Source organism: Hyperolius riggenbachi, chromosome 2 (genome assembly GCF_040937935.1).
Source record: "Hyperolius riggenbachi isolate aHypRig1 chromosome 2, aHypRig1.pri, whole genome shotgun sequence".
Lineage (NCBI taxonomy): Eukaryota > Metazoa > Chordata > Amphibia > Anura > Hyperoliidae > Hyperolius > Hyperolius riggenbachi.
Window position 1 is genome coordinate 456,556,027 of NC_090647.1, and position 72,089 is coordinate 456,628,115.

Below are 72,089 nucleotides of genomic sequence, written 5' to 3' on the forward strand. Positions count from 1 at the left end.
CGCCAAAATTAACTCAGCGCCAATATGCCGTGTATGCTCCCAGGGTACCCAAAACTCACCAAAATGCCCTGGCCTGTAGGTAATTGTCTCCAGGGATGGGCTTTCGAGTAGTGTACTACTCGAATTCAGAATTCAAATTAAGTCTGATGACTTCACATGTGACCACAGGCAACGGGGGGTTAACTTACCCAGAAGTCTTCGAGGACATCTGCGTTCCATTACGCGTCATAGACGCGTAGGTTCCACCACTCACTTCCGCGTTTCCTCCTTCCGGCTTGAAAAAGGAATCGCGGTAGTGAGTCATGCAACGCGGCTTTCATTACGCCTATGACGCGTAATGGAACGCAGATGTCCCGAAGATTTCTGGGTAAGTTAACCCCCCCATTGCATGTGGTCACACGTGAAGTCATTAGACTTGTAATAGACTGCGGAGAAGCCGCCGCGCAGACTGGCGGCGAGGCGGCAGACTCCGCGTCCAGCGCGGCGGTTTGCACGCAGCAGCGTGCGTCTGAGGTGGCTGGGCCTGTTAGTGCACACAGACTGAGGAATACGCGCGCGCGCGCGCTGAGAGACAGAACCTTTATGCCAAACGCGGAGGGATCAGCTGACCAGGCTGGTCAGCTGATCTCAGTACTAGTGGCCATTGGTTGATCAGCGGTGGGTGGCACCGGAGAGCGCCGCTCTATATATACCTATTGCTGGTCAGTCTCAAGTTGTCTGCCGTTGCGAACAGTTACGTGAAAGCACTCAGACCATAGTCAGATCCTACAGTGTGTTTGAACCAGGAGGACCTGGGAATTCACACTGAGCCAGATTACTTCTGTATTATCATTGTGTTATACTTCAGACTAGTTCCAGGGTGTCGAGACCACAGACCTCACACCCAAGACTAGGGATTCTGTATTATCATTGTGTTATACTTCAGACTAGTTCCAGGGTGTCGAGACCACGGACCTCACACCCAAGACTAGGGATTCTGTGTTATCGTTGTGTGATACTTCAGACTAGTTCCAGGGTGTCGAGACCTCGGACCTCACACCCAAGACTAGGGATATTGTGTACCATCATATTATACCTCAGACTAGTTCCAGGGTGTTGAGACCACGGACCTCACACCCAAGACTAGGCATTGTTTGATATCTGTTATGACCTATTGCATTCCTGACTATCCCTTTGCTTTCTGATTCGGTACCTACGCATATCTGATTACCTGTTGCCAACCCTGCCTGCCCTTGGTTACCGAATCAGCCTTCTGTCTCTGTACCTTATCTGTCCGTGTGTTGCCGACCTGGCTTGCCCGACCTTGAGAGCTATCCCTCTCCATTGAGAGATTAGTCTCTAGACCTGCTTGTGACACCCACCTTCCAGGTGTCACTCAGCCACAGGTCCTCCCTACTATCCAGCCTGGGACTCCACCCCTTTGGATCTCTCAGGCTGCTGGAAGGTTTCTGCACTTCCCAAAGGGAGGTGTTTCTCATACTGCCAAGGACCACCTGCTCCTCGGGTGGTCCCACTCAAAGTCATTACTGTTGCACCAAACACTCACACAATATAGGTGTCCAGAGGTTAGTTATATTTGGATTATTGGTGATTCTGCAGATCATCTATAATCAGGTATATATCTGTATTCTTGGTGATACTGCAGATCACCAATAATCAGATTCTCTCTGTGTGCTGACACCGATCATTACAAGACTTCATTTGAATTCCAAATTCGAATAGTACGCTACTCGAAAACCCATCCCTGATTTGTCTCTGCTGGTCGTTGACAGTGCCGGGAAATGTCCCAGTGTGGTGCCAATATATAGGCACACGTTGACCCTGCACAAGCGCAGTAAAAACTTCTGGTCTCCAAAACAGCTAGTTAACAGCTGTTTTCGGGAAACGTGCAATAGGTGTATCATATTGCATTGCCCAGAAGCTCCCTTGTCTGAGCATGTGCACTGAACTTGCACCACTCCATTGGCCACCATGGAAACGGACTGCACCGTTACTTTACTACAGCAGCAAACAGTAGTTGAAAGACAGGAGGCGGTGGAACATCACACACTATCTTCTAATAATTATTCATTACATATTTCAATGGTTGCTCATAGGAAGTACAATTTTATTGAAGATCATATTTAGCTATTATTTAATAATTCCCCCTGTGTTTACCACATCCGCAGTGCACTCTCCTACTTCCTTTGGCCCAGGGGCGTAACTACGAAATACCCGAGCCCCCCTGAAAAAAAAATCTGGGACCCCCCCCCAGGGCCCGCTCGGGGCCGTTTTGGGGGGCAGGAGGGGTCGCAGCATAAGAGGAGAGCGTGGCCGCAGATCGGTGGGGAGGGCTCTCCTCTCAATGCTCCCCTCCTGCAATCTTTAGTGACAGCGGGCAGCAGCAGCTGTGGCAGGATAACACATACCTCCTTCGCCTCGAAGGTCCCTGATCAAGTAAGTGCTTCATGTCACTTCCTGTGACTTCCCGTCGGCCACTCATCCTCCTCCAGTGGTACCACCACCGCCAGGTGCCATTGGGACTCACCTTCACCTCTGTGATTGCTTAAAGTGTATTTCCCTGTTTAAGACCACTTATTACCAATTAATAGCCACATTAAAGTGTTGATTTAACTTTATAATCCATTTTCTCAAAAACTAAAAGTTCTTTTTGGAATTTTTTTTTGTTTAAGTTGTAGCCCCTTATCACCTTTATAATCCATGTTTGTAGCATGTATGGGGGCCTTGCTATTAGCTAAAATGCTTTTCCATGCTTTTCCATGATCACGGCCGTGAATTTCCATGATTGCCTTATTCACTGAAAAAATCTGGGTCGAATTTGTGAGTCCGTTTCAAATCCAGAAATGAATCACGGAATTTCCGGATTATTTTTTTTCAAACACAGCCGAATAGACAAATCCGTGATTGGGGGTTATCCAAGCATCTCTGCTAGAAAGAAAGTACTTCAAGAACGAGATGATACGACAAGACCGTCCCATTCCAGTGTTAGCTTATAATCACACTACACAGCCAAAACACCAAGACCCAACCCAAGAAGTGTTGCTGAATTGATCTTCAGTGGATTTGGGTAATGGCCTAATGGTGTTCTCTGCAGCCTTTTCCTGGTCAAACGGAGGGATAACTTGCTTCAGATAACTCAGCTGCAGGACAGATTGCATGGGCAAAGCAGCATGGCTCAATAGCAGCGGGGAACATAGCCAAAACAACACATTGTGTTATGCACGTACACCTCATGGAATGCATTGCATTCCATACGTGTTCTAATGCTTGGTACAACCTCAAATCCTTCTCTCTACTGTACCCAAACACAATAACCAAAGAGGGCACAAGAACTCATCAAAGCAGGCCACAGAGCATCAAAAATTGTAACAAACATCTTTCGGGGCAAGACAAGGACATGAACATGATAGAAGTAGGTAGGCCAACACCAGAACGCTCCAGACCACATAAGCGCAGTCACCAGTGGGGCTTGCGCAGGCGCAATAGATGCCGACCTGGAGAGGGTGGCATCTCCAACGGAAGGGGAACCCGGGACTCCGGAAGCTGCAGCGAAGGCACGGAACGGCTGCCAGGGGCTGGAGGAAGCCCTGGGTAAGGAGATATTTGTTTTCCCATCCTCGGACATTTCCTTTAAGCAACATGGTTTAACGTGACAAACAGATGTACAGTAATGTGAACAACGCCTAAATGTCTCTCAGAAGGTCGTTACAATCTAAAGTTTTAACCTCTTTCTAGGAATAGTTTTGTGGGGATGTCAATTAACTTACCTATGTGTTTTGGAGATTTAGGAGGAGACTGGAATTCTCAGAGGAAACCCCCAGCAAACTAAGGAAAACACAGACTCCCTTATTCAATTAACTAGTTTCTTCAGTTTTCTCACCTTGCCAATAAATAAGCTTTTTAGCCTGCATCAAGAAAGGAAATACTCAAAATATGTATTTATTTTTTACTGTCTTTTTGTACTTTTTATTTTTGTGTTAAAAATTATTTCCTGGGAGAAAACTCAACAGAAACATTACTTGAATAGGAGCCACATATTCAAGACATGCAGACAGTGTCCAGTTGGGATATGGGCCCTGAAAGGCAAGAATATTTGCCAGTTAACCACCATGCTTAATTTGCCATTTTTATTAAAAAACAAACTGAAGGGAGCCCTCCACCTATTGTTTCTTGTCTATGATGTAACACAACAGTAATTATTGATGTGTATTTGTATCTATGCGTACCATGCATAAACTATGTACACATCCAGTGGCATAACTAAGGAGCTTGGGACCCCAGTGCGAGTTTTACATGGGGCCTCATGCACTCTATTGATATGGAGGCCCCCAAACCAACCAAGAACAGTTTCAGTGTCAGAGAGATGTATTTAGAATAGGGAAATAGTTTAAGGATTACCATTATACAATGCACATATAGAAGTGTTCATTACCAGCATAGCACCAATGAAAAGTTAATGAGATGAATCAAGAAGGGCCCCTATGCATCCCCAATTGGTACGCCACTGTACGTGTCAGTGTTACTCAGACATGTGTATTAATATATTGTACTCTGTATGACACCTTGGTATATGTTGACTTGACACTACATAAAATAATAATAGTACTACTACTAATACTACTACTAATCATTATCATATTTATTATCATCATGGTATGATGATGAAGTGGGTGAAGGTGAGCGCTAGTGGTAGTCATAGTTACGATGAGACAAACAAACTTAATGCTTTGACAATTCTGCATTCTGGCCTTCTATTGTCACTGTAATGCCCTCACCTCTACCAGTGTCATTTTATGGTAAATGGGGTGTTCTCCTTTAACTCCCCCGTGCTCATACGTAAAGCTTCATAAGTGATTACGAGGTAATATTAATTTGCATATTATTCCGCAATCTCCAGGCCTGTCTGTCAAAAGCGTCCCAAAGTGCTAGGAATGCAGCAGCCAGCTGGAACGGCGCGGTAATGCTGATATCACTGACTCACATTAGTTCTCATGAGAGGCAGTGTGCTTCCTGTGCAGGGAATCAGTGACTCTGGCTATAGTAACAATGACATCAGAGCAGCGGCTCCTTGTCCCCCCAGCACTAGCCTACCTCAGGCAAGTCCCTGGAAGGGTGAAGGCTTATCCCATCCTTCTGATTTAAATCATTATTCATTTCTGTATCATAGGTAATGCTCCATTAAGATGTACCTGTATTAAGAAACTGGCAGATTACTGTTAAATATCCTTTCCCCTAAATGTTATTTACTTTAGGTTAAATCATCCTTTAATTATTGAAAACTATTATTGTATAAAAACGGGCTAGGTCTGTCACCAATGATCCGCCGCACGCATGCGTGCGAATGCGCCCGCTAGAGTTGGGCCGAACGGTTCGCCTGCGAACGGTTCCATGCGAACTTCAGTGGTTCGCGTTCGCGTCCCGCAGGTGAACTTTTGCGGAAGTTCGGTTCGCCCCATAATGCACCATGAGGGTCAACTTTGACCCTCTACATCACAGTCAGCAGGCCCAGTGTAGCCAATTAGGCTACACTAGCCCCTGGAGCCACTCCCCCCCTAATAAAAGGCAGGCAGCGGCGGTCATTACGCTCACTCGTGTGCCTGCGTTAGTGAGAGTAGGGCGAGCTGCTGCAGACTGTCTCTCATAGGGAAAGATTAGTTAGGCTTAGCTTGTTCCTGGCTGCATACCTGTTCTGTTCAGTGAGCCCACCATACCTGTTCTGTTCAGTGAGCCCACTGGATACCTGCATACCTGTTCGGTGAACCTGCCACTGCATACCTGTTCAGTGAACCCACCACTGCATACCTGTTCAGTGAACCCACCACTGCATACCTGTTCAGTGAACCTGCCACTGCATACCTGTTCAGTGAACCCACCACTGCATACCTGTTCTGTGAACCCACCACTGCATACCTGTACTGTGAACCCACCACTGCATACCTGTTCAGTGAACCCACCACTGCATACCTGTTCTGTGAACCCACCACTGCATACCTGTACTGTGAACCCACCACTGCATACCTGTTCAGTGAACCCACCACTGCATACCTGTTCAGTGAACCCACCACTGCATACCTGTTCAGTGAACCCACCACTGCATACCTGTTCAGTGAACCCGCCACTGCATACCTGTTCTGTGAACCCACCACTGCATACCTGTTCTGTGAACCCACCACTGCATACCTGTACTGTGAACCCACCACTGCATACCTGTTCAGTGAACCCACCACTGCATACCTGTTCAGTGAACCCACCACTGCATACCTGTTCAGTGAACCTGCCACTGCATACCTGTTCTGTGAACCCGCCACTGCATACCTGTTCTGTGAACCCACCACTGCATACCTGTTCTGTGAACCCACAACTGCATACCTGTACTGTGAACCCACCACTGCATACCTGTTCAGTGAACCCACCACTGCATACCTGTTCAGTGAACCCACCACTGCATACCTGTTCAGTGAACCCACCACTGCATACCTGTTCAGTGAACCTGCCACTGCATACCTGTACTGTTCAGTGAACCCGCCACTGCATACCTGTTCTGTTCAGTGAACCCGCCACTGTATACCTGTTCTGTTCAGTGAACCCGCCACTGTATACCTGTTCAGTGAACCTGCCATTGCATACCTGTTCTGTGAACCCGCCACTGTATACCTGTTCTGTTCAGTGAACCCGCCACTGTATACTTGTTCTGTTCAGTGAACCCGCCACTGTATACCTGTTCTGTTCAGTGAACCCGCCACTGTATACCTGTTCTGTTCAGTGAACCCGCCACTGTATACCTGTTCAGTGAACCTGCCACTGCATACCTGTTCTGTGAACCCACCACTGCATACCTGTTCTGTTCAGTGAACCCGCCACTGCATACCTGTTCTGTTCAGTGAACCCGCCACTGTATTCCTGTTCAGTGAACCCGCCACTGCATACCTGTTGTGTTCAGTGAGCCCGCCGTGGTGAAGGGGCTTGCGTATCACAATGAAGCAATGACCGGCGCCTAGATGAGTGTCTCGGGGGGCACACCCACGATAATAAGGTCGTTGCCTCATTGTGGTCAGACCAAATTTGATCAGCTGGATAGTCACTGTTCTGTCATTCAGCTACATCAGCCAGGCGACCATATGGGCTGTAAAGCCACCAAAACCTGCACTCTCGCCATGGTGCGCACCAGTCCAGCACGGCCGTCACTACACAAACAGCTGTTTGCGGTGCGTTACACGGTGAGTTTGGTGTGTCAGTGTGAAGCAGTACCTTAATTACACTACCTGATTGATGTATACACATGCAAGATGTTTTAAAGCACTTTAGGCCTGTCATTTAGCATTCAATGTGATTTCTGCCCTTAAAACGCTGCTTTGCGTCAAATCCAGATTTTTCCCGGGAACTTTTGGCATGTATCCCACTCCTCCACCTGGGGGTCCAGGTGTTAGACCCCTTGAAACATCTTTTCCATCACTTTTGTGGCCAGCATAATTTTTTTTTTTCAAAGTTCGCATCCCCATTGAAGTCTATTGCGGTTCGCGAACTTTTACGCGAACCGAACCTTACGCGGAAGTTCGCGAACCCGGTTCGCAAACCTAAAATCGGAGGTTCAGCCCCACTCTAGCGCCGGCATGCCCACCGCACCCTCAAGTCCGCCGTGCACGCGCACACGCCCGCCCCTCCTGGCCCCTGCAAGCCGCATCTCCTCAGTGTCTCTGCGTCCCTCCCTGCACATGCGCACAATAAAAAAGGACACACACAGGGACATGGGACGCACAGACCAGGGGCGTAACAATAGACCCTGCAAGGGATGCCTCCGCAGGGGGGCCCAAAAGCCACAGGGGGGCCGTGGGGGGAAAGTTTGAGAGACTGACAACTAAGGGCATGAAGAGAAAAAACGTATTCTGCTCTCACACCATTGTCAAATTGACTGCATGTGTCCACCACACAGAGGAGTATATTGACTGCATGTGTCCACCACACAGAGGAGTAAGGAATCATACACACTTTGGAATTTGTACACTGTCCCTGCTCCCTAGGGTTCATTAAAAACAAGGGGCCATACATTAGCCGACCAACCAACCAATAGACCATCCAATTCAATTATTATAATTAAATTGGATGAAAATTGGTGCTGCTAAGTGCATGCCCGACCGACAAAGCAACCAATTTCGGGACAGAAATTGGCTGCACGGTCGATCGCTCATGCTATAAAATTTTGGGCTGAAGCTGGTTGGTCGGGTGTGCGGCGATATGGCGGCTGAATTGCAAATGAGCGACGAGACCACGAAGCCCCCGCCGCTGCCGCCGCATTGTATAAATGTATATAGTGTATGTGCATTTATACATTACCTGTCCGGTGTCAGCCTCCACGCGGTTTCCGTCCATCTCGCCGGGTTCCGCATACACGCCGGCAGTGCTATGTCTGACGTCACAAAGATGCACGCTAGCGGCACATAGATACACACCAGCGGCACATAGCGTCTGACGTCAGCCGCTATGGCTGACGTCAGACGCTATGTGCCGCTAGCGTGTATGCGGCTGTTACCCGGCAAGATGGACGGACACCGTGCGGAAGCTGCTACAGGACAGGTGATGTATAAATGCACTACACTACATACATTTATACATTTTGGGGGCAGCGGCAGGGCAGACGCGCGGCTCAGCCCATTCCCTGATGATTTCATGCTGAAATCGGACGGGAATCAGCCTGTAGTGTATGGGCAGATTCGATTAGAGACAAATTTATCTCTAATCAGATACGATTAGAGATACATTTGTCTCTTGGTCAAATCTGCCCATAATAGTTCTAATGTATGGCCACCTTAAAGATAACCTAAAGTAAAAAAAAAAAAATGAGATTAACTCACCTGGGGCTTCCCTCAGCCCCTGCAGATGATCGGTGCCCTCGCAGCTCCGCTCCGATGGCCCAGGACCTGCCGGCGAACACTTCCGGTTTGGCCGTCATCGGCCGACAGGCATGGGAACGCGAGTGATTCTTCGCGTTCCCAGCCTGTATATCGCCCCCTATGCTGCTATTGCGGCCAGACGGCGAAACCGGAAGTCGTCCAGAAGCATCGGACCGGAGCTGCGAGGGCACCGATCGTCTGCAGGGGGCTGAGCGAAGCCTCAGGTGAGTTAATCTCATTTTTTTTCGTTGCCTTTAAGCAGCGTACACACGCCGGACTTTAGGCAACGACGGGTCCGTCGTTGCCTCCCGCTGGGTGGGCGTGCCAGCGACAGTCCGGCGTGTGTACGCTCTGTCGTCAGACTGATACGGCTGTTTCTGAGCGATCCGCCGGGCTGGCACGCCCACCCAGCGGGAGGCAACGACGGACCCGTCGTTGCCTAAAGTCCGGCGTGTGTACGGACCTTTAGGTTCACTTTAATGACCTTATGGTGTCTGATTACTTTTACAACACAATGGAGTGGGAAAGATTGATGTCTGGCTGCCTCATTGAGAGCTTGTTGCCTCATACTGAGTCCAAGATCCTGTAATAACAGTATCAATCAGTGACATTCTGAATGGTTTGCCAAAGTTACAGTAAATACTATATCTTATGTTCAGCATGTCTTTGTTGTTCCTCTATATAGCATGTGCTCTCATGTAGTAAAATAATACGGCAGTGTGTGTATGTATGTACTGGGAGCAGAGCTGCAACGAGGGACTTGTTGGCTGCAAGGGGCTGGAGGAAGCCCCGGGTAAGTAGATCTGGGGGTAGCATAGATTGCCTGACGTTTCCGTTAAAGAGAACCTGAACTGAAAATAAAAAGTAAAAATAACCATACACAGGTCATACTTGCCTCGTGTGCAGTCTACTACTCAATCTCTTTCTCCTCTCCTGCGTCCCATTTGTCCACTGTGATCAATGGATTTCTCCTTCCTCCATTTTAAAAATGGCCATTACCCCCTAACAGCTTCCTGTTCAGCAAAACTGTTAAACTGTAAAATCACCCACTTGAGCTATAGGGAAACATGGACGTTACCTTGCACATTCAGTTGTAACTGACAGCTGTTGATATATAACTGACAGCAACTGGTATATTTCAGTTCTGACAAAATATCACTGTAAGAAGAAAATGGTAAGCCTCTGAGAGGAGCTGACCGGACCACGTTACCCGCACCGTGGAGCGCAGAAGACGCCGACCCGGAACCTGACCTGGTGACCTAGGAAGAAGACCGGGAGCCTCCGGAGCTGCAGCAAGGGCACAGGACGGCTGCAATGGGCTGGAAGAAGCCCCAGGTATGTGGATCTTTGTTTTTTGTTTTTTTTACTTAAACACTCCCTTTAAACTCTTGACATTATGTTCCCAGAACAGGAAGCAACTGGTTTCAAGGAGTCCATTTCAGGCTCTGTTGGAGAAATCACTATTGCTCCTGCTTGGATTGTAGTCCAGACTGCAAAGAGGAAGGCATAGACTCAACCTCCGTGAGAAGATTGCAGCTTATAGCATTAAAAGTACAAACAGTAGGGAATAAGGATAGTCAGGTAGCCAGGAGGACATGTTACCAAGGAATCAGACAGAAAAGAAAGGTACAGGGTACTGGAAACAGGGACCAATGACCAACATGGAGGTGGAAGACATTTAAGGCAAGTTTGGGCAGCTGGGAGTCCGGGGTTTCTATGCCAAAGCCTAGAGTTTTTTGGTTAATGAGCCCCTTTGGTTACCACCAGCAAAGGGATGAAGAATTCTGGTTTATATGTTTTGATATGTTAATGTTTTTTACTGTTATAACTATTGTTATTATGGTTTATGTTAAACTGTATTATACTTGTTTTGTTAATTGTTTTCTGTGGCCGATATAATAAAATTATCATTCCAACTATAATTTTATATGGTTTTGGTTATTAATAAGTTAGGTAATTTCAGGTATGGTTGGAATGTATGTTTGGGCCAACAGCCTTCATTTGGGACTCAGTACAGGGGTTTGGGTGGTTAGTAGCTGGTGTTAGTACGTCGGGAGGGAGTATGAACGCCGCAGGGTCATGATCTGCAGTGTGCAGGGGATTATAGAAAGCTAATATAGAGATAGATTTCTGGTCACTATACTAGTGGTGATTAAATTATTCTATTTCTTTTTTCAAATGCGTAACTTTACAAAATTGGAGATATTTGTGTTTTCTATCTAATAATTCAATTATTCCCGCTATGATCTTGTGAAGAAAGCGGTTACTGTTAGTGGAATGGGGTACAGGAAAATGCGGGGGATAGTTACCTTGTACCGAGAACTAACTTCAATGAAGTTTTTCTGCCTTAAAGGCTCTTGTGAGTCATTTACAGTGCAGCGTGTGATTGCAGTAGATGTTATGAAGGGTGACTTGTAGGCAGAAATCAGCAAACAGAAAGCTGACATTGGCAGCTTTTACTGCAAAACCAGTTGTGAAGCTCAATACTCACCTGTCTATGTATTGGGGAACCTCACAGCGATGCCTTCCGATGAACGAGGTTCCCCGATCCATCTTCCTGCCCACGGGAACATGCGGCAGCACACAACTGGCATTAATGATAATTCGAACAATTGCAGCACTTTGCTCGGGAGTCATTGCGGATCTTAACGATCTGACACAACATGACGGTCATTGTCGCAGAGCATCGCAAAGCGCTGTACGCCTAATTGCGCACTCGAGATCACAGAAACAATCGCTCGTTGCTCGAAAAAAATTGCTGGTCATCGGAATAATTGTGTGAAGAATCACAAGGTGGGTACGAGCCTTGAGACTTCAGTAGTGTAACAAATACAGCCCTCTCCCTAGACAAGAGCAACTATGAGCACAGAGTCAGTTAGAGCCTCCCTGAGCTACTAGTCTTCACTACAGGAAATCCTTATATAGATTGGCAAACCAGTTCTGGGACTCATCCCCCTGTCACTGGGTTACCTCTCTGTTAGAGAACCTACTTTCCAAGATCCCACTACATAGGATATATCAAAACTGGCATACAGCCTCTACTGCCTGCTGGGCGCATGAGACAAGTGGACAACAAGGGTGCCGCCATTGACTCTCATGATACATATTGTGTGATGGGCGCGGAATGGGAAATTTGGGCGCCCGGTGAATAATAACATTTACAAACATACTTACCATATAATAACATTTACAAACATACCATAGTTATTGTTCCTATCTACATAAAGTTTAATAACGAAATCGATATTGTCTGGAAAATACAAATACACCTCAAATGACTAAATATATTGATTTTAAAAATAATATATTTATTACTCATAATACAATCCAACTCATTTGGATCTTAGTGCTGTCTGCTGTGATTGTTATATACGTGCATTCAAAGTTGTTGTTTAATTATCTTTTTATGTATGATCTTTTATTATGTCCTTTTTTTTATCATGGATGTTTATGCTCATTCTGGAAATGTAATAAAAATGTATATCTATGTATATATATAATATATATATATATATATATATATATATATATATACAGTATATATATATATATATATATATATATATATATATATACACAGTGTATATATATATATACACATATATACACAGTATATATATATATATATACACACACACAGTATATATATATATATATATATATATATATATATATATATATATATATATATATATATATATATATATATATATACACACACAGTATATATATATATATGCACACACAGTATATATATATATATATATATATATATATATGTATATGTATATATATATATATATATATATATATATTGTGAAGTTTAGAGGGGTCGCAGCCAGCACGCAGTACACAGATGTATAAAATAAAGTCCATTTATTGTGCAGTAGAAGAAAAAACAGCTTAAGTTCAGCAGTAACAAGTGGAAAATAAACAGTCAGCTTACTTCAGCTTTGTAATATAAAGTCCAGCAGGTTCAAACAAAGTTCATTTTTCATCAGGCCAATACCATACTAACAACAGACCAGGGTATGGTTTGGCTTCCATCAAGTGCTCCAATATTCCTTGTGTGTACCTAGGTGTGTACCTAGGTGGCATGGGAAGGCCCGCCCTTCCTTCCCTCCCATCCCAGGAGTCCGGCCCTGAAAAGAAAAAAACCAAGCAGCAACTGCTTGCTGCCAAAATCCGGACTCCTTTCCTAGGACCACACAAGGTTTTAAAGTGACCATAGTCCAAATACCGGGGAAATGTACCTCCCATCTACTACCCAGCCCCGATGGCCCCTACATATCCCCCCCCTCTGCCTCAACCCAGAGGAGGTGGAGGCACATAGACCCACTAAACAGTGGACTCTGGAAAGGGCATCAGCGTTCTGGTGCACTTTACCCGGCCTATGTTCCACCACATAGTTGAATTCCTGGAGAGAGAGAAACCACCGGGACACTCTTGCATTTGTTCCTTTGTTCCTTTTCATCCAAGCTAGCGGGGCATGGTCAGAGATCAACCTGAACTTCCTACCCAATAAATAGTAGCGCAGGGAGTCCAGGGCCCATTTTATGGCCAAGCATTCCCTCTCCACTACCGCATAGTTTTTATCAGCGGCCGTCAGTTTCCGACTGAGAAAAACTATGGGATGTTCTTCTCCATCAATCACCTGTGACAGAACCGCCCCCAACCCAACATCTGAGGCATCTGTCTGCACTACAATTCTCGAGTGAAATCGGGGGCAACCAGGACAGGGTGACTACACAATGCAGATTTCAGCTCCAAAAACGCTTTTTCTGTCTCTGCCGTCCACTGTATCATCACTGACTTCCGGCCCTTGGTCAAGTCAGTTAAGGGAGCTGCTAGGGTAGAAAAATTGGGAATGAACCGTCTGTAGTAGCCCACTATCCCCAAGAAAGCTCGAACCTGTTTCTTACTGATGGGGCGGGGCCATTCCTGGATTGCCTCAATTTTATTAATTTGGGGTTTTACCAACCCCCTTCCGACAATGTACCCCAAGTATTTTGCTTCCTCCATACCTAGGGCACATTTCTCGGGGTTCACTGTAAAACCCGCCTTCCTTAATGCATCCAGGACTGCTTGAACCTTTGGAAGGTGAGACTCCCAGTCTGAACTAAAAATTACGATGTCGTCTAAATAGACCGACGCATATCTTTGGTGTGGACGCAACAATCTGTCCATGACTCTTTGAAATGTGGCAGGGGCGGTCTGTAACCCAAACAGCATTCTCTTGTACTGAAAATGGCCCTCAGGTGTGGAAAATGCCGTTTTCTCTCTGGCTTCTTTGGCCAAGGGTATTTGCCAATATCCTTTGGTCAGGTCTAACGTGGTTATGTAGCGCGCTGGGCCTAACCTTTCTATCAGTTCATCCACGCGTGGCATGGGATAGCCATCAAATTTGGAAATTTCATTTAATTTCCGGAAATCATTACAGAATCGCAAAGTTCCGTTTGGCTTGGGTACCAACACAATCGGGCTTGACCATTCACTCTGCGATTCTTCAATGACGTCCAATTCCAACATGCGTTTTACTTCCTCTGAAACAGCCTTTCTGCGGGCCTCCGGAATGCGATAGGGCCTGACAAACACTTTAGCCCTGGGCTCAGTAATAATGTTGTGTTCAACCATATTAGTGAGTCCGGGCAAATCAGAAAATATCCCCTTGTTTCTCTGGAGAAACTCTTTTACCTGTTGGACCTGTGATTTGGAAAGAGTGGGGGCTACTTTCACATCCTCAATGCTGATTTGGGGTACAACACTCACACCCACCATAACCGGAGCGGTCTCTCTCGCTTTCCAGGGCTTTAACAGATTGACATGATAAAGTTGATAGGGTTTCCGTCTCCCTGGCTGATGTACCTTATAATTCACTTCCCCCACTTTTTCAATGATCTTGAAGGGACCGTGCCACCTGGCCAAGAATTTACTCTCCACGGTGGGGATCAATACTGCCACTCTATCCCCCACCTGAAACTGCCTGATTTTTGCGGAGCGGTTATATACCCGACTCTGCGCTTCTTGGGCTGCCAGTAAGTGTTCTTTGACAAGGGGCATCACCTTGGCAATGCGTTCTTGCAACTGGGAAACGTGTTCCACCACACTTTTGTGGGGACTGGACTCACTTTCCCATGTTTATTTTACCAAGTCAAGCAACCCTCGAGGTGTGCGCCCATATACCAGTTCAAATGGTGAAAAACCTGTGGAGGCTTGAGGTACCTCCCGAACAGCAAACATCACCGCAGGCAATAAACAATCCCAATCTTTTCCGTCCCTTTGAACAACTCTTTTTAACATCATTTTTAAGGTCTTATTAAACCGTTCAACCAGCCCATCTGTCTGAGGGTGATAAACAGAGGTTCTCATCTGCTTGATCTGGAACAGTTTACACACATCAGCCATAACTTTAGATATAAACGGGGTTCCTTGGTCCGTAAGGATTTCCTTAGGAAAACCCGTCCGAGTGAACATATTAAATAATTCTCGGGCGATAGCTTTGGACGTAGGTTTTCTTAACGGAAAGGCTTCCGGGTAGCGAGTAGCATAGTCGAGTATGACAAGGATATATTGGTGCCCCCTGGCAGACTTTACCAATGGCCCCACTATATCCATGGCAATGCGCTCGAATGGCACCTCGATTATTGGCAAGGGCACCAAAGGGTTTCGAAAATGGGACACTGGCGCGGTTAACTGACAGGTGGGGCAAGAAGCGCAGTAATTCTTTACTTCGGCCTTTAACCCAGGCCAGTAAAACCTGTCAGTTATCCGCGCCTCTGTTTTCTCGGCACCCAGGTGACCTCCCAATGCTTCATTGTGAGCCAAGTCTAGTACCATCCTCCGAAACTCTTGAGGCACTAGCAGCTGCTCAACAACCTCTTCTCTGACCTTTGCAACCCGATATAACATATCCCCATGAACTGCAAAATGAGGGAATCTCTCCTCTGCCCCAGGTTCCTGGGAAACTCCATTTACAACAGATACCTGTTCTCTAGCATGGGATAACGTTGGATCCCGCATCTGCGCAGTGATGAAAGTCCCTTTTGACACATCCAGGTCAGGGAGCATAGATTGGGGGGAAGATTCCTCATCATCCTTGCCCAACATAACCTGTAATGGGGAATCATCCCCCCCCCCCCTCAGTAACCTGCTCAGGGTCCCGACAAGGATGGTCAGTCACATCTTCATCCATTTGCAACATTACATCATCCTTTTGTAATAATACATCATCATTTTGCAATAATACATTATCATTTTGCAATAAATTTTCTGCAACATCTTGTCCAGACTTGGTGCATCAAGTTCTCTGGTAGGGGGAGGAGGGGCTAAGTTATTATCAGAATCCTTAAATAACTTCCCTTTTACATTCTCCCATAGTTCCCAAAACAGTGGAAAGTCTCGACCCAATATTACTTGACACATTAGGTTTCTTACCACTCCGACGGCGTGAGTAATTGTCCCACAGTCAGTTGAGATCGACACTGGCACCACAGGATAAGTCTTTGTGTCTCCATGAATACACACCACCTTAAGCGGCTTTAGCACAGTGTCAATTGTTCCAATCAGATCAGCGTGCACCATGGTTACCATACTGCCTGAATCCAGCAAGGCTTTAGCAGGTACCTGGTTCACACTAACGGGGCACACAAAGCTCTCCTGGCACTCTGCCAGGCATACCTCCTGGGCAAAAAAAGACACCCTCCGTAGCACGTCACACTGCATGGGTTCCTCCTGCAGTGGACACTGGGCTCTGGTATGGCCCCAGGCAGAACATCTCCAACACTGGATCGCACCTCCTTTCCGAGGTGTAGCAATAGCAGGTGGCAACCCCTGAGCGGCTGTTGGGAATACTTCCCTATTGCTGGTGATGCTGGTTGCGGGGTTCCGTGAAGCACCCTTTCCAGAGTCAGGGAACCTTGCAACACGGGATAAGATGGGGCCCGCCTGGCCCTTTGGAGAGAGTAGATCTTCCACTACGGTATATCTCTCCCCCATCTCCACCAGCTGCTCCGCTTTTTTGGGGTCTGCATGACTGACCCATCGCTGTAGTCCCACTGGCAGGGCACGCAGAAAACGATCCAGCATGAATCGCTCCACCATCTCAGGCCCGGTAAGTACCTCTGGTTGCAGCCACTTTGTCGCCAGTTGGATGAGGTCATACATCTGCGATCTGGCTGGACGATCCATCAGGTATTGCCAGCTGTACACCCTCTGTGCCCGGACCACTGTGGTTACACCTAGTCGGGCCAGGATCTCTGCCTTTAGTCGATCATAGTTGAGGGCGTCTGCAGGGTTGAGATCGTAGTAGGCCTTCTGGGGTTCTCCCGTCAGGAACGGTGCAAGGATACCAGCCCATTTGTCTTTCGGCCATCCTTCCCGCTCTGCTGTCCTTTTGAACGTTTTTAGAAAGGCTTCCACATCATCTGTAGGTGTCAGTTTCTGCAGAAAGTGACTGGCTCTCACCATCGCCTGGTTGCTAGGGGCAGCTCCTGCTGTCTCTCTCCCCTGGGCCAGCTTCTGCACCGCCTCAAGCAGTATTTTGGCTTGCGCTTCTGAGGCCTCTCGCGGGGCTTCTGTGGCTTGCTGTTGAGTCACCATACTCGCCTGCTGAGACACCATGCTCTGCTGCAGCTGCACAGTTGCTAAGGCCATTTTTTTCACCAATTCCTCCATCATGCAGACAAGGAGACTGGCCCTTTAAATGTCACTTTTTAAACGGAACTTTTTCCTGCAGTGCTGCGCTGCCCGCATCCGAGCACCAGTTGTGAAGTTTAGAGGGGTTGCAGCCAGCACGCAGTACACAGATGTATAAAATAAAGTCCATTTATTGTGCAGTAGAAGAAAAAACAGCTTCAGTTCAGCAGTAACAAGTGGAAAATAAACAGTCAGCTTACTTCAGCTTTGTAATATAAAGTCCAGCAGGTTCAAACAAAGTTCATTTTTCATCAGGCCAATACCATACTAACAACAGACCAGGGTATGGTTTGGCTTCCATCAAGTGCTCCAATATTCCTTGTCAGGAGATTCCGTAGCAGACATGCTACTCCTCCAACACCTCTCCTCAGACTGCCTGTGAGGCTGCTTCTTATGCATAAATTTGCATCTCATCAATACCATATTAGTGAGGCTCTTAGCCCCACTGACAACCAGGTGTGTACCTAGGTGGCATGGGAAGGCCCGCCCTTCCTTCCCTCCCATCCCAGGAGTCCGGCCCTGAAAAGAAAAAACCAAGCAGCAACTGCTTGCTGCCAAAATCCGGACTCCTTTCCTAGGACCACACAAGGTTTTAAAGTGACCATAGTCCAAATACCGGGGAAATGTACCTCCCATCTACTACCCAGCCACGATGGCCACTACAATATATATACTGTATGTATATGATAAATTATATGGGAGTTTTAAGGTTTAAGCACCACCAGGACAGTCTTAGGGCTAGGCACCACCAGGGGGGTTTAAGGATTAGGCGGTACCACCAGGGGAGCCTTTAGGTTAGGCACCACCTGTGGGTTCTTAAGATTTTATTACAAGAAGAAATGATAAAAGATGGTTATAGACAATATTATACAATTATTATGATTATACATATATTATCGTTTTCAGTGTTCTAAACAATATTTTCAGATTTTTATTACATGAAGAAACAATAAAAGAAGGTTATAGACAATATTATAAAATGATTATGCATCATATATATATATATATATATTAGCGTTTGCTGTGTTATAAACAATATTTTCACATTTACATTACAAGAAGAAATGATAAAATATGGTTATAGACAATAATATTAAATTTTGACTACACCACTTGCCCTTTTTTCCAGGCACCCTTTTTTTATGTACACGCTCAGAGGTGCCCTTTGGCCACTGGGTCAGCAGTGTTTTCGCAGCAGAAGTAATTATGCAGAAGATTTGTCTATTTATGCAATGCTTTTCATTCTGCATTCAGGTGCACTTTCACTTTAATTTCTGCAAATCCCATTGGCTGGAGTCATTCTTAACTCTACAGACAGTCGCATTAGAAAATCATGAATTAAGTTTGGTCACACGGCTGCTGGCGGCTTGTTTCACCAATGTCAAATGCTTTTCTGCTACCAAGCAGCAGTTGGAATGGTTTCCCATCAGTTTGTCATCGCGTTTTCATCTCATAGGAAGATACGCAGCTGACGCTACGAGTTACATGGAGTGTCGTGGAAAATTCAATTGACTGCAACGCTTGCGCAATGGATGCATGTTCCCATGCATCTAAATGTGAGATGCAGAGGATCCTGTCTGTAAACGATGTGCACAGACACTGACAACCATCTGACTGAACTGGCCCTTAGCCACCACCTCCATATAAAAGAGTGGAAGGCTGAGTAATCTGTGTAGTTAGCAAGAATCCAGCTTAAGGTACAGACCTGCAGCTGTTTGTGCTGTGCACAGAGTGCTTGAAGACAAGAAATAGATAAGACTCTATTTACAGGCATATTCACTAAAACATGGTAAAATTGCCGTGCGCACGTTGTCCAAATTTACCGGTACGTACAACACTACCCGACGAACCCAAGTAACTTGTGAGTTGCCTCAGAGTTCCTAACTATTGATCAATACTATGATTTTTCCTTTAATTGCAGTTGTGATCTATATAATTGTACATAGGCACGAATACAGTAATTTACAATGAGATGCTGAAATGTATTCTCATCACCAACAGTTGTTTACTTGTTGTGCTCAATATCTTTTTACATCAAGTACACTGACATCTGTATCCTGCCAACAGCGTTGTCCCTTCTGAGCATATAACACTTGCAAATAAAATAGTGAGAAGCTAAAATCAAAAAACACTAGTAGTAGGAGTTGAGTAGCCACCTTTGCTGCATGCCAACATAAATACCTCTCCAAAGCAGTGTAATACAAGATGATGATGATGATGATGATGATGATACAGGGACATGTCTAAAGGACTGAGCCACATACTGTATCTTTGGGGCATGCACTTCATAGAGGCCCATATGGCCCATATAGGCAGTTAGCCACAGTAGTCATAAGCTGAGTTGGTAACCCTGATTAGCCCCCTTGAAGTGAACCTGAAGTGGCATGTGACATGATAGGATAAACATATACACATATGATACTAGCCCTACTCATCAATTATGTGAAGTCCCTTTCTGTTTTCAATTACAGCAAGTTAAAATACTTGAATTGTTATTTTGTTATCTATGCACAAGAGCCTCTCTGAGCTTGTTGACTAAATTAGTCAAAGTCCGTCCCGTTTTCTGAAGAGCTTAAACAGCCAAGAAATAGTGAGAGGCAGCTTGAGATAAGGTTTTACTGCAGGAAAGTTCAAAGGGTCATTAGCTCTGCTTCTTTTACAGCCTAAAAAGCAGAGTGTGGATTCTAAACTGCAATGATCACAGTCTGATGCAATGTTATAAATAAACCTCTATAACTGAAAATAAAAATATGAGACTCTTTTCTTTGCTACTATTGTTCTATTTAGTAGCCATGCTACACATACAATTCATTATCTCATAAGTTTTTTTTGCTTCAGGTACACTCCTCCATCGCCAAAAGCAGTCAGCAAAGTTCCAGATCAGAAAATCAGCACAGCCACCACTGTTCAACCAAGAATGGCCTCTATTGAATAGGCCCCCAGACTCAATCACCCTAACATGTAGAATAATACCATTTGGATATTTTTAAGTTAGATCCACAGTTAACCATACCTCCATCCTACTACTAGGAATAATCTGAATGAAATGCCACAGTGCATGTTTTATGTGCTTCGTAGAGCATATCGGTAACTTTATTTTTCAGAAACAGTTGGCATCTATCAACAATAAGGTGTCACCTCATGCCCCACAAGACTTGTACAAAACTCAATGAACGTCAAATGACCCAAAAGCAGCAAGAATAGGGCATTTACCTATATATAGTATGCAGGTTAAGTACAATCCCTCACCAATCCTGAGATTATTGTGCTACATTAAATGAAACAATGTATCCAAGGTTGAAAATGTATTCCATATGCTCTAACATAAACTGGCATTTATATCAGGTTCTTTTTTTTACAGTAGGATAGTACTGTGTTTATTGTGGATCTGACGTGCATACAGTATATGTAATATATACTATATAGCTATACAGACATATGGGAAGTGTTTTCATTGTGTTGGAGGCCTTGTTGGACCATTTTATTGTACTTAAATAAAGGATGGCTTCTATTGTATCATAATTGCTTCAACATTTTTTTGTACTGGTTGGTGAGTCATCTACAGTAATTACCATTTTTCAGACTTCAGCAAGGCCCCCTTTCAAACATTTTAGGTTTCTTGGGCTAAATCTTTTTCAATGTCTCAAATTCTAGTTCATTCAAATATGAAAGAAAATGAACAGTCTTTTGGTTTTCAGTATCAATCTATGCTGATGACTCCCAAATCTATCTCTTGGCTTCTGATTTAGTTATTCTGACAGTCTGTGCACTTGACTGTCTCACCTCTATCTCCTTATTCATGTCCTCTCGCTTTCTGAAACTCAGAATGGACAAAACCAAAAGGGCAATCTTTCCACCACAAAATTTAACTTCTCTGACTGACATACAGTAGCAATAAGTGTTGATAACACTGCAATAACTCACTGTCTGCCAGGCTTGCAGTCAAGGTGTAATACTTGTAGAGAATCTGTAAATAAAACACAAAAACAGCCCCTGGGGGTACTTACCTCGGGAGGGGGAAGCCTCTGGATCCTAATGAAGCTTTCCTCGTCCTTTTCACGCTGGCAGCCCTCCAACAGCGGTGATGTAAATATTTAGCTATACAACAGAGGCGGGATATCTACCTATATATTTATAAAAGAACCCGTCTCACCAATTAATAACAACGTAGCATACAAAAGAAAAGAGAATTGGGAGCCCTGAGTATAGGCATATATCACTTTAATTAATCTAGTATCAAAAAGAGCCACAATCTATGTATATCAAAAAAATTCACGTCTGAAGAAGTCCATGGTGACGAAACGCGTCACGTGCTGCGTGACGTCGGAGCCGGAAGCTGGTTCCTGAATGGCGTCCCCCGTGCCTCCGCATTCCTCCTCTCAGATGCCGACAGCTGAGACCCACACGCCACACAAGTGCGGCTCCATAGGCGCTATTAGCTCACCGTATTGAGCCAGGAAACAGGACGAAATTCAGCGAGGTTGAGTTGTGTCTTAGGACATCCTGCAAGAATACGCATACCAACACAGAACGGCGCCGATGTGAGGTCACGTGAGTCTAACTAAGCAGTGCTTATTTCAGTAATCTGATTGAGGTTTGACCTAGCCGAAAAGGTCAGTAATGAATGTGTAAATGTAAAATACATAGAGGTATACCTAAGTGCATACGGGGTGACTGCCAGATCTAAAAATCCTCTCAGGACACTTTCCATCCGATATTAACGTATGTGGAGCATCATACTTATTGGGCCCGGAGATTTATACTTATATATGCATATATACAAAAAGTCTACAAATAGGAGTGCACTCCAGTAAGGAATTTTTTTGCTTATGGTCCATATCACTATATGCTTTATCATTTTTATGGAGGTTGTTTTAAATTTTGTTGATATACATAGATTGTGGTTCTTTTTGAAAAGTGATATATGCCTAGGCTCCCAATTCTCTTTTCTTTTGTATGCTACAATCAGTGCTGCTCATTTAATATTCGGGTATCCGAACTACCCAGATAATCCAAACTTTTTTCACTATCCGAACTCTTTGAATAGGAATTCGGATATCTTTGAAAATCCGAATAGCACTATCCGAGCAAATTCGGATTTCCATGTGAAACTCCGAAATTCGGGCGGATAGTCGGTTAGGATATCCGAGCAGAGGCCTTCAATGGCGAAAATCCCTTTCGGAGGCATTCAGTCCTAGAGAGAGAGAGAGAGAGAGAGAGGGGGTCTTGGAAGCAATTCAAACCATTTACAGGCTACTTCCGGTTTTCTTTCCGGAGATCCAAATCCGACCGGATATCCAGGATATTGGGTTCAGATATCTGATTCTACTCGGATACCAAAAAGTTGAAAAGGGGTATCCGAGCAGCACTGGCTACGATGTAAATATTTACCCTCCCGGCTCCAGCACAAGCGCAGTAATGACTTCCCGATGGGCTCTGATGGAAATAGCCGAGCCCAATTGGGTTTGCTTTACTGGGCAGGCGCAGACTACTTGCGCCTTCGCGGTAGAGCAGACCCCATTGGGCTTGGCTATTTCCACCGGAGCCTATCAGAAAGCACCTGCGCTGGAGCCGGGATGGTAAATATTTCAAGCTTGTCGGCTGTATTTTCGGGGAATGCCGGCGCTGGATTTCAGAGGGTGAAGAGGAAGCCTCATTAGGATCCAGAGGCTTTTCCCCTCCCGAGGTAACTAAGTATTCCCAGGGGCTGTTGTTTTTTTTTTTGTTACAGGGTCTCTTTAATTTGAATCTCTCATTCACGCTACACACCAACACTATACACCCCTTGTCGCCTCCCCTTAAAGAACATTTCCTGCATCCACCCCTTTCCCACCTTGGTCACAACCACATTATATGTGTATGCCCTGATTATTTCATGACTTGTCTGCTGCAACGACCTCCTTTTTGGCGTACCTGCCAATTGACTGGCCTTGCTCCAGTCCATCATGAACTCACACAAAGGAAACAATCTGAGACCGAGATCAAGACCGAGATACTAAGCACTTGACACTTATCACCACATACCACACTAACACAATGTAGTGCTTATCTAATAATAAAAACAAAAGTTTGCCTTTTTTAAACAGAAGGTATTTGTGATGATTCAGGTTGGAGTGAGCATATGATGTCTCCCACGATGCGAAACTGCTGAATATGCAAATCATCCTTTGTTGTCCCTGTAAGCTAGCCACACCTCCAGATCGCTGGAATACAATGATGTGTCAGCTTGTTAATAATGTTCTCCTGTCTTCCTCTCTAGTCGCCATTTTCCATAAAACACCATTTCCGCAAAAAAAAACAGACAAAAAAGGAACTCCCCATTATCTGTTTTTCACTCAACCACACTTACCATCTTAAGCACAAACTCATCAACAGTTTAAGCAAGCAAATAATCTTACCCATGGTACCATAACTGGCCTTTGACCACCACTCTATCATCTCGTATATCCCCTCCCCCCCTTCCCTTCCTTACCTATTGTTCCGTTACTTAACTCCTTAGAATGTAATTTTCCAGACGTGCAGACGTGCTTGCATAACCTAGCGCATTGTATGGTATGTTATTATCTTGTTTCCACATTTAGATGGATGAGCAGGAGTAGACATTTGGCTGGGCTGCTCATGCAGGTACATGGACATCCATGCACTGTCTGTGACCCATCATGGTCTTACTGCCATGTTCTTCAAACCCTGTAGTACTGTTCTCTACCTTCTTCCAGCATATGCAAAGCTGATCAAAGAAACATGAAACAAATATATTAATGGTTTCTACCATTCCAATTGTCTCATTTACCCCAAGTTGTTGTACTTTATAAGACATCGCATAAAACCACCTTGGATGGACATGGAGGTAAATCATTTGGGGCCTACAGAACTGGCATTAATTGGAACAGGTAGCTATGTCTAGTACACACTTCTCTGCTTGGCACTGCATGTGGGGGGAAGAAGAGGGAGGAGAGTATGAATAGGGAACCTTATGGTAGGAGATGATGCCAAAACTGGTTATTGGAAGGGCTTGATGGATTCATTAGAAGAAATATAATGACAACAATGGTTACTGAAGGAGTCATGGCTTTACTTGGGGGAACATAATGGCTGCACTTGTTAAGGGAGAGAACAATACCGGGGCACTTGGGGGGACCCAAAGGTAGTAATTGTTAATGGGAGGCAAGCAGTTGACTGCACGTGGCACTTGTTATATAGTAGACATTATGGCTACACTTGCATAGGGTGGTGGGAGGATATCTATATTTGCTATAGAAGAGAGGCGATGGCTACACTTGTAGGGTGAAATAGTGGTAGTACATGTTAAAGAGGGGCATTATGGCCATTCAATTTCTATTACGAGTAAGTACGTACTCGTAGCTATTCGTAGCACACAACAGTATTCCTGAAGATCTGCCACTAGGAGCTGCAAGTTTTCCATGACAATAAATGTATGGGCAGAGGTTCATAAAGAGGTAAGCCAGGACAATGTGAGATTTACATTAGCAAGAAAATGTATGTGAACCCTTCGGAATAATATGAATTTCTACACAAATTAGTCATAAAATGTGATCTGATCTTCATCAAACTCACAATAATAGACAATCACAGTCTGCTTAAACTAATACCACATAAATAATTCAATGTTTCCATGTTTTTATTGAACACACCATGTAAACATTCACAGTGCATGTGGAAAAGGTATGTGAACCCTTGGATTTAACAACTGGTTGAACCTCCTTTGGCAGCAATAACTTTAACAAAACATTTCCTGTAGTTGCAGATCAGACGTGCACAATGGTCAGGGGTAATTCTTGACCATTCCTCCTTACAGAACTACTTCAGTTCAGCAATATTCTTGGGATGTCTGGTGTAAATCGCTTTCTTGAGGTCATACCACAGCATCTCCATCGGATTGAGGTCAGGACTCTGACTGAGCCACTTCAGAAAGCGTATTTTCGTCTGTTTGAGCCATTGTGATTTTGATTTACTTCTATGATTTGGGTCGTTTTCCTGTTGCAAAACCCATCTTCTTCTGAGATTCCAGCTGGTGGACAGATGGCCTTAATTTCTCCCACAAAATGTCTTGATAAACTTTGGACTTCATTTTTTCTTCAATGATAGCAATCCATCCACGCCCTAGCACAGCAAACCAGCCCCAAACCATGATGCCCCCACCACCATACCTCACAGTTGGGATGTGGTTTTGATGTTGGTGTGCTTTGCCTCTTTTTTCTCCACACACAGTTTTGTATGTTTCTTCCAAACAACTCAACTTTGATTTCATCTGTCTACAGAATATTTTTCCGGTACTGCTGTGGACCATCCAGGTGCTCTTGTGCAAACTTTAAACATGCAGCAATGTTTTTCTGGACAGCAGTGGCTTCCTCTGTAGTATCCTCCCATGAACTCCATTCTTGTTTAGTGTTTTACGTATCATAGATTCGATAACATGGATGTTAGCATATGCCAGAGACTTTTGTAAGTCATGCAGGTGAACAGAGGCGCCAGCAAGATAAAATAGTATATAAAAAAAGTTTAAAACATGGACGTGGTAGAGGTGGACTTCTAGCCACTCCAAAGGACACGACAACAGGCACGTCTTAGCGTATAACACAAAAATGTTAATTCATACACTGCACAATATTGCCATAGTGGTTAGGTAATCATCTTTACAGCACGGCCTAGGGAGAGTAGCAGCAGTGCTGAACTTTCTCCATTAATAGATAATTTGTCTTACAGTGGACTGATGAACTGCAAGGCTTTTGAAGATACATTTATAACCCTTTCCAGCTTTATGCAAGTCAACAATTCTTAATCTTAGGTCTTGAGAGCTCTTTTGTGTGAGGCATCATTCACATCAGGCAATGCTTCTTTGGAAAAGCAAACCCAAAACTGGTGTGTTTTTTATAGGGCAGGACAGCTGTAACCAATACCTCCAATCTTATCTCATTGATTGGACTCCAGCTGGCTAACACCTCACTCCAATTAGCTCTTGGAGATGCCAATAGTCTAGGCATTACATACTTTTCCCACCTGCACTGTGAATGTTTGCATGGTGTGTTCAATAAAAACATTGAAACATTTAATTATTTATGTGGTATAAGTTTAAGCAGACTGTGATTGTCTATTTTGGTTTCCCTCTCTGTACAAAAAATAGAAAAGCTTTCATAGATTGTAAAAGTGAATCTTAAACAATTCAAAACTAGCTTAAAAAGCTACCATATTATTAATTCTACAATGCAGAATAATTCAGGTTCACCAAATGACAGGATACATGGAGAAGTAAAAGCTGGCTGTATGTGCACTGAGTTTCAAGCATTTTACCTTGAGTGTCCGAATGAGCAATGCTATGATAGTAAATGGCATCCAATATCCATTCTGAATTGTAACTAACAATACAAGCTCAATGATGTGTGCCGGAGTTACAGTTACAGCACACTGTTTTATGGCATTTGCTGTTATCAGTCCTACTGCTGCCCTCATGTGGTAATAATAATGAAGTACACCAAAGCAAGCAGAACATGTTATTTGAAAGATAAGGTACACATTGGCTAAGTGGCATGGCACAGGTAGGCATTTAACATAAACTGACTTTAGATTTATTGCACAAAATGGGGCCTAGGGGTTTGGCAGTGTTATAGTACCAATCCTGCTGGTCACCAGGATCCTTTGACTGGCGGGTGATCCTGTCTGCCACCTACCCTGACTTTCTGCATCCAACCTAGCCAACCAGCAACATGTCTTGACATCCTGCCCATCCTTGACATTGCTCAGTTTTAATTCTGCCTGCTTACTCTCTCTTCCTCTACCACAGACTCACCTGCTCTTCCTGCCTTTGGTGGGACAGTCCTTGGGGCAATGACCTTGTGGTCACCAGCATTAAAATTACATTTTGCCCTCAAAGGATAGCAGCCCATTATCCCTTGTAGAACAAACTGATGCAGACATATTGGCCACTCAGATTCCACGCTCTGGGAGGTCGCGTGTCTATTATTGTTGGCAATGTCAGACATAATAACAAGGACATTGGAACTTGCTGAAGGAAATGTAGCCAGTGACAGAGAATCTGGAGCCAGTGGTTCCCGGTGACGAATGTTTGGGGGCTAAGGGTGCCTGCTGACAAAATTGTTGGACCCTGCTGACAGATTTTTTTGTCGGTGGTGCCTGCTGACAGAATTAGGGGTCAACTGGCATCACTTTTATGGGCTCCAGCTGAAACATGGAGAACATGCTTCTGCTGCTCTCTGCCTACCCATAACCAGTGAATTGTAAGTGAAGATGCTGTTGTGTGCTGAGCCATTAGCACTCTGGAAGAGTTTGAACTAGGGGCCAGGTACCCAAAAAGCAGGGAAAATAGGAGAAGTGGTGCTTAGACAGGGGAGGTTGGTGCAGCTGAAAAGAAAGGGCAATGCACTGTTGCAGTACCAAGGACGCTTGAACCATCTGACAGAACATAAGTGACAATTTCTGCAGCTCCCAAGTTAAACAGGTGTCAGTGTACCCTAAAAGGTATGTGGACCTCAAGTAAAACCTTGGATCAGATTTTTCAGTTTTAGTGGAGGTAAATAGGGAAACATGACATTACTCACTCAATTTTCATATTTGATTTGACCACTGCAAAGAAATTCCATTTGAAGAAGTATGTCACATGACTCAGAGATCTCTGCACAAAATACCAAGTTGAAAGGAGGAGCGCTCCGTAGTATGATAACATTTTATTAAGGAAGATGCACATTAAAAGATACACTTACTAGATAGTCGAAAAGCAAGCATATATATGAGCAAATAGCCCTTCAGTTTGTCCCGGGAGGGTGCAGCCTTAAACTGCCGTGGCTACTGGCAGTGATTGGATCAGATGGAAATGTATCCTAGGTGCCCCGCCATTGGACTCTGGTAAGCTGGTAATGCTGCAACGCATTTCTGCATTCCAAGCTTTCGTCAGGTAACCCGGGACAAACGGAAGGGCTATATGCCCATCTATATGCCTGATTTTTACGACTATCTGGTAAGAGAATCTTTTATAGCGCATCTACCTTAATAAAACGTTATCACACTACGGAGCGCTCCTCCTTTCCACTTTTGTTTCTCTTGTCCAAGCCTCCTGACAGCTAGGCTCTACAGAAGCTGCTTGGGTGTGATGACTGACGACCTCAACCAGCTGGCTGTTTCACCTCTCCCCTGCAGCACAAGATTGTACATCGTTTGACCAAGATACCACGTTTCCTACACAGTAGGAGTTGAATCCCAATCACAGGGCCATCAACTAACAACACCCACCTCCTCCTCTTGCTGCTGATAGAAACAAATTATTTGTGGACAACACTACAGTTCCTTTTTAAACTGGTTTTAAAGGAAACCAGAGACGACGGATACATACCTTTTTTATACATACCTGAGGCTTCCACCAGCCCCATGGGCACGGATCGATCCAACTCCACAATCCTCCACTGCCTGCAGCTCCGGTACCAGGTCCCGTAACTTCCGCAAGAGGAAGTGCGCTCTTCACGTATCTCTCCAGTGGCTGCTGGAGAGATAAGTAAATAGCGCACTTCCTCTTGTGCAGACTGGCTGCGACTGGAGGAAGTTACAGGACCCGGTACCGGAGCTGCAGGCAGCGGAGGACGCCAGCGTGGGAGCGTTCCATGCTGGAGTGCTCGGATACACCTTTTTAAAATCCGAATTGATTCGGATCCGGATACCCAGATTTCCAGAACCGAATCGGATATCCGAATCCGAATAGAAGCCTGGATTCGGATATCCCAATAGAAAACCGGAAGTGGCCTTTAAATTGCTTCTAAAACTTTTTTTTAGGGTAAATGAGGCATGTAGCATCATGTTTTTTTTAAAGGGAAACACTAATTGATTATGTGGGGACTTCAAACCCCCCGCCCCCCAAAAAAAAAGAATGGCTATAAATTAGCATTAGGACAAGGTTCCAGATAGCGGTCGTGCAGCCCACATTGTGTCCAAAGTCCAACCGCACAACTGGGACATGACAGACTTCAGCCCGGACACGTCCAAAAGATTACGCAGCAATTGTGTTTTGGGTTAAATGTAGGTGGTATCAGTGGTCTGTGGCACCCTGGCGGTGGGAGCAGCACAGGCAGCAGGAGCAGGGCAACGCAGCAGCAGCAGGTGTAACCTGTGCCAGGAGCATGCTGGACGTGTACGTGGCACGTAGCGTTGGTGGTACCACAACCTCCTGGAACTCCAGGCCAGCCCGGGCATTCCAATCCGCTCTCATCGGGGCTTCCGGGGGACCTCGGCGGAGCGAGCCCACATTGTGTCCAAATTCCAACCGCACAACTGGGACATGACAGTTTTCAGCCCAGACACCTCAAAAAAATGTACGTAGCAATTGTGTTTTGGGTTAAATATAGGTGGTATCAACACAGCAGCAGTGGCCTGTGGCACCCTGGCGGTGGGAGCAGCACAGGCAGCAAGAGCAGTGCAGTGCAGAAGCAGTAGGTGTAATGTGTGCCAAGAGCATGCCGGACGTGGCACATGGCACGTGTACGTGGCATGTAGCGTTGGGGGTACCACGGCTGTAAAAAAATTGTGAACCAGGCAGCTTAGTTAGGAATAGTTAATCAGGAGGAGCCAGGAGGTTGTGGTGGTGGTGGTAAAGGGTGGTAAGGCAGGCATAGTGATTCCCAGCAACTTCATGTCCACCTCTTGCCAACAACAGGGAAAGACTCACCCAACAGGGTCTGGCGGCGGTTTTTCCTTGCACGGGAAGCAATGGAGGGAGCAGAGGAGGACACTGAGGACTGGCTGTCTGAACAGGCCTCAGTGTCGGCAGGAGTGGCAGAGGGGGTTCTGGTGCTCCGAGTCTGACCACTGCCAGCGCCAGCGCCAGCTTGCTTCAGCCACATAATGTGGGGTACTTGTACTTTATTAAAATTGGGGTTGGACTGTAAAGCAAATCAGCACGGAGTGACAGACAGCAGAGTAGAAGACACTAGTGCACACTAACTGTCTAACTGTCACATTGACACTGCTCAGCACAGCAGCACTGCAGTAATCTGTAGTAAGCTAACACAGTAGTACTACTCTAAGAACTAACTAGCACTGCAGTACTAGCTACACAATAACACAGTAATCCTATTCCCTAACCTATACTGTAGCTAAGGCTAAGAGCAGGCCAGCAGCTGGCCTGGTCTGTGCACAGCACACACAGACACCCGACCTAATAAAAGCAGCTGTTGCAGGCCTGCAGCACACACTCTGACTGTCACTGAATGAAATCAAGCTAGCTACCTAATAAACACTAGAACAATAGTGTAGTGAAGGTGTTAATGACTAAAAAGCTTTAAGTTTATCACTGTATACAGCACTTGCAAGGCCAGCAGCACTGGAGCATGTCTCTCAGTGAGCAGTCACAAGAAAGGATGAGATTTCTCATCATGGCACCCCTCCTTAATATACAGGGGGGGGGGCTGGCCAGGGTTCCCTTCTGTGATTGGGTGCTAGGGCTTAGGCTGGGAGCCCTCTGATTGGCTCAATGAGGTCAGGAGGGGTTGGCCAGGGTTCCCTTCTGTGATTGGTTGCTAGGGCTTAGGCTGGGAGCCCTCTGATTGGCTCAGTGATGTCATGGACGCCATCTCCTTAGTTACAGAATCTGGATTCGGATATCCGACCGGATATCCGAATTCCCATCCGGATCCCGCTGCGAATCCAAATTCCGCATTCCTGATTTGCCCAGATATCCGGAATCCGAATCCGAGGTCGGATAGCTGAAGAAGTTTGGATTATCCGGGTAGTTTGGATATCCGGAATCCGGATGAGCACCACTGGTTCCATGCCCACGGGGCCGGAGGAAGTCCCAGGTATATATAAACGGTAAGTATCTGTCATCTCTGGTGCACTTTAAGTATTTTATCTCACTTGGGTGTCTCCCCCCACCAAGCAGCATCTGACATTGACATAGAAAAACAGGACTGCAAACCCAATCAGCCAGATTATGAAAAAAATCATATAAAAATATTTTATGTAAATGTATAAATCTGTTTGCAAATTATGATATATTTCATACAATATACATTTAAAGAGGAACTCCAGTGAAAATAATATAATAAAAAAGTGCTTCATTTTTACAATAATTATGTATAAATGATTTAGTCAGTGTTTGTTCATTGTAAAATCTTTCCTCTCCCTGATTTACATTCTGACATTTATTACATGGTGACATTTTTACTGTGGGCAGGTTATGTAGCTGCTGCTAGCTGTTTTGGCTGTTAGAGACAGCTGTAAACAGCTAATTCTTGTCTGTGAACCTTGTTACATTGTAACAAACTGCCAAAAGTACCACGGTCCCAGAGCTTCTTGTGGGAGGGGTTTCAGCACAAAATCAGTCATACAGCGCCCCCTGATGGTCTGTTTGTGAAAAGCAATATATTTCTCATGTAAAAGGGGGTATCAGCTACTGATTGGGATAAAGTTTAATTCTTGGTTGGAGTTTATCTTTAAAAATCCTAAGCCTCAACTATGGCTTTAGTAATTAGTTATGTAATGCTGTCTGGAGTTCTTAATGTTCTTTGCTTCACTTTCGACTCACAGGCACCTGTATTTATGAAATAAGGCATGTTTAGCATTCTGTAATCTGCTAATAAGCAGAGAAGTAGCAAAGCTTAATATTAAGAGGTGAATCAGAATGACACATGCTACCTGAGGTCATTAGGATTAGCGGTTGTTAAAGTAACCTGCCAGCCGCCTGGGACCGGTAACTAGGATCGGAGTATGGGCTCCCTATGCAACAAGGCAATGCAGGACTTTTAACTGTCTGTGGTCCTGAAAAGGTTAAAGAGAGAGGAAGAGAGAATTGTGCCATTCAATACTAACAGCAAACACTCAAGCTGAAACATTAGTCATCTGGTTATGCTTAGTAGGTCACTGCAAATGTTTCTTTCTTTCTGTGAGTTTATACACCAAACTACACTTTTAGTGAGTTTATTTTCTTCCATCTACAGAGCAAACGGCGTACATAAGCAATTCTTATATACAACTTACAGGGGGAGTATAGAACTACTGTGCATATGGATATAGATCATCAATAATAACCAGAAGGTTTTATTGTTTAAAAAGGACACATCTGACAACAGATGTGAACAATGAGTTAAAAACAACAAACACAGAATCCATTATCATCCCTCTATGGATCCAATGTGGTAAATTTTTCACCGCTAGGAAACTGGAGGCCATATAGACCCCAACACTAACTGCGGCTATAGCGGCTCCCAGTTTACAATTGGTCTGTTTATTTATTATAACATAACACTCGAGGGTCAAACTTGATTTCAAAAAATGCTGTATTATTGTAGAAAACCAATAAACCACATACATTACACAAAAGATCCTCCGATATTGCACCAACCCTTAAAAAACCGGACCGTTTTTAGATTATCATTTATGACCTTATGTTGTCTCACAAAAATCATATTTAAGGGACACTAGTATGTTTCTTGATATTATTGGCAAGATGCAAGATATAACTCCTGATAGCCTATTGGTGACACTGGATGTGGAGAGCCTCTACACCTTCATTCCTCATGGTGTAGGTGTAGAGGCCGTCCTCCACACATTAACAACGTGTTCTGATTTTTCTATGCCACGGGTTGATTTTTTGATAAAACTGTTGGAATTAGTTTTGATGTCCAATTATTTTCCAGTTGAAGGGTTTTATTTACAGGTTTAGGGAACAGCGATGGAGTCAAACATGGCCCCATCCTACGCAAACATCTATATGAACATTTATGAGGAAACATTTGTCTATAGTAACAGAATTTTTCAAACATATGCCAAAATTTGGCTACGGTACATTGATGATGTTTTCTGCATGTGGGTTGGGCCACGTTCGATCCTTGATGATTTTATTTCTTGTGTACATTCTCAATGTCAGGCTATCCAGCTCACAGCACATTGAGATCAAAATCAAATGAACTTTTTAGATACCATGGTTTTCCATAGTGAAGGTAAACTTACTACTGATTTATATGTTAAACCCACAGATCACAATGCCCTGTTGTCTTAAGATAGCTTTCATTGAATTAATACTAAACGGGCAATTCCTAAGAGTCAATTTCAGAGGATCGACAGGATAGTGAGCAATGAGGTTAATAAACACATAAGATTTAGGGAAATGTCAGAAAAATTCTTGGCACGAGCATACCCTATGGATATTATTGAAACAGCAAAAAGGGACATTGTGTGTGCAGGAGGGAACAGGCCAATGGGGAGAAGGAACAATATAGCACGCATACCTTTTGTTTCACAATATAGCATGTATAGTAATAATATTAGTAAAATTGTTAAAAAACATTCAATTTTGACACAGTCCTTTCCCTCCATGGCTGAGGTTCAGAATGCACCACTAATGTCATATAAGAGACCACCGACACTTCGAGACAGATTATGTCATGCCTCCCGAGTCCCCCAGAAGGGTAACTTTTCCGTGCCTTAATTGTGTCCACTGTAACTCTATTGTTAAAGGTAACCAGTTTGTCCATCCCCGTACTGGAAAAAAAATTGACATCAAAGGCTACTACTGTATACCTGTGATTCACAATTTGCAGTCTATCTTTTGAAATGTCCATGTGGACTTATTTATGTGGGTCAGACTACGACTAAATTGAAAGTACGTCTTTCCTCACATAAGAGTGCTATTCTTAAAAAACACGTTGAACAATCTGTAGCATATCATTTTGACCATTGTAATCACAGTGTTAGTCAGCTGAGATGTCAAGTATTAGAGGGAATTCCCTCTCTAAAAAGAGGGGGTGATAGATATAAACAATTATTATTAAGGGAGGCTTTCTGGATTAGAACTTTGGACTGCATGGAACCACGAGGCCTTAGGGCCCATTTACACTTAATCGGTGTGCGTTAGTGTGCGTTAGTACGCGTTGGTATGCGTTAGTGCACGTTTTTCTATAGCAGTGCATTGTGAAAAAGATTTCAGTTAAAACGCGTTAAGTGTGAAAGGTGCCATAGGGAAACATGGGCATTACTTTGAAAATCAGTTTTCTTTCAGTTATAACTGAGAACAACTGATTAAGTGTAAATGGGGCCTTAATAGAGAATACAACCTTTCACCCTATCTATAATCTCATCACGGTTATCATTGCATGTCATTGTATAAATGTGTGCTGTTAGATATTCTATTATTTTTGTTCTTAGGTCTTTCTACTGAGGCTTTTGTTGTCTTGATGCATTGTGACTCTTGACAGTGGAGGGGTGGGTTATTTCTCCTCCACTGGTCTCCCATGCAGACTTTCTACGTCTAGTCTAGAGCTGACGGTGTGCAACTGCGGATTGGGGTCCGCCGTGACCTCTTGGTTTCTGGCACTTACACTGAGATGGACAGGGGCATTCCCTGGGTCTGCCTAGTTGTGTTCTGCTAGATTCCTTGAAGGTGCTGCCTCATGCGCCCCCCGTTGTCTTCCCGTCGCTGTATATTTCAGCGCGGTGTTTTCACAGCATTCTGTTGTGTTCGGCTGCCTTGGTAGCGGTGTGAAATCTGAAGAGGGTGTGTGAGTGCCATCAGTGGACGTCCCCTTGTCCGGCAGAATGTACATTGGTCAGCGCTTTAGCTGGCTTCATGCCCAGCTATGACGCATAGGTGCTTTTTCTCCCATCGGGTCCGCTGACCTGAAGGCGGAGACTTTGGTGCTGACAGGCGGAGGAAGGGCGTACTCTCCCAGGTTGCGCCTACACATGCTTGCCCTCTTGCTGTCATACAGTCACATGAGGTAATGCCTTCATGTTGATTGGCTCCTTCCATAGTTACTAAGTTCCCCATCAGGTCCGCTCTTAGGGTAGAGCGCTCATTGGGCAGGTCTTTTGCAGTGCTGTGATTGGCTGCTGTGGATATGAGGCTGAATATAAATAGAGCTTGTGTAAGATGGATGTCAATGTGTCATGAACTTGATAAAGGAATTATGACTCTGAAATGTCCTTTGTATTTTGACATGACAAGATAGCGATAAAAGTAAAAGAGCAACATTGGATGGTGCTGACCTCTTTATTCAAGATATGCTGGAGTGGTGGTCCTCTAGTCGGGCACATCATTTAACCTGTGAAGACGGTGTGCATTACTACAACCATGCAATAATTCCAAGAATGGAATACCAAGAGCAGAGTATTATTTCAGAGTGGACATTCCCTTTACAGGGTAAGCACATTGATGTGTATACATTTTATTTTTAAAATACTATATATTTTAAAAGAATTTGTGTTTATCCTACCTGTGTTATTTCCCTGTAAATATATTTATTTATTTATATTATATTTATATATTTTTTAATATGTTTATGGATTCAGGCCTCATTCACAGTGAGACGTTGCATTGCAATACGACGTTAAAGTCCCAACACAGCATTACAAAAAAGGTGGTAACGCACATTAACGCTGCTGTCACCGTCGCATACAGTAGCTACAGAAAAGCATACAGGCAGTGAAAAGTATGTTTAACTGTACCTGGTAACATGTAACTTGTGAATGAGGCCTCAATTAGGTAGCTTTTTTGGTAAAAAGTAAAGAAAGTCTACGAATGGGACTGACTTGGTGAATACCGGGGCTTTTTACAGTTTTACAAATGTATTTTACTGTTAGCATAAGCTAATCCATACTCACAATGTGTGAAACTCATCTCAAGTATGGCTGCGTCATAATTAGGTCATCTGCTGTAATAAACTAATGTAAAGATCAATAAATGTGTTTGCAATCTGTACTAGATTTTTAGTAGAGTTTTATTGTACAGATCAAAAGCAAGCACACCTCTAAATGTATCACTAGCTCAAAAATCATAATTATAAATAATTATAATTATTAGTACACTGTTAGAAAGGATATTGGAGGAACCAGTCTGATTTAAACCACAGGTATCTACGGTAGTTTAATTTAATTTGTTCTTTGTGTAATCCTGTGATATAACCATTCCTAGATCAGAACAGTGTTCTGAGGCCTCCTAAAATAAGTTTTCAGTTGCCTTTCAGTCTGGGAAGGACTTTAAAAAGATTTTCAAATACTTGGACATCAATCATTCCACTGTCCAGACTTTCTTCGACAAATGAAGATTTAAAAGAACTGCTCACTTTCCCAGACCAGGTTATCTTAGTATATTCAGCCTGAGACAAGACACAAGAAAGTCAAGGCCAACCTGAATTATCAGATGAAATACTTGACACAACACACAACACGCAATACACGAACACTCCCCGTTAGATAGAAAAAAAATAGATAAAATGTTCTTTATCAAGTGGTCTATTTTTCTCCTGGTTCTCAAGGGCACATGGCTGATGTCAATTATTTTTGGGATGATGAAGCCTTTGGGCAGCTTGTTTGTTGAGTGCTGCCTTATTCAAAGTAGGGGAATGACAATAAATATTGTCATTATGTTATCTCCATCTTTCTTTTCCCTGCATTTTGTAATTACATTATTAATTAATGAATTTCTCTCTGTCACGATAATTAAAATATTCCAGTTACTAAATGAGTTTATTTTCATGTAGTCTAATGACTTAAAACTGAATCTGCAGTCAAGCACTCAAAGAAGTCGTGCAGTACCATGAATAGTTAAATTATTTGTTGTTGTAACACACTCAACTAGTAGGTGCTGCAGCAATGTTGGCCTGTACAGCTAGCTTCCTCCTTGAACCGATGCAGTATTCCCAGTGGCTGCGGGGGGTCTAACCCTTATTAGTCAAATGTCTTGTAAGTGTGAACTTACATTAAAAGTACAAAATTTACATTAGATAATGTTGTTTTTGTTTTATTTTTCATTCAAAAAAACAGCACCAAAATAAAGAAAAACATTGAGATAATTAACTCAAAACATATATATATCAAGCAATTGTAATTTTGCAAGAGAAATACCAAAATTTGATACAATAATTAGAAATCACTTGAGAGGAATAAAAGCTTGGTGAATTTAGTTCAGTAACATTCTTATTAGGATCAGAATTGCATTTTTTTTTACTAAGCTAGTAAGTTCACACTCACACAAAAATGGAATTTGCAATTGGTCTGTGAACAATATGGCAGTCAAACATTATAATGGTTAGAACTCCACCTCAAACAAATGTTTTACAAAATGTAAATTTTCATTGTGGTGCTTTTTCATCGATTCAAAAACAAAGTTCTAACATTACAAAATGATATTTAAAAATGTAGCACATTCCTGGTACTATCCAGAACTGATTCACCAAATCAGCTCCACCCTCTATATGGATCAATCTGTGCTACAAACTGTATTCAAGGAAATGGGTCCATATCCTGTTAACTTGAGTTAGGAGATCATGGGCGTAATGGGCAAAATGGAGCATGCGCACTCCCCTGGCCAGCTGCTGTACACCCCCCCCCCCCCCCGCCCCCCGCCCCAGCCACCCGAACACGGAAGTGGCCGGCCCACCCACCCTGGGGTGGCAGGGGAGAGAGAAAAGGGAGCGTGTGGATAGCAGTGGGGAAGTCTCCCCCCCTTCCCTCACCCTTGGGGCTCCCCCTCTCTCTCTCTCCCCCCTTTAGAAATTAGCGATGCGGGCGATAGCGGCAGGACACTTACTCTATCCTCCGCCGCGAGTGACACTCTCTCTCTATGCGCCGCTGCTCTGGTCTGGACTAGAGCTCACTCGTGCCAAAGGATAGAGTAAGTGTCCCGCTGCTGCTGCCCACACCGCTGAACCTGGGGGGTCCCTGTCACTACTTAACCTGGGGGGTCCCTGTCACTACCTAACCTGGGGGGCGCCTGTCACTACCTAACCTGGGGGCCCTGTCACTACCTAACCTGGAGGTCCCTGTCATTAACTAACCTGGGGGTCCCTGTCACTACCTAACCTAGGGGGTCCCTGTCACTACCTAACCTAGGGGGTCCCTGTCACTACCTAACCTAGGGGGTCCCTGTCACTACCTAACCTGGGGGCGCCTGTCACTACCTAACCTGGGGGGTCCCTGTCACTACCTAACCTGGGGGGTCCCTGTCACTACCTAACCTGGGGGGTCCCTGTCACTACCTAACCTGGGGGGTCCCTGTCACTACCTAACCTGGAGGGTCCCTGACACTACCTAACCTGGGGTATCCCTGTCACTACCTAACCTGGGGGGTCCCTGTCACTACCTAACCTGGGGGGTGCCTGTCACTACCTGCACAGGGGGGGTTCCTGTCACTAACTAACCTGGGGGGAACCTGTCACTACCTAACCTGGGGGGCGCCTGTCACTACATACACTGGGGGGTCCCTGTCACTACCTGAACTGGGGGGCACCTGTCACTACATACACTGGGGGGCACCTGTCAATACATACACTGAACTAGGGGCTCCTGTCACTACCTGAACTAGGGGGCTCCTATCACTACCTGAACTGGGGGGCTCCTGTCGCTACCAAAACTGGGGGGCCCTGTCACTACCTAAACTGGGAGTCTCCTGGCGCTACCTAAACTAGGGGGCACCTGTCAATACCTAAACTATCCTGGCCAGCCAGCCCAGCATCACCACCAGCCAACCAGCCCCAAATCACTGTCAAAAAGGCCACAGCATCATCGCCATCCCAGCCACAGCATCACCGCCAGCCAGGCCACAGCATCACTGCCAGGCCTTTCAGCCCACACATCATCCCCAATCCAGCCAAAAACTGTATTACCAGGCCAGCCAGGCAAAGAAGCCAGTAGAGGAAAATTCAGAAGCCAGGTGAGAGGTGTCTACTATATTAAAGGGGCATTCTGCCTATTTATGTAAAATGCTGTCTATTTATGTGCCTCATGACTGCTGAATTTGTCTTGTTGGGGGCCTCATGGTTACTGAATTTGTCTTGTTGGGGGCCTCATGGTTACTGAATTTGTCTTGTTGGGGGGCCTCGTGATTGCTGAATTTGTCTTGTTGGGGGCCTCATGATTTGTTGGGGGCCTCAAGATTGCTGAATTTGTCTTGTTGGGGGCCTCATGATTGCTGAATTTGTCTTGTTGGGGCCTCATGATTGCTGAATTTGTCTTGTTGGGGCCTCATGATTGCTGAATTTGTCTTGTTGGGGGCCTCATGATTGCTGAATTTGTCTTGATGGAGGGCCTCATGATTGCTGAATTTGTCTTGTTGGGGGTCACATGATTGCTAACTGCGGGACTATGGAAAAAGCTGAGTCATCATCATATGAGACATTAGCATTAAACCTACTTTTTACGCTTTTTAAAACAGAAAATAAAACTGAGAGGTTCTAAAAAAAATGAATACATTTTTCAGGAGTAGGATGGATGAAATTGTTTATCTTCACAGTTTACTTGGATTTTCCATAATGTTCATGTATGAGTTAAAACGTTTGTATTTAGATTAAATTGCTGTTGGCACTTTGCGATAGATAAGTGTATTTTGGGTTGCAGTTTGTGCACTCGACCTCCAAAAGGTTTGCCACCACTGTCCTAAGCTAATGTCCCACCATTGCTAAGTTCATGTAAATTTGTCTCCACCTGTGACCACACCCACATTCTGGTCCATGACCACACCCATTTTCACACAACGTAGCCCCAGTTTTTGGCGTGGCGCGCCACTTCTTCCCCCCCTTTTTTGCCCCCCCCCCCCCCTGGAATATGTTCTGTGGACACCCATGTAGGAGATACATTTTAATCGTAATCTAAAAATAAATTTTCAGTACTCAACAATTAACTAAGTACTAAAGAAGTAAGTAAAAGTAAGTAAAAAGGTAAAATATATCAAACTTACTGTATTCTGAGTAATTTTTTGCTTGGTGGGAGCTTTAAAAATATATTTAATTAACAATGTTTAAAAATATCTCCTTTGAGAAAACTCAAGAGAAAAGTTAATAGGATAGAGCCCTATATGGTTTATAGGAGCAAAAGTAGTGTACACAGTAAATTTTGGTTAAAACATCCCTTTTATTGCATCACATTAAAGCATCTATCCTCAAGGACCACTCTCTTTCTTCACACACGCGTCATATACACTGCCTAACACGTGTTTCATGACCAAAAGTCGCTTCATCAGAGACAACATTTCTCACACAATTTTCATGCACTTTATCACTCCCAAAGAATCACACAGAACAAGGGGACCTCTTTTCCAAAAGTGATAATAGTAGCTGACATCCATCTACCTCTAGCTTAGGGAAATTGCCATTTCTGTTCTGCTTCTCCTTCTCCTCATTTGAATAAGAAAATACTTGAATTACTTCATTTTGACTCCATTTTGCCAAAACCCAAAAATAAAGGCGAAAAACAAGTAGTGATAAGACCGTGTAACAAATGACTAAGGCACTTTTTAATGTCTTTTTTTTGTGTTAATGTCACTACCCAATTCTGTATTCATCTAATTAACATTAAATATTCAATGCTTACCAAATGGCAAAGAGGACTCTTTGGAAAACTGTATTTTATGCAATTTTTAACTATTTAAAGCAATAGGAGAGAATCCTATACAACCAAATTGTGCATGTTAACATGCACATTAGTACAGTATATTCATTAACAAAGATCTTGTTCTGCCAAAGTATCACAACCTAACCAAACAATAATCCTAAGGCTTGCCTACGAGCTCCACATGGGCAGCTATACCTATGAGAAATACAGTACTATTCAGAAAGTTCACCAAAATCAGTTATCAAATGAGGGATAAAGTAGATCCATTAAAAGCCCACATTTTATTAAACTCATTTAGACCCACAATCAGGAGACACATAACAGTGCAAATAACTCAAGGGCAGGTCCTAGGCTTTTTGATATCTGAAGCAAACATTATGAGGATGCCCCTTCCCCCTCCAGCTATGCCTTACCGCAAGCAAGGGCAAAGACCTTGTGGTTTCAATGTTTGTGTTATAAAGTAGAATAAAAATCCTGTACCTGCACTGCGCAACAATCACTCAACATATGAAGTTTGGCAGTCTCCCCACATATGAAGTGCAGCAATCACTCCACATATAAAGTGCAGCACATGAAGTGCAGCAATCACCCCACTTATGATATCTGGCAATCACCCTAACAATGCAGCAATTAGCCCACATAGTAAATGCAGCTCAGCTCCCTGCTTAAAGTGGATCCAAGTTAAACTTTTGCTCATTGCATAATTGTGTTCCTTTCATATAGTTTATAGGGCATGCCTCAAGCCAAATACTTTTTTTTGTTTTGTTTTAATACTCTAATTTCCTATAAACTAAACAAGCCTCGCCCACGGCTCCTTTTGTGCCTTGGCACTGTAGCAAGGGCTTATGGGAGCTCAGTCTGGGCAGGAGGAAGAGGAGGTTACTAGCCATTGATTTCAGAGGCAGAGGGGAGGAGGGAGGAGTAGAGGGGACTGAATTTACACACAGGCAAGCTGATAGCATCTCCAGCTCTCAGCCTGTGACAATGTGACAAACAGAACATGGCTGCCCTCATTGTATCACAGGAATAAATAATCATAAACTTTTGAAGCTGTTTGCAGCTAGATATGCTGTGTAAACTATCTAAACATTAGATAAGATATATAGACAAGTTACTTGTTAAAGTTAGTTTTTCATTTTCAGGCCCACTTTAATGTGTGGGGAGGTGACACAGTCACTCACTCAGACCTTAATCAGATCATGCAACCCACATGGCAACCAGCTTCACCGTCACAAAGTCCACAAGACATGATGAATGTCGCTGCCAGTGTGCTTGGCGGCCTCAGCCACCCCGCCGGCCTCTTGTTAAGCCTCTCTGGGCCCGATTTAATTCACTTTTCCTTCTAGGTGATACCACCTGGGCCAGTAGAGGACAGATTCAACTAACTACTCACTCTCCTGAGTCCTGCTGTAAGCGCCTGTGTCACTTCCTGTTATTGCAGGTGGGCAGATACCTCATCTGTCAGCCGTGTTCTCCAGACTCCTCCTCCTAAATGCCTCCTACTGCAATCTGTGCTCCTTCTCCAGGCAGGGGGTGAATAGTACCAAACCAACATTTCCTCCTCTTCTTCCTGCACACTGGCGCTGCTCTCCCCTCACGGCTTTACTTCCTCTCCCTTTTTCTAACGCCCTCACTCTCCTGGGCAGTATGACACTTTATGCTTCTGGTGCTGCCCCCTATAGCTTGCTACCCTGAACCACATGATTCAGGTTGTTTCATGGTAGGGCCAGCCCTAAATAACTCAACTAAGACTAGAGTACAAATAAACATCAATGCAGATGTCAACAGCTTTTATGCACTGTATTATTGTTGATTGGTGATTACGTATTGTAAATTATATAAGATTATGCTCACAAACATAGGTTGCCAGATGTAGGCAACCACTGGTAGCGCTTGAGGGGATATTAGGCCTGTCCCCACTCAGGCTAAGATGTCGCTCTCCGTAGACGGAAAAAAGGTGGTCACACCCATCCAACAAGTGGGCATAGATTCAAATGGATAACAGAGGCGCCAAACAGGATAAAATACTTTAAAACTTTTAAAATGGGGGGCAATGGATGACTTATCTTCCCAATGAGGACACAGTGATAAAGCAAAAACAAATTTTATTCTTACTCCAACAATCTTTGCAACGCGTTTCGCGGGTTCCGCGAAACGCGTTGCACAGATTGTTGGAGTAAGAATAAAATTTGTTTTTGCTTTATCACTATGTCCTCATTGGGAGGTATGTCATCCATTGCCCCCCATTTTAAAAGTTTTAAAGTATTTTATCCTGTTTGGCGCCTCTGTTATCCATTTGACCCTTGTGCTTTAACTGAGTTTGCATGTTTGTTTGCATTTCTATGCAGGAGATACTGAAGAATACATGGGGATGTTTGCGCAAATTTTCAAGTGGAAGAGCTAAATGCATGGAGCTGTTGCATGCTGCTTGTTTGAATATTGGGGGAAAAACAGTAAAGACAATCATCACCCACACAAAACACAGAAATAATAGATGCAACACAAAGCAAAAAAGGACAGAAAATAACATGAAGAATATTTAAGAATACATTCTACAAATCAAAAAATAAATTCAATGGAATAATTAAGGGAAACACTATCTATCAATCAGTCTGTCTACCTGTCTACCTATCTATCTATACGTTATCTGTTCGTTGTTGCTAGACAACATTTATACTGTGCGCCAGCTCCATGTTTTTCTTCAAATGAAAAAATGAAACGATTCATTATTTAACAGTTAAATGAAAGCCATATATTTATTTCTCCAGCTAGAGCCGCTATTGAACACAAAAGCTGTCATTCTGCTAAGCAGCACATTTAAATGCCAACATGAGTCACCCAGCTGTCCTCTCCCGTATAATGGACACATCACAGTACAATGCATGTGTTTTAAACACCTTGGCTGTGGGAGTGAAAGCATAGAAACAGTGGGGAAGGATTCAGCAAGAAGGTAGCTGGCTGATGTTTCTGCAGGAAAGACAATAAAGATGTGAAGGCAGAACAATAGGATTCCGAGATGACACAAAATGCTTCTGTGATGAATGCAGGTGTGAAGCTGCCTACAGACAACAGATGGCCCTCACCCAACCTGACCATTTATGTTTGCACTAGGAACAAGAATGTACAGGTAGATTCCACCCTCATGGACAAACCTTGTTAAGGTGCCCATCAGGGGCGTTGCTAGGCTCCTAAGAGAACGGGGGCACTTTTGGGAATTCTAGCCCAAAAAATGGGTGTGACCATAATCTGGCGATGGCCATGGGTGGAGCCAAATATGCATAAACTTAACAGCAGTCTAAGGACTGCCCAGCAAAATGTTGGATGAAGCCCGCTCTCCATTAATTCAAAAAAAAAAATGCAGCATATCACATAAATAGACAGTGTCACTTAAACATAGTTAGGCAGAGTTACCTGGCTTCTGTGCTGGCTGGTCTGGCTTTCTGCTGGGCATTCTAAACGTGTAATTCAAGTCAGGTTCGCCAGACCCCGAATTACTCTCCTTTCGAGTTGCTATGATTTGGAGGGGGAATAGTAATTAACGCCATCTGGAATTTAAAGAGACTCTGTAACACATTTTTCAGCCTTAGTTCTTCTATCCTATAAGTTCCTATGCCTGTTCTAATCTGCTCTGGCTTACTGCAGTATTTCCTAACTGCACTGTCTCTGTAATAAATCAATGTATCTTTCCTCTGTCCTGTTTGTCGGGCTAAGGATTGATTGTGTGGAATGTGCAGGGCTGCTTGTGATTGGTAGAAGCGATACACACCCTCTGCAGGCCCCCTGCACACTGTGAATGACTCACACACTATGCTTAGCTGAGCCTATTAGAAGCTGGTTAGTTTGTTTGTAAACACTGCCTAAAACTGTTAATTACAAGCCAGGATTGCAGCAGAGAGTGGCAGAAACAGCACAGAGGGGCACAGGAGAAAATAAGGAATAGAATGGTATGCTTTTTAGTGTAAGAATATTAGAGTACAGATTCTCTTTAAGCAGCAGCAGGGTGCGCCATCAAACTGACCAGACAGCGAGTATGTACATAGTCCTCACTGCCACCTGTAAGGTACTGCTATTTCTAGCCATAATTTGTATATCAGGTGACCCCAGCACCTGTTACTTTATCGGGCTCCTCCAGCTCCCACATTTCCCTTTATAGCTACTATTAACATGGGTGCCTATGGGGTACCAAAACGTCCTGTCACCGAGCAGGGCAACCTTGTTTGTTTGCTAAGGCAAAGCAAGGTTTACTGGGGGAGAGATATTCCAGGTCTACCCCAGTGTTTGATTTCATGGCAGACCGGGATAGTAGTACGGCACTATGGCACACAGTTGAAGGCGTACATGATCAATTTGTTTTATTCCTTCTCACGAAATGGTTCACTGTAGACTAGGAAAAACAATTATGTCTGAACATAGATTAGAGGCGCCTAAACTCTATGCCCTATGCTATCAAGGCATTTTGTATTGACCTGAGGAAGCGGGCCATGACCCATGAAATGCATTGTCAGATTGGATTTTGAATAAAAACTTTTTTCCAGTTGAACTGGTGTCTATATCTTCTGGAGAGGTAAACAATTACCTTTCTTTTTATTATATAACTTTTTATTTGTATTTTAACCACTTACCGACCGCCCCCAGCCGATGGGCGGCAGCAAAGACTGGGCCTAAACGACCGCAATACGCCCATCAACGGAGGCAGCGGCAGGCGTGGTTATGCGGCGATCGCGTCATTCGTGACGCGATCAGCCGCCGGCGACTGTCTCCGCCCCCCTCGCACTGTAACCCGCCGGCCGTTCGGAAGCGCCGGTGGGTTACTAGCACCCGGATCGCCGCATGTAAATAGTATAATAGGCTTTGTAATGTATACAAAGCCTATTATACTGGCTGCCTCCTGCCCTGGTGGTCCCAGTGTCCGAGGGACCACCAGGGCAGGCTGCAGCCACCCTAGTCTGCACCCAAGCACACTGATTTCCCCCCCCCCTGCCCCCTGATCGCCCACAGCACCCCTCAGACCCCCCCCCCCCCCCCCTGTCCACCCCCCAGACCACTGTTAGCACCCAATCACCCCCCTAATCACCCATCAATCACTCTCTGACACTTTCTGTCAGCGCTATTTTTTTTAACCCTAAACTGCCCCCTGCTCCCTCCTGATCACCCCCCCCCCACCCCTCAGATTCTCCCCAGAACCCCCCCCCCCCTGTGTACTGTATACATCTATCCCCCCTGATCACCTGCCAATCACCTGTCAATCACCTGTCAATCACCCATCAATCACCCCATGTCACTGCCACCCATCAATCAGACCCTAACCTGCCCCTTGCGGGCAAGCTGATCACCCACCCACACCAATAGATCGCCTGCAGATCCGACATCAGATCACCTCCCAAGTGCAGTGTTTACATCTGTTCTCTACTCTAAACACCCACTAATTACCCATCAATCACCCATCAATCACCCCCTATCACCACCTGTCACTGTTACCTATCAGATTAGACCCTAATCTGCCCCTTGCGGGCACCCAATCACCCGCCCACACGCTCAGATTGCCCTCAGACCCCCCCCCCTTATCAATTCGCCAGTGCATTAATTACATCTGTTCTTCCCTGTAATAACCCACTGATCACCTGTCAATCACCTGTCAATCACCCCCTGTCACTGCCACCCATCAATCAGCCCCTGTCACTGCCACCCATCATTCAGCCCCTAACCTGCCCCTTGCGGGCAATCTGATCACCCACCCACACCAATAGATCGCCCGCAGATCCGACATCAGATCACCTCCCAAGTGCAGTGTTTACATCTGTTCTCTCCTCTAAACACCCACTAATTACCCATCAATCACCCCCTATCACCACCTGTCACTGTTACCCATCATAATAGACCCTAATCTGCCCCTTGCGGGCACCCAATCACCCGCCCCACACGCTCAGATTGCCCTCAGACCCCCCCCCCCCCCCTTATCAATTCGCCAGTGCATTATTTACATCTGTTCTTCCCTGTAATAACCCACTGATCACCTGTCAATCACCTATCAATCACCCATCAATCACCCCCTGTCACTGCCACCCATCAATCACCCCCTGTCACTGCCACCCATCAATCAGCCCCTAACCTGCCCCTTGCGGGCAATCTGATCACCCACCCACACCGTCAGATTGCCCCAGACCTACTCTCAGATCACCTCCAAAGTGCATTGTTTACATCTGTTCTGCCATCTAATCACCCACTGATCACCCATCAATCAGCCCCTGTCACTGATACCCATCAGATTAGACCCCTATCTGCCCCTAGGGCACCCAATCACCCACCCACACCCTCAGAACACCCTCAGACCCCAGCCCTGATCACCTCACCAGTGCATTGCTTGCATCTATTTCCCCCCTCTAATCACACCTTGAGACACCCATCAATAACCTCCTGTCACCACCTGTCACCCCCTAGCACACCTACCCATCAGATCAGGCACTAATTTGCCCCGTGTGGGCTCCTGATCACTCGGCCAAACCCTCAGATCCCCCTCAGACCCCCTTCTGATCACCTCCCCAGAGCATTGATTGCATCTATTTTCCCCTCTAACCACCCCCTGAGACACCCATCAATCACCTCCTGTCACCCCCCTAGCACTCTTATCCATCAGATCAGGCCCAATACAACCTGTCATCTAAGAGGCCACCCTGCTTATGACCGGTTCCACAAAATGTGCCCCCTCATAGACCACCTGTCATCAAAATTTGCAGATGCTTATACCCCTGAACAGTCATTTTGAGAAATTTGGTTTCCAGACTACTCACGGTTTTGGGCCCGTAAAATGCCAGGGCAGTATAGGAACCCCACAAGTGACCCCTTTTTAGAAAAAAGACACCCCAGGGTATTCTGTTAGGTGTATGACGAGTTCATAGAAGACTTTATTTTTTGTCAAAAGTTAGCGGAAATTGATTTGTATTGTTTTTTTTTCACAAAGTGTCATTTTTCACTAACTTGTGACAAAAAATAAAATCTTCTATGAACTCACCATACACCTAACGGAATACCTTGGGGTGTCTTCTTTCTAAAATGGGGTCACTTGTGGGGTTCCTATACTGCCCTGGCATTTTAGGGGCACTAAACCGTGAGGAGTAGTCTGGAATACAAATGCCTCAAAATGACCTGTGAATAGGACGTTGGGCCCCTTAGTGCACCTAGGCTGCAAAAAAGTGTCACACATGTGGTATCGCCGTACTCAGGAGAAGTAGTATAATGTGTTTTGTGGTGTATTTTTACACATACCCATGCTGGGTGGGAGAAATCTCTCTGTAAATGGACAATTGTGTGTAAAAAAAAATAAAAAATGTGTCATTTACAGAGATATTTCTCCCACCCAGCATGGTTATATGTAAAAATACAGCACAAAACACATTATACTACTTCTCCTGAGTACGGCGATACCACATGTGTGACACTTTTTTGCACCCTAACTGCGCTAAGAGGCCCAGAGTCCAATGAGTACCTTTAGGATTTCAAGGGTTATTTTGCGGCATTTGGTTTCCAGACTACTCCTCACGGTTTAGGGCCCCTAAAATGCCAGGGCAGTATAGGAACTCCACAAGTGACCCCATTTTAGAAAGAAGACACCCCAAGGTATTCTGTTAGGTGTATGATGAGTTCATAGAAGATTTTATTTTTTGTCACAAGTTAGTGGAAATTGATTTGTATTGGTTTTTTTTTTCACAAAGTGTCATTTTCTGCTAACCTGTGACAAAAAAAAATCTTCTATGAACTCACCATACTCCTAACAGAATACCTTGGGGTGTCTTCTTTCTAAAATGGGGTCACTTGTATGGTTCCTATACTGCCCTGGCATTTTAGGGGTCCTAAACCGTGAGGAGTAGTCTAGAATCCAAATGCCTCAAAATGACCTGTGAATAGGACATTAGGCCCCTTAGCGCACCTAGGTTGCAAAAAAGTGTCACACATGTGGTATCGCCGTACTCAGAAGAAGTAGTATAATGTGTTTTGGGGTGTATTTTTATACATACCCATGCTGGGTGGGAGAAATCTCTCTGTAAATGGACAATTGTGTGTAAAAAAAATCAAACAATTGTCATTTACACAGATATATTTCTCCCACCCAGCATCTGTATGTGTAAAAATACACCACAAAACACATTATACTACTTCTCCTGAGTACGGCGGTACCACATGTGTGGCACTTTTTGCACCCTAAGTGTGCTAAGGGGCCCAAAGTCCATTGAGTACCTTTAGGATTTCACAGGTCAATTTGCGACATTTGGTTTCAAGACTACTCCTCATGGTTTAGGGCCCCTAAAATGCCAGGGCAGTATAGGAACCCCACAAATGACCCCATTTTAGAAAGAAGACACCTCAAGGTATTCCGTTAGGAGTATGGTGAGTTCATAAAAGATTTTATTTTTTGTCACAAGTTAGCGGAAAATGACACTTTGTGAAAAAACACAATTAAAATCAATTTCCGCTAACTTGTGACAAAAAAAAAATCTTCTATGAACTCACCATACTCCTAACGGAATACCTTGGGGTGTCTTCTTTCTAAAATGGGGTCATTTGTGGGGTTCCTATACTGCCCTGGCATTTTAGGGGCCCTAAACCGTGAGGAGTAGTCTTGAAACCAAATGTCGCAAAATGACCTGTGAAATCCTAAAGGTACTCATTAGACTTTGGGCCCCTAAGCACACTTAGGGTGCAAAAAAATGCCACGCATGTGGTACCGCCGTACTCAGGAGAAGTAGTATAATGTGTTTTGTGGTGTATTTTTACACATACAGATGCTGGGTGGGAGAAATATATATGTAAATGGACAATTGTGTGTAAAAATAATCAAAAAATTGTCATTTACAGAGATATTTCTCCCACCCAGCATGGGTATGTGTAAAAATACACCCCAAAACACATTATAATACTTCTCCTGAGTATGGCAATACCACATGTGTGGCACGTTTTTTGCAGCCTAACTGCGCTAAGGGGCCCAAAGTCCAATGAGCATCTTTAGACTTTACAGGGGTGCTTACAATTAGGCACCCCCCAAAATGCCAGGACAGTGAACACACCCCACAAATGACCCCATTTTGCAAAGTAGACACTTCAAGGTATTCAGAGAGGAGCATAGTGAGTCCGTGGCAGATTTCATTTTTTTTTGTCGCAAGTTAGAAGAAATGGAAACTTTTTTTTTTTTTTTCGTCACAAAGTGTCATTTTCCGCTAACTTGTGACAAAAAATAAAATCTTCTATGAACTCACCATGCCTCTCACTGAATACTTTGGGATGTCTTCTTTCCAAAATGGGGTCCTTTGGGGGGTATTTATACTATCCTGGAATTTTAGCACCTCATGAAACATGAGAAAAGGCAGAGATGCATCAAAATGGGAAAATTCACTTTTGGCACCATAGTTTGTAAACGCTATAACTTCTACCCAATCTAATATACATACACTGAATGGTGTTTTTTTTATCAAAGACATGTAGCAGAATAACTTTCGCGCTCAAATGTATAGGAAATTTAACTTTATTTGAAAAATGTCAGTACAGAAAGTTAGTCATTTTTTTGACAAAATTCATGTCTTTTTTGATGAATATAATAAAAAGTAAAACTCGCAGCAGCAATCAAATAGCACCAAAAGAAAGCTGTATTAGTGACAAGAAAAGGAGGTAAAATTCATTTAGGTGGTAGGTTGTATGAGCGAGCAATAAACCGTGAAAGCTGCAGTGGTCTGAATGGAAAAAAAGTGTCTGGTCCTTAAGGGGCGAAAAGACTGTGGTCCTCAAGTGGTTAAAATACTAAAATAGAACACACATTGGGCACCTCCATCCTACCCACTACATGTCTGAACGTAGTTCATTCAGGCTGTTATGCAAAATCAGCTAACTTACAACCACAGACACTACCACATCACAAAGCTGAAATGTATGCACTGATCTGCATGTGCAGAGTAGATTCTGGCCACCTAGCTACTGCTAACTCAGCTCATGTAGTTGCTGGGAAACACAACGATTGTGAATATTGCCAATATTAAGCCAGGATAAACAGTAGAAGACACAATGAAGTGTGCAGCATACAGAAAACAAAGACTGGCCTACAGATAATGAAGAAGTACCCATATTTCTACAGCCCATTGATCTCACACAAGTATGCCAGCCCATGGAATGAACTTTTTTAATAAGCTCTTCTGAAAGTTTAACTGGGCCTGTATATCATACTGCTAACTTGTGTGTACTTACAAAGTATACTTACACTAAGTGCACCATAGCAGTCCTTAAAGGGACACTTAAGCCAGAAAAAAAATGTGTTTTACTCACCCAGGGCTTCTACCAGCCCCCTGCAGCAGTCCTGTGCCCTCACAGCCACTCACTAATCCTCTGGTCCCCCGCTGCCAGCTAGTTTCATTTTTGCCGATAGGCCCAACAGGAATGGCCACGCGTAGCTTTCTCTGCATTGCCGACTGTAATTAGCGCTATTATTATTATTTAGTATTTATATAGCGCCTACATATTACGCAGCGCTGTACAGTATATATATATATATATCTTGTCACTAACAGTCCCTCAAAGGAGCTCACAATCTAACCCCTACCATTGCCATATGTCTATATTATGTAAGTACTGTAGTCTAGAGCCAATTTTAGGGGGAGCCAATTAACTTATCCATATGTTTTTGGAATGTGGGAGGAAACCGGAGTGCCCGGAGGAAACCCACGCAGACATGGAGAGAACATACAAACTCTTTGCAGATAGTGCCCTGGCTGGGATTAGAACCAGGGACCCAGCGCTGCAAGGCGAGAGAGCTAACCACTACGCCACCGTGCTGCCCACGCGTGCTGCCGCAACGCGTACAAAGATACGCGTTGCCGCATTACCTACGCATAGATATGCGGCAACGCGTATTTTTGGACGCGTTGCGGCCCGCAATAGTGTTAATTACAGTCGGGAATGCGGAGAAAGCTATGCGTAGCCATTCCTGTCGGGCCTAAATGAAACTAGCTGGCAGCGGGGGACCAGAGGATTAGTGAGTGGCTGTGAGGGCACAGGACTGCTGCAGGGGGCTGGTAGATGCCCCAGGTGAGTAAAACTCGTTTTTTTTTTCTGGCTTAAGTGTCCCTTTAACACCTCTGTTGTCAAATACTCCAGTGCTGCCTCCTAGCTGACTGATTATCTTGGGCTATCAGAGTAACCTTGTTTATTACTGGTTCCTACAAATACCATTCTTCCCCCTCCCCACTAGTTTACTTTATGCATGTTGGATTATTATGGCTCTGTACAAATTAACAAGCTGACACATCATTGCATTCCAGCGGTTCTGGAGGTCAAGACAAGACAAATAACATTTATATTGCGCTTTTCTCCTTGCGGACTCAAAGCGCCAGAGCAGAGCAGCAGCCACTAGGGCGCGCTCTATTGGCAGTAGCAGTGTAAGGGAGACTTGCCAAAGGTCTCCTACTGAATTAGTGCTGGCTTACTGAACAGGCAGAGCCGAGATTCGAACCCTGGTCTCCTGTGTCAGAGGCAGAGCCCTTAACCATTACACCATCAGCCACTGTAAGGTGTGCTTAGCTTCTAAGGGTAGAATGGTTAATTTGCATATATTCAGCAGTGGTGCCTGGGAGACATCTCAAGCTCACTCCAACCTGAATTATCACAAATTCTTTCTGTTTTAGGAAAGCAAACTTTTGTTTTTCTTAACATCTTAGTAAAGGGGCTTTTAGGACTATTGTAGTCCCTTACACACTCCAATGAGTTCTGGGTCACCATGAGCTTGCTGGTTAGTCTGTACCTCTAGTTTACTTTAAAAAGGCTTCTAAATACTTTAATTTCTCTGTAAACCATGCCTGTGGTCATAAGACTGATACTATTCTGTAAAAGAACTCTTTGAGAGTCCACGCAAGATGAACTACCTATTTGGAGGAGATTATTTGAAACAAACCGCACACTCTTTCCTTTCCAACCAGTCTTAGCTATACACCAGCCTGCCGGTGCCAGAATCCAGCAGGGACACCACTCCTGCAACCACTTGAACAGAACAAACTTGGAGGCAGCACTATCAAATTGTATTTGGAGTAGACAGAAGATTCCCTGGAGTAGACACATTATTGTGTAGTTCCCCAGTCAGATGTTTAATCATATTTGTATGCTGTATCACTTTTGGTTCTGTTTTGTCATGTGATGTATTTCCATATGCAGGGTCTATTGTGGGTGGGTATAATGGAGTCACCACGGTGAGGGGCGGTACATCTGAGGTAGGGTAATGCCAAAACATGTCGGGCGTACCTCTGCTTGCTCAGAATACAATTTGCTATTGCAAGCCATTGGTGTACTGTCTCCAAGTTTGTTCTATTCGGAGGAGAGGCGGCAGAGCTCCCTTCTTTATCACAATGCTAAAGGGGGGGAGGGAGGAAGAACCTCTAATAGGGGTCAATGTAGGGCAGAGGAGCAGTCAGCAGGGGATAAAGTTTAGACATCAGGCTCTCTGAAGCCTACCAAGGAGAGCCTGTCTGCCATTAAAATGTAGATAACACTAACAGAAAAGTTAAAGCGGAACTGTAAAGAGTTTTTAAACACATTGTTTCACTTACCTGGGGCTTCCCCAAGCCCCCAGCAGCCGTCCTGTCCCGCGCCGGTCCTGCCCGAGCCGCCGTTTCCCGACGCCAGCTACTTTCGGTTTCGCCACGGGGCCACTGCACCTGCGCGGCTCTGGCCATGCGTATCCTTTCTTCGCGTCCCCTGCTATTGCAGAGGGGAACGCAATGAAAAGATACGTTTGGCAGGGCTGCGCTGCCGTCGACTTAGAAGTCTACGGCACGGCGGCAGGAAAACGGAGGCCCAGGCAGGACCGGCGCGGGACAGGACGGCTGCTGGGGGCTTGCAGAAGCCCCAAGTAAGTGAAACTATGTGTGTAAAAACTCTCCACAGTTCCGCTTTAAGGTATGTAGCATTTTTAAGTGTACAGTATTCTTATATTGCAAGTGAAAATAAACGTATTATATATAATGAATTGTATGTGTACATTATTATTATTATTATTTATTGTATTTATTTATTGTATTTATAAAGCGCCAACATGTTACGCAGCGCAGCAATATTAGTAGCAAAGATATGAGTCTCATATTGTTTCCAGTACAGGAAGAGTTTAGAAACTTCACTTGTTATTTATGCAAAAGAGCTTCTCTGAGCTCTCTGACTAATTTAGTCAGCTGCAGTGCTATTTTCTGAAGCACTTTTACATCAAAGAAATAGTGAAACACAACTTCAGATATGACCTTACTGCAGGGAAGTTCTATTAATTATCTGTACTATGCATACAATTCATTACATTATAAGGGGTTTTTTTTCGCTTCAGAGTCGCTTTAACTACTTCCCTAACAGATTATTTTCCCTTAAAAATCAGAGCAATTTTCACATTTCACGCTCCTCCCATTCATTCACCAATAACTTTATTATTATTTATCACACCTTAATAATCTATATATTGATTTTTTGCAGGACAAACAAGGCTTTCTTTGGGTGGTACTTTTTGCTAAGAATTATTTTATTTCCTATGCATTTTAAAAGGGAAAAAAACATTTTGAAGAAAAATCATTATTTCTCAGTTTACAGCCAATATAGTTTGAAAATACAAAGTGTTAATGTAAATAATACCCACACATTACAACATTTAAATTATGTCCCTAGTACAATGGAAATAAAGGAGTGTGTGTTTGTACTATTTCAATAATTACAGGGCCCTATCTGCAAAAATAACAGTAATATACTTTCATGACACACATATTAAATAAGTTAGCTAGCTTTGGTTTGTTTAACATTGCAAAGGTGCATTGCTGCCTATTTTGCTGAATGATTTTTGCATTTTGTTAACTTCTAACACATTTTTGCACTACATGTTTTGTATTCAGCACTTTGTAATATGTATCAGATACTGAACATGCACTTTGTATACAGAACCCGTGTTCTATTCAAGACATGGTTCACTCGTTGAACATTCATTGACTGGTATAATTCATAGTCCAGTATTCTACTGATTGGTGACAACTGATTGTAGCAGTACATTTTATGGGGATTTTTAATGTAACTGTTATTGGTTAATTATCTTGAATTGTAATATGACTATGATGATATTGAAAAAATATTGTTATACCTGTTTATATTAGTGGTGCTATTTACAGGCTTCTGTCCTCTATATATTGCCATCATTCAATAATGTTCAACTTAAAAAAGGGATATAGTAGGTTTGGGAGAAGGAAAGCATCTGACAACAAGAAAAGGGAGAAAGGAAAGAAGTGGGTAATGCTAAGTGTGGAACAAGGATAGCATTAGGCACCAGTAAAGTGAGGAAAGAAAGGGAGTATGCTAGCATTGGAAGAAGGATAGCATTTGGCACCAGTAAAGTGGGAAAAAGAAAAAGGGGGGTTATTATGGTAAGTTTGGAAAAATATAGCACTTGACATAGGTAAAGTTAGGAAAGGAAAGTAGAAGGCTATGCCAGGTTTTGCAGAAGGATAGCATTTAGCACAGGTAAAGTTAGGAATGGAAAGTAAAGGGCTATGCTTGGTTTGGAAGAAGGATTGCATTTGGCACCAGTAAAGGTAGAAAAGGAAAGAGGGGGGCTATGCTTGGTTTGTAAGAAGGATAGCATTTGGCACCAGTAAAGGTAGAAAAGGACAGAACAGGGCTATGCCAGGTTTGGAAGAAGGATAGCATTTGGCACCAGTAAAGGCAGAAAAGGAAACAAGGGGCTATGCCAGGTTTGGAAGAAGGATAGCATTTGGCACAGGTAAAGGCAGAAAATGAAACAAGGGGCTATGCCAGGTTTGGAAGAAGGATAGCATTTGGCACAGGTAAAGACAGAAAAGGAAACAAGGGGCCATGCCGGGTTTGGAAGAAAGATAGCATTTGGCACAGGTAAAGGCAGAAAAGGAAACAAGGGGCTATGCCAGGTTTGGAAGAAGGATAGCATTTGGCACCGGTAAAGGCAGAAAAGGAAACAAGGGGCTATGCCAGGTTTGGAAGAAGGATAGCATTTGGCACAGGTAAAGGCAGAAAATGAAACAAGGGGCTATGCCAGGTTTGGAAGAAGGATAGCATTTGGCACAGGTAAAGGCAGAAAAGGAAACAAGGGGCTATGCCAGGTTTGGAAGAAGGATAGCATTTGGCACAGATAAAGGCAGAAAATGAAACAAGGGGCTATGCCAGGTTTGGAAGAAGGATAGCATTTGGCACCAGTAAAGGCAGAAAAGGAAACAAGGGGATATGCCAGGTTTGGAAGAAGGATAGCATTTGGCACCGGTAAAGGAAGAAAAGGAAACAAGGGGATATGCCAGGTTTGGAAGAAGGATTGCATTTGGCACCAGTAAAGGCAGAAAAGGAAACAAGGGGATATGCCAGGTTTGGAAGAAGGATAGCATTTGGCACCGGTAAAGGAAGAAAAGGAAACAAGGGGCTATGCTAGGTTTGGAAGAAGGATAGCATTTGGCACTGGTAAAGGCAGAAAAGGAAAGAAGGGGGCTATGCTAGTTTTGGAAGAAGGATAGCATTTGGCACCAGAAAAGAAAAGAAAGAAGAGGGCTATAGAATAGTTATAGGTACTGGGGTGATGGTTGTGTTAAGTTTGGGGGTAACAGTATCCCACAAGAGGAAGGCATGCTGGTTATGAAGAATGTACAGTATAGTATTTTGAACCAGGGGGCAATGTGTTGGGGGCAGAAAAATAGTAATTGCAGGCTTTTGCCAGCAATTCAGCTAAAGGAAGCACAACTAACAGCATAGTGCCAACGATAGAAAGTGTCAGTCTGTTAGTGTATAAAATAGCAGTGGTGACACTATATGGACGCTGTTTTATTACATATTTGACTCTGTTTTTCTCAAAAAGCATGACTTTTTGCAAAGCACATGCAGTTCTACAAAAATCATGTGGTAATAATTTTCATAGTTTTTAGTTTGTAATGCATCAGTAACTGGTTGTCACAATAATGTGTTGAAAGGTTTTCTAACTCACTCATCAGCTTAGCAGCAATGACAATGGAATCCCAGAACATTCCGGAATAGAGGACATTAAAACAGAGCCACAGTTCACAGCTGGCGAGGTGGACCTATTTTAAAATTTCAGCAGGGTTTCATATTATTCTTGTATAACCATTAGGAATCACAAATGCAATTGGAACTAGTGAATGTTCTAAAGTGAAATATTCCATAAAGCTCTGACATATATTTATAATGATGATGATGATTATTTTTATTAATATTAGTTGTTGTGTCCTCTCACATGGTGCTGTGGAGAGGAAAGTACAAACATGTAGGGCCCTTTTCCACTAGGAAATGTGATTGTCTTTCCTTCTATTTCCACTACCGCGATTTTGCCACAATTGCACCGTAATCCATCAGGCGTACGGCACACTTGCGGTGCGTTTGCATTTGTGATTTCCTATGGTAGGGAAAAAAACTTTGCGGTAAAATAGTTTGAATTGATGAATGTGGAGAAAATCGCATGGCGTGGCAATTGCTATGCGATTTTCCTGTGCTCCTATACAAATAAGGATGCAAATGCACTAAAAATACACCAGGCTGGCGACTGCGATTTTTGCAAACACTAGTGTAAAAACAGCACCTTGATTTACCTGTCAATTGCGGTGCTGTAGCGTTCTGCAAAACGCAAGCTATCCACCTTTCGGATTGACGCGCTCGTAGTGGAAAAGGGCTCTAACAGCTAATACGAAGACATAAAAAGGACAAACACAGTTACCTGCAGTTGTAGGGCAGTATGCCATCCAGCAATGACAAGAAACAAGAGCGGTGTATTCACTTAACTACAATAAGCACAATAACTCGCATACACTAAACTGCAGTAAACAGAATAAAGTCTTATTGCATGATGAGTCACGCAGAATGCAATGCAATATTCATTGTATGTAAGACTTTATGCTCATTATTCAGATCACCGCATTTTTGTAAATTTATCCCAATAAGTAGAGCAGAATGCAATACATTATATGCAATGCATTGAGCTCTACTCATCTCACGGTAAGACTTTGCACACGTTTTTCTGCTTACTGCAATTTGGTGAAAACACCCCAATGAAGAGTTCTGCCTACACAAGTCTTCTATCACCTTACTTGTAGATATCTTCTAGCATGACTAAAAAGACACGTCATCGTCTGTCTTCATATATCGAGTTACGGTGTTCAGTGGATGTGATTCTGACAGAGACATTTATATTGCATCAGCAGGGTTACACCACTCACATAAAGTACATCAATCCGATTACATCAGCTGAGCGTCACACCTCAACGCAAGATGCTGGATAACGCATTCCTTCAATCAAGCTGGTGAACGGCTACAGACAATTAATGCAGTAAGATTATTTTCAATTAAAATGTATTGTACAGACTTTCAGACTTACTGTAATTGCAAACATGCTGTCATCACCAAATTTTCTATGTATGTCAATAGCGGTAAAACATTATTATTATTGATTTATAAAGCGCTAACATATTCCGTGGCACTGTACAAAGTATGAAATGAACATGAGGTACATAATAATACAGACAATGGTGTACACCAATATACAAAATACATAATTGGTGACAAAATACAAAAACGATACAAAATACAGAATACAAGATACAGAATTTGTAATGACAGTGATAAAAGTAACATGATGAATAAAATGTATAATGATTTCCAGGACACAAAAGCGGGAGAGAGCCCTGCCCTTGTGAGCTTACAATCTAAAGACATTAAGACATTTAAAAACATTAAAAACGACAAAATAAAGAAATAACTTGTAGTTTAAAAAAAAAAAAAAACACCAGAAAACAATTGTGTTGCAAGAAAACACAAGTTTTAACTTGGAGAAAGGTCAGATTGTAATGGTTTTGGGCTGTGACGGTACACAATTAAAAACGGAGAGTGTTAGGTCACCCCTGCTGCTATACCCCAGGGTATACAAAGCCCACCAACTTGGGGCTTCACCCCCTGCACAAGACCAACCCACATGGTCCATAAGGTTGGGATTGGGGGTACTATGTATGTGGAGGTGGCAAAGATTCCACCACCTCCACAGCCCACCCTTGTTCAAGGTTGTGGATAAAGGGGCTCATCCTCACCTCTGGTACCCAGGAGGAGGTGGGACTGCTACCACCATGTAGGTCCCAGGGAAGGACTTACAGTAAAATCTGTTATTAGTAGTGTGGTGGAGTGGATGGCCATTGAGTGTCTTCAATCAATATCAAAGAGGATATTGATATATGATCTTGTATAAAAGGTAAGTATTCACTGTTAGCGGAAAACTTCAAAAAAAAATTGAAACCATGGGCTTGATTCACAAAGCGGTGCTAACCTACTTAGCACGTCTAAAGTCTTTAGACGCGCTAACCAGGGTGCTAAGTAGGTTAGCACCGGATTTCTCAATCAGATCGCACACTAACTTTGCGCGCACAAAGTTTTACGCGCGCAAAGTTTTACGCGCGTTAAGTCCCATAGGCTTTAATGAGCACTTCGCGCGGAGCGCCCTGTGCTCTGTGCAGTACGCGCGTAAAGTTTTACGAGCATAAAGTTTTGTGCGCGTAAAGTTTTATGCGCGAAAAGCTTGTTTAGACGTGCTAAGGGGGTTTTCACAGGCGTGCTAACAGTTAGCACCGCTTTGTGAATCAAGCCCCATGTGTGTTGTTTCTTGTTTTTTACTTTTAACACTTTGCAGGAATGGGTAAGGGGAACCAACAGCAACATTACTTTGTAACTTTGTATTCCATTCCCTAGGCCATTAATAAATAAATGGAAGAAAACTGGGCCCATTGTGTACCTCACAGGATTACACTGTTAGAAATGTCCATTTTGATTATGATCCTTTTACTACTACTCTTTGCTTTCTATTCCTTAGCCAATTCTAATATGTATACACATTTACCAAAGCCCCTGCATCCTCACCTTCTGCATCAAGCTGCTGTGCAGAGTCCATGTATACTGCATCTATTGCTTTCCCAATATCTGGATTTGCATTCATCACTAAATAATAAAAGCTGAGCAGGTTCGTCAGAATAATGTTCGTGGACTAATCTTCATGATATGAAATGGGATTATTCTGTGCAATATCATTTTGTACTGAACTCAAGTCATTTACTATATGTCACCTAGGCCAGGTTTTTTTTATCTATCCTGATTTCATTCAAACATGCCAGCACACCTTCCTGTGATAGGCAATGAATGCTGAATGTGGTAGTGCGGAACAACCCACAGCTGTATTATGAAAAGAAGAAAAGCATGCATTTATTATCTCAGCCTTAAGGAGGCCATACATGGTACAATTTTTCATTTTTTTTTATTAGATAATTTAGTTCGATTATTCCGTTAGATCGAATACAAAGATTTTTCCAGCATGTCCGATCAGATTTTTCTCGAACAAAAACGGGATAATCGTTCGAATTTCCTGATCGAAAAAAAAAATATTTTCAACTTTCATTCGAGTTGATCATTTAGATTGAATAAATGGGAAAATCAAACGTTCTTATTGTGTCGTGTATGGGCACCACTAGTTTGATCTTCCACCATTGGGTTTCTTCTTCAAACTGTTAGCAGTCGTATATTCTTGGCCTTTTTTAATCTTTTTTCTAGTAAAGTATATTATTTAATATTTTTCAGCCTCCAGTTTTGCTACTCCAATTACAACTTATTATATTTTTCTATAGTAGATTCAGGCCCCCAGGCTTTTTAGTGCTCTAAATGCATTCCTTTTACTCTTAACCATATGCAAGACATTTTAATTTACCGTATATACTCATGCATATTCTGACCCACATATAAGACAATGTACCAATTTTTCCCTCAGAAAACAGGAATCCTTGATTGACTCGTGTATAATCCCCCCCCCCCCCCCCAGTATATCCCCCTTCACAGTAGCAAGATGTGCCCCCAGTCAGTCCCCCTTTCCAAAGCCAGATTTGCCACAAGGATGCCACAGCTGTGTTTCAAGATGCCACTAGATGGTGTCATAGATATGAGACACAGCGAATGCCACACAGAGAGAATCCCTGTTCATTGCACCGCTGACACGTTACCTGCACACTCAGCTCCACAAGCCAGGGGACACAGATAGTCTTGAGAAGCACACTCTGCACACCATGTTGCAGGGGATAGGGGACACGGACACAGCAGGGAGCAAGGTAGCAAGAGCAGGATCACTAATGCACAATCCTTACGCACCTCTGCTAGTAACAAAGCCTTCTCCACTGACTCGCATATAAACCGAGGGGGTAACTTTTCAGCTAATTTTTTGTGTTGAAAAATTAGGCTTATACATGAGTATATAGGTACTTATTGCTGCCTTTTTTATAGCTAGAATGTTTGCTTCCATAAAGGATGTACATACTACAATGCTCATTAAGAATCTGTTTGAAAATAAGTCATTTACTTTTGTTGTTCTTGCCCTGTAGTTTGCTATGCCATCCTTCAAGACTTATTAAGTTCCTGAGCTGTTGACTTGTCCAAAATTCATCGTTTTAGTTATGCTCCTTAAGTCAAATGCCAGTTCTCTTGTTGTTATATTCTATTATTATATTCCACCAGCATTCCCAGACTTCTATATTTGATACAACATTTGGCCTATTTGGTGTGGCCACATCCAGCAGAGCATTTTCCCTGGTTGGTGTGGTTACCATTTGAGCTAAGTGATTGTCTCGTAGTGTTAATAAAAATGTGTGACTTTTTCTCAAGTGAGGAGCTTCAATATCCAAGTTAATGTCTCCATAATTGAAATCACTGATAACTATGACTCCATTATTGCTTGCAGAGCTGCAGTAATTGTACTTCCTCTGTGTCATTCATGTGTGGTGGCTAATAATACACCCGAGTATGCAACTGACATCCCTCACCTCCACCATGAGTATCTACCCATACAGACTCCACACTGTCACGGTCTTCAGACGTCTTCATTCTTAACAAGCATGAAGAAATATTAACGCACAAAGCTTCCCACCTTTTTTGTCCAATGTGGCTATCATCCATTCATATTTTCATTATTCCCACAATATGAATCTTAAATTCGCATCAGTAATTTAAGTTTGTGAATATTATTTGTAGGGCTTGTTGCATTGGTGAGGAACATGCATTTTATGCCTTATCCCCAACATTTTACTTTATTTTTATAACGTCTTTTTACAAGTTGATGAAGCACATGAAAGTTTAATCACCTCCTTACTTTTTTTTTTGCTAGCCCCACCCCTCTATCTCACTCTTAAAATCACAGACTTCCATTTTCCATGGGCTCTGTCTTGTCCACATGGGTGTTAGAGACATGGGTTTAGTTTAATTTTTTTCTCAGACGAAAACTGCATATCTCTTTTTGTTAGATAAATGATTGCAAATGAATGTTATGGTTTTGTTTTTTTATTAAGTGACATCACCTTTGTGTTTATTTACTGCCTGAATGTAGATAATGTATTGATATTTCCACATATGTTAGAAAAACAGTACATAGGTGTATTTACTGTTCCATGTGATGTGAAAGTAAAGTATGTACCTAACTACTACTACAAAAAAAAAAAAAGGTTTGCAGAGTGGATTGTGGAAAACTGTTTTGCAGAGTATTATTATTGCAGGGGCGTATCAATAGGGGATGCAGAAGTAGGGACTGCACCAGGGTCCATGGACTAGACGGGTCCACAAGGGACTCCCCTTCAGACGTTGTGTTAACTGTTTATTGCACGTGTTGCCGGTGCATACTAGTTCATCATTTATCATATTAATTTGTCTTCATTGAGGTAAGCCACTCATTTTTATCATTTTAATTGTTTTTAACCTAGTTTTATTATACCTTGGGAACCTCTTTTTACCCCTTTGTGTTTATCTCAATACAGTACAACCAACTACGAAGAAAAATAAATTACTGAACACTTAAAGGAAACCTGAGCTGACAAAAAATGAATTCTAAACTTACCTGGGGCTTTCTCGAGCCCCCTGAATCCCGTGAGGTCCCCCGGCATGCTCTGGGCTCCATCCGTTCTTCTGCTGGCAGCTCCGTTACCCATGCGACCTCGTGCGGGAGGAGTGCCTGTCTTGATTGCACTCCCATCGCCGGGAGAATTCTTCACATGCACGGTTCATTCTTTTGAGATGCTCATGCTTCTCTTTAAAGCAAACATGGATCCCCTAAGGCCTCCTCAGTGCTCTCTCCATGACCTTGGTCCACCGATGTCTCCACATTGAAATTCTAGGCCTTCAGGACTCCTTAAAAGGCTTCAGAAACCCTGGCATCTGCAAGTGTATGGGCGCATCTGTGTTGCTCACGCACAAGCTCACATGTGCACAGTACGGATCAGCTCATCTTCAGAAGTACTCGGGGATGTGGCTGCTTCTGAGGCCTATATGAAGACTCCTAAAGGAGTATTAGACCAGGCAGCTTGAAGAACTTTACCAGGGCCCTGAAGTAGACAGAAAGATGACCAGGTAGGCTCTATGGGATCCAGAGCCATCCCTCTACTCATGGAACTGTCTATTTATTTTAGGTGGCTTCAGTGGTACTTCAATTTTAAACTACCAGTATTATTATATTCTTAATTTTTGTAGGGCACCTCCTCTCTTCCACTTCAGTTCCTTCCTCTTCTTAGGGGGGCCCCCTAGGATATCCTCCCTATATCTAGGAACGTCATGCTAATATTACATAATCATAAATGGATGCAGATAGGACTGGAAGTGTTCTTAATGACACTGATTATTATTATTATCATTGATATAATGCGCCAACGAATTACGTGTCACTGTACAAAATAAAAAACAAACATGGGGTACAAAACAATACAGACAATGGTATATACCAATATACAAAAAAACAGAATCAGTACAAAATACAGAATTGGTGCAAAATACAGAATTGGATATTACAGTAACAAAAATAACGTGATTAGTAAAATATATAACAAATTCCACAAAAGACACAAAAGTGCGAGAGCCCTGCTCCTGCGAGCTTACAATCTAAAAAATAGGGGGGAACAAGAGGTGGGGTAGTATACAATAAAGACAGTGTGTTTTAGGTTATCTACTGTAGTGAGAAGTACAACTTGGCCAGAGGTCAATGGGGGAATGGCCTAAGTTAGAGTGTATGCTTGTTGGAAAAAAAAGGGTTTTGAGGGAGCGTTATGAGGTAGCATAGTGATGGTGCAGGTTAATAATTACAAAAGTGAAATCGCATGTTTTACAATATACTGTACTGTTTATGTATACTGTACATATTTCTTGTGTATATGTAATAATATAACATCTGCTTTGTGAGCTCTTCTCATTAAAGTGGAACCTTGGTTGGCGAGCATAATTTGTGCTGGAAACATGCTTGTAATCAAAAGCACTCATATCAAAGCAAATTTCCCCATAAGGATTAATGGAAACTTAGATGATTCATTCCACAATCCAAAAACACTTATAGTAAATTAGTATAAAATTAAAATGTAAACAAGACTTTCACTATAGCTAACAAAATCATTGCCATCTGTTGGCTCGCCCCCAACTTTTTTTTTTCACAATTTAAGCTTTATTGAACGAAAAACAATTTGTCAATACAGTAGACAGTAGACCAGATGTTGGTCAAAGTCAGATAGTTGCAGTTATAAAGTTGAGGTACGACAAAATTGCAGGTTAACAGTATAACATATCTTACATATTTATGTCAATCATAGGCATATTATCACTGATAAAATATAGGTGATACAGTTTGATAAGGTTAAAGAGAAACTCCAACCTAGAATTGAACTTTAGTCTAATCAGTAGCTGATACCCCCTTTTACATGAGAAATAACATGCTTTTCACAAACAGACCATCAGGGGGCGCTGTATGACTGATTTTGTGCTGAAACCCCTCCCACAAGAAGCTCTGGGACCGCGTTACTTTTGGCAGTTTGTTACAGTGTAACAAGGTTCACAGACAGGAATTAGCTGTTTACAGCTGTCTCTAACAGCCAAAACAGCTAGGAGCAGCTACATAACCTGCCCACAGTAAAAATGTCACCATGTAATAAATGTCAGAATGTAAATCGGGGAGAGGAAAGATTTTACAATGGGAAAACACTGACTAAATCATTTATACATAATTATGGTAAAAAATGAAGCACTTTTTTTTAACTACATTATTTTCACTGGAGTTCCTCTTTAAGTGCAAATATCTACACATGTGTCATTGGGAAGTGAGAGAAAAAGTGAAAGTAGAGAATCAAGGAAGATAAATCATTTTCTGGGTTGAGGTATATGCAGTCTAGGTTTAAGACCTCATAATATTTTTGTATTCTTCTGTACATTGATAGTCAAACCACACCATCCAGGTGAAAGAGTGTTTTTCACTTTGGTCATTAGTTATATGAATTACGGTTTCCATTTTTTCAATGGCATCAACCCGCTTAATCCAATCTTTAATTGAAGGAGGAGAGACCGATTTCCAATAGACGGGTATCAAGGCTCTAGCTGCATTGATCATATGGATTTGTAGGGATCGTTTGTATGATTTGGTAGATTCTTTTGTGTTGTGAAGTAGTAAGCTATCTGGGGAAAATATAATCTGAGCACATGAAACCTTTTCCACAACTTTTTTTTTGAGTGGCTTTAAAGCGGATCCGAGATGAAAAACGAACTATAACAAGTAACTTGTCTATATATCTTATCTAAAGTTTAGATGGTTTACACAGAAAATATAGCTGCAAACAGTTTTAATAGAATATGAATATTTATTCCTGTGATACAACGGCAGAAGCCATGTGGTTTGTAAACATTACACAGAGGCAAGCTTATCTGTATCTTGAGCCATCAGCCTAATCCCCTCTCCTCCTCCCTCCTCCCCTATGCCTCTGAAATCAATGGCTAGTAACACCTCCCCCTGCTCCTGCCCAGACTGAGCTCCCATGAGCCCTTGCTACTGCCAAGGCTCTCTGAAAACCTGTGGGCGTGGCTTTTTTAGTTTATAGGGAATTAGAGTATTAAAACAAAAACAAAAAAGTATTTGGCTTGAGGAATGCCCTATAAACAGTAGGAAAGGAACACAATTATGCAATATGTAAAAGTTCACCTCGGATCCACTTTAACAAGGAACTTATCCAGTGACAGTTACGTTTCAGGATTTCATGGAAATGTGACTTTGCGCAGTCACTACACTCAGATTTAGTACAATTAAGTACAATCTTGCAGTGCCAAAGGGAGGCACTATCGTCTCAGTTGTGATGACGTGGCGCATCTATACTTTTTCTTACTTGTATATCAAGACGTTGCTTGTATGTCAAGTCAAAATGTCACAAAAATGTTTGCTTGTATTGCAAAGCGCTCTTAAACCAAGTTACTCTTAATCCAAGATTTTACTGTACTGGCATCACTGCTCCCCTAAGCCAATCACAGCTTCGCTGAACAAGACAAATTTATATCGTGCTTTTCTCCTGGCAGACTCAAAGCACCAGAGCTGCAGCCACTAGGACGCGCTCTATAGGTAGTAGCAGTGTTAGGGAGACTTGCCTAAGGTCTCCTACTGAAAAGGTGTGGGCTTACTGAACAGGCAGAGAGATTTGAACCCAGGTTGCCTGTGTCAGAGGCAGAGCCCTTAACCAGTACACTATCCAGCCACTGTATAGCACACTATTTCCAGTAACTCAACTGCAAATCCAGCTTTTACAAACACACACAATAGTCTCAATATTATACTCTTATTGGCTAAAATCAAGCAACATTTTATAATCAGACAAAAGCTGCATATAGACATTTTTCAACAATGTGTATTTCTTTTTCTAAAATATTGCGTTATTGTTTGTAAAGCTCGACTGCAAAATAGATTGTTAGTAAAGTTCAGATTCCGCTCGTTGTCGGTCAGTACAGGTTGTACAAACACTGCTTTGTGTGAAGGCAAGTAACACAATTATAAAACACCTTTCCTGATGTAAAATTAGCTTACCTTTGAGATGCAAATTCAGAAAGAGTGACATAATCACGGTACGTACTGTACATAGGTGACACACACCGAGCATTCCTGTGCATGGGCAGCTGGTGTCTGAGCAGTCTTCAGCACTGCATTTAATAGCCAAGCTAAGTAACATCACAATAGATGGGTGTGATGAAACTCAGTCAGATGACCGACCATCTACAGGAGAAGAAAAAAACAAAAAATGTGCCTGCTTACACTGTCCAAGGCCAAGGGATAGAGTTTTTTGTTGTTGTAGTTGTTGTTATTGTTGTTGCTGTTGTTTTTTTTTTTTTTTTTGCAGGGGCGGAGGGGGGGTAGAGTTTGCTAAATTACTTTCAGTTACTTTACTGTAAGAAGTAATGACAGTTGTGAATTTTTTTTCACTGTTTAAGCGTTTATTTAAAGAGAAGTAACATACAGATTAACTGCAACATAGCTTACGCAGAAGCCATCGTGTAAACCAGGTTACGACAAGTAGAATGACATAGATAAATGCTTCATCACTATGTGAAATAACATGAGAGAGATGACTTCAAATAACCATAAACAAGATAAACATGTAATACTCAGATTCCTTGTATTGTAGCCTCATGTCGTATACTAAAAAGAAACAGATTGAGGATAGAATAGCTAATCTCTTCAGCTAACCTGTAAGGGGATGACCGGTCCCACCTGCGCCAATTAGGAAGAAGGAGAATAAGTAGGTAGAGGGAAGAGAGAAGTAAAGGAGAAGAGGAAGAGGGTAGAAAAAGAAAAAGTGAGTGATTGGGAGAAGTAGGATACTCGCATTAGGTTGTACTTATGATGACAGTATATATTTGTACTCATCTGAACACTGGAACTCAACCCAGACAGACCAGGTAATAAAGTATTTTTCAGAGCGATCTTGAGACATAAGGATTAATTCTTCCATTTTGGCTATTGAGTCCATCTTCCTGACCCACTCAGAGACGGAAGGTGGCGTGGTCGACTTCCAATGTGCCGCCACCAGCATTCTTGCTGCATTAATCATGTGCATGACCAGAGAGCCCTTATAGGATTTCAGAGACTCTTTGGTATCGTGTAACAGGAACGTGCTATGAGAGAAGTGTACTTTGGAACATGAAATTTTTTCCACCCAGGTGTGCACTGATTTCCAGTAATGTGTGATTGAGGGGCAGTCCCAGTAGAGGTGAAGCAATGAACCTGTGCTGGAATTGCATCTCCAGCAAGTGTCTGGAACTGCTGGAAATATTTTGTGCAGTATAATTGGAGTTCTGTACCACCGAGAAATTATTTTAAAGCCTGATTCTTGTGTATTCACATTCAGTGAGCCCTTATGGTTAATGGTAAGGATTTTTTGCCACTGCTCCTCCTCCACTGAAACACCTAAGTCCCTCTCCCATTCAAGCTGATATTTAATTTTGTCTGGTACCGTCTCTAGAATGAGCATTTGATAGAGTTGTGAAACTAGGTGTCTGTGAGGGCTCGTGCTTAGTACTAGGTTTTCGAAAGAGGAGAGAGGTTTGCTCCATGTGTTTTTGTTTTTTAGGGTGGAAAGGAAATGACGGATTTGGAAATATTGCCACCTTAATAATGGGATGTCTGGGTTTAATTGTGCCATATCCGAATAGGATTTGATGTTTCCCCTGGAAATAAAATCTATCACTCTGGGGCACCTTTCAGGAGCCCATTCTTTCAAGAATGGAATGTCATTGTATGGTGTAAAGGAGGGGTTGTCCCTCAGGGGTGTTAATTTGCCTGGATAGGTGGACAGTCCAGTACTCGGGAGAAAGCGTCTCATGGACCGCACTGTAGCCATCATGATTGGGTTCTGCCATAATCGTCTGCTACTAAGAGTCGTGTCAGTCCAGCCTAAAGTACATGCCTCGCAGTTGGCAGTTTCTTGTTCAATCGTGACCCATTGTTTGGGGGAAGTCATGTTTGCCCACTCTACCACTCTGCACAATTGAGATGCCAGGTGGTATTTAGTTAAATCCGGAAGTCCCACACCTCCTAGCTCTTTGGGTATAGAAAGAGTAGCGTGTTTGATTCGGGGGGGTTTGTGTCCCCAAATAAAAGCATTCATCTGTGCTTGGCATGTTTTCAGAAATCGGGCCGGTAGTTCGATCGGCAAACATTGACTGATATACAGGAACCTAGGTAGAAGGTTCATTTTGATCGAGGCCATTCTGCCAAACCATGTCAAGCTTTTTTGTTGACCCCATCTTAATAAATCCGCCTTAAGCGTATGTGCAATCTGTTCGAAGTTGGCTGTAAATAGGTTGGACAAGTTAGTAGTGACATTAATTCCCAGGTATTTTAAGGAGGCATTGGGCCAGGAGAATGGAAAAGAGGCCTTACAGAATTGGACCGTCGTTGGATCCAGAGAAACGTTAAGGGCTTGTGACTTGTTAAAATTGATTTTTAAATTAGACAAGTGACCGAACTCATTGAATTTATGCATGAGAGCAGGGATTGAAGTGGTGGGATCCTGCAAATAAAAGAGCAGGTCATCAGCAAATGCTGCAATTACCTGGTAATGAGGGCCTGTCCTTATACCTTTGATGTTTGGGTCCGCTCTTACTGCATTTAGGAAGGGTTCTAGGGTTAGAATGTATATCAGCGGGGATAGAGGACACCCCTGCCTAGTCCCATTTGTAATTTGGAAGGCATTTGACAAAACTCCATTGGCTTTTACTCTAGCTGAGGGGTTAGTGTATAACAGGCCTATCCACAATCTCATAAAGGCACCCAGGCCGAGGCGCGACAGGGTGGCGTGGATATAATCCCACGCCACCCTGTCGAACGCCTTCTCGGCGTCGGTAGACAGCACAAATGCCTGAATAGAGTGTTTCCTTACGTAGGACATCATTCCAATGGTTCTCATGACACTGTCCTTAGCTTCTCTACCAGGTACAAATCCTGTCTGATCCAAGTTAATATATCCCGGTATGTGGGGGAGAAGTCTGTTGGCTATAATTTTGGCTAATAGTTTAGCATCTAGATTCAAGAGCGAAATTGGTCTGTAGTTTGTACAAAATTGTGGATCCTTGCCTGATTTCGGGATCACGGAAATGTGTGCTTCTAGAAGCTGGGATGATGGGACAGTCTCGGGGGAAATACCATTAAATGCTGTAACAAACGCTGGGGCTAGTAAATGACCAAAAGATTTATAGTATTGAGCTGTCAGCCCGTCAGGCCCAGGCGCCTTGCCCGTCTTCAAGGATTTTACTGCTAGGATGAATTCGTCTTCCGAGATTGGAGTTTCTAGTTCTTCCATGTCTGAATGGGACAAGGCTAGGGGTTTACAGTAATCTAGAAGGAATTGTGTGATCTTATTTGTTCTATTGTCTTGATCTGGGGTGTCCGATGACTGGGGAGGGAGGTTGTACAAGGAGCTATAATACTGTTTAAATTCCTCTGCAATCTCATTAGATTTGAATATTTTCTCTTGTTTCTTATTAAGTATTAATGCAATGTGGGAATTGTTTGATTGTATGCGCAACGCCCTCGCCAAATATTTTCCGCTTTTATTTCCCAGCTCGTAGAATATGCGTTTCCCCGCCATAATTTTCCTTTTAGCTTCGACATTGAGTATGTTATTTAGTGCTATCCTAGCTGAAGTTAGGTCTGCAAGGGTGTGTGTGGCCAAGGATTGTTTATGTTGTCTCTCCAGGAGGAGGATGGTTGAGGATAGGTGTTTAATGCTTTCTTCCCTTTCCCTCTTCAATTTTGCCCCCACGCGAATGAAGTGACCCCTGAGGACAGGTTTGTGTGCTTCCCATACTGTTAATTTAGATGTGTCGGACTGATTGTTTCTGTGGAAATAATCTTTGATAACATCCGAGGTCTCAGAGAGCCTGGATTTGTCGGACAATATGTGTGGGTTTAGTCTCCAGCACCATGATTTGGCATTTCTTTCTGGCAGTTGGATGGTTATGGATACTGGCGCATGGTCTGAAAGGGACTTGATACCTATTGTCGCGTCCACAACTGCAGTCAGGTCTCGCTGTGCTACTAGTAGGTAGTCTATTCTTGTATATTTGTTGTGAATAGGAGAGAAAAAGGTAAAGTCCTTTTCAGTGGGGTGGAGAACCCGCCATGGGTCCATGAGTGTCAGTCTTTGTAGGTGGGATTTTATGAGTTTTAATGCTCTGTATGATAGGGCGGATGAGCCGTTCGAGCAATCTAATAAGGGGTTGAGCGGCACATTGAAGTCTCCCCCAAATATCAGCATGCCTTCTGTGAATCCCAACAGTTTGGATAGTGTGGACACAAAGAAGGAGGGCTGGGATTTGTTTGGTGCATAAATCGCTGCCAATGTAATTTTCTGTTCACCCATCTTGCCCTTCACAAAGAGAAATCTACCCTCTATATCACGCTCAATTTCAGTAATTTCAAGGGGAATCGATTTATGTATAAAAATCGATACTCCCTTCGTTTTGGTTGTAGGTGACGTGGCATGAAAAGCTGATGGGAAGTTAGAGTCAAATTTGTTTGGGACATGGAGCGTTCTGAGGTGGGTCTCCTGGAGAAGGCAATTTGAGTTTTTTCCCTTCGCAGGAAATCAAAAACCTTGGACCTTTTTTCAGGTGTATTAATACCATTCACATTCAAGGAGGTCACCTTCCACCTTTTCGGGGAGGAATGCAGGTTAGACATGGTTACAGTACAGTTCACAGCTGGATTTAGTAGGCAGGATAGGGTTGCCTTTGTACTTGGTCCAGCAACCGGTTGCCAATCACTGAGCCCAGGAGAGGTAAGCAGAGGAGTTAAAGGTATAGAAAGAAGAAGAAAGAAGAGAAAGAGAAAGGAGATTAATATCTGGCGCAGGTCAAGCCAGATCCAGGTGCTGCGGTAGTCTATCCTAAAAACAGTACCACGTGAATGCGACAAGGAGGGTCGCATTCACCAACTATGTGTGGTCAACAAGTTTAGTGAAATATATCTCACTGTTGTGGGGTATTGAGGATTTCACCGAGGTGGGTGTATGCGAATAAAAAACACACCGGGGTTTATTTTCCCTCTGGGGTTAACCGTCTAATACACTGTAAGCAACCCGTTATTGCCACCACCTATACCTTAGCCTATAATACCCCCTGCCCCATATATACCTTATTAAACTTTTAAATGATAAAGAGAACCCTTAACGTTTGATTTGTACCCCCCCCCCCCCCCCAGTACCTTATAGTCTAAAGTCTTACTCATTTATGATCTCCTTAGTGTAAAGGGCATTAAGCGTACTCATTACTCAATTACGTATCAATGATCATAAT